This window comes from Chrysemys picta, chromosome 3 (genome assembly GCF_011386835.1).
Source record: "Chrysemys picta bellii isolate R12L10 chromosome 3, ASM1138683v2, whole genome shotgun sequence".
Classification (NCBI taxonomy): Eukaryota; Metazoa; Chordata; order Testudines; family Emydidae; genus Chrysemys; species Chrysemys picta.
The window spans coordinates 55,035,586-55,107,674 of NC_088793.1; positions in this window are offsets into that span (position 1 = coordinate 55,035,586).

Here is a 72,089-nt window from a genome sequence, read left to right on the forward strand (position 1 = left end):
GCATGTGAAAGAACCCAGCTTGAATTCCCACTTTGCCTGATTGGAAGCAGTTACTTCAACCCAGATCTCCCACATGACAGATGAGTGCCCTCACCAGCAGGGAATAGGTGTGTCTCAATCTCTCTTGTAGAAGCTGTTCAGTTTTCTATAAATAATCAAATATTTTTTGGAACAGGAACTAGAACCTGACTCTCCATTGGACTATGGCTATAATGGGGAAAGAATCTCTCCCTCTCTTTTTCTCTCCCTCTCCCTGAGAGAAAGACCTGACTTGGCTTAGGCACCTAACACCAGGAGAAGCTTCACAGCTGGGAAGCCCAAGCAGAGGAAGACGCCTCTCTTTGGCCCAGACTTACACATCTAATTACCTTTGAGGGACAAAGCTTAGACTACTACTGCTTAGCACTCGCAGCTGCCCACTCAGCTTGCTGGCTTCTGTGAATCCTTTCTTAGGAACCTAAGTCTCCCCATGCATTGTAGAGGGAGCCCGGGTGCTTAACTCGGAGTTGTTAATTTCACTGGGTGGCAGGGCGACTAGGACTTAGGCATTGCAACACCTAAATCCCATTTGTGAATCTAGTTCTAAGTATGCAAGCCTCTACTCTGACAAATACTCAGGGAAATCACTGGGAGTTTGACTGTGTAAAAACTTTGAAAGGACTTCAGGAATTGACCCACTATTTACAAGGGTTAAAATATCTGCAGTGTCAGAATACTTTTTGTACCTCTATGGATTCTATTCATAGCCTTTTTCAAATATCACACTTATATGCAGGATTCATCCAGAAGAAAACTATCCTTGTGAGTCAGGTCAGTAGCTCCCTCTTACTGAATGTTGGAATTGCAGCATAGACCAAATCTATCTGTTACTTTATTTAAACCAACAGAGTTGCACCAGGGATGAATTTGACCCCTAGCTCTAATGTATTTTGCTTTCTATACAGGGTTTTAAAATAGATGCGGGGTTGTATGAAGTATCTACAGTGACAAGTTCAATAATGCTCTGCATATGTTGTTCTAAGCGGGCTCTCTATATGGTGAGATCTGCATTGTGTCTTATACATAATCCTGGTAGCTTTATCTCAAGCACATTTCTATTTCAAGTATAAAGAAGCCTCTAAAATTATGTTCTGAGCAGATCTAAAAATAACTTACAACAATAAACAGGCCCTGGAGAAATCTGAAATAGACATGAAATGGAAACAAAACAAGCTGTACTTGCTAATTTCCCATGGATGTTTGCCAAAAGGATAACACACCTGCTTTCATCCAAACCTGATTCAGTCAGTTTGGTGCGAATTGCCTTCTATAGTGAAATCCAATCATATTTCTGTTAATCCACCAGCCAACCTGGCAATTCTCACTAAGACCAGAACTGCACCCTGAGTGGAAAATTGTGTGAGATGACTCTCCCAATGGTGTGGGTTTGTCAATACCAAGTGAAAAGTAGACTACAGACCCCAAATCCATTATGCCCCTCAGATTTACTGGAGGCCCAGGGCCATGCACACAAAGATCCTATGGATTCTGCAATCCCTGCCTTCCCCCGTCCATCTGTTTTCCTGGGACAATGGCTCCTATTGTTAGGCACGGAACTAGTTGTGCAGGTTCTACATCTCCTGAAGCTGCAAGAATCCTACCTTGCTTACTTAGGGCAGCTCAAAGAGAGTGGTGCTGATTAACTGAAACCAAAACTTTTGATCGGAAATGGTCTGTTTCAATCAAATTTTTGAGACAAAATATTTTCGAACAAAAGGCTTTGAAATTGTCAAAATGAAATATTCAAAAAGAATCATTTTGAAATTTAAGTGAATTATGGTAAGACTATTAAAAATGGTCAAAACAAAATGTTTCAATTCACCCAAACTTAATGTTTTCTTTAAATTTTCTGTTAACGAAAATTTTAGAGGTTTCAACTTTTTGTCCCCATTCAAGATGGAAAAAGTTAACAGTATCTTGAAAATGTTCCTGGGATGGGAAAACCATTTCCTGCCCAGATCTAGGTAAAACAATTCTTGTTTTCCTTTCTTTGTGTTTCATTCTTTAAACAAAATTTATGGAATGCTGGATTGGTTCAAGAAGTCTGTATAACTGTGTAAAATGCATAATCACAGGAATGGTTATTATTTGGAAGCCAATATTAATGGAGAGTGGCGCGGAGAATAAATAGGTCTATCTATACACTACACAATACAATATAAACACTCTGTCATTTTAATTACTGATTTTATTATTCTCAATATAACAAATAGTGGGAAGTTAAGAAAGTTGTCTGATCTGATAAAAACACAAGTTTTGGATGTGTTATCATACACCTGAGATACACTGTTCCTGTTTAATATTTTACAAGCCATCTTTATTATCCTCTCTCACAACATTAGAGCAAATCTGCATCTGTTAAGGTGAATTTTATTTGTCATTCTTGGGTTTAACTGTTCCCTTGTTCTGTTCTTGTGTTGAAAAAATGATCCATTACACAACACATGGTAAATACTTATTAAGATTTATTTTATTTTTATTGCCTTTGCAACATTTTCTTTTTAGCTCCGGTTATAAAATCTCAAATCTTCTTCAGTTGGGAACTTAACATCTTCCAATAAAAGGGCAAAATGAAATACTAGCTAGCAGAGAATAAGATTTTATGGTAGCCATATGTTTTCTGAAAAATAAAACAAAAGAAGATATCTTAGTGGCTTTAGAATTTCTAAATTGGACCACCCAATTACAATTATTCTCATCTAATATACAGGGACCAGTGTCTCTTTAGAGCCAGATACCATATTATGTTTAGCCAAATAGCTTTTTAAAGAAAATAAACTACACAGCAATAAGCATTCTTGTATCCAATTATAATCAGGCCCCAAGCATGGGACAAGAATAGTGGAAGGCCCAAATTTCCATAAGTAGCCTCTAATTTTGATTGCCTGAAATCTGGTGGGATTGATTTTCAAAATGTACTACTCCAACTGTAGTTGTTGGCAGCAGTGGAAGCTCAGTGTCTCTGAAAATCATTGACTCTATCTGTCTAAAATTGGGAACCCAAAAATTGAGTCCCAAAATTGAAAGCCCCTTTTGAACAGTTGGACTTAAATCTATTTTTTTATATAATATTCAATCAATATTACCACTTTTTTTTGTCCCAGGATCTGCTGCCAGGTTTTTCTAACCTTATTTTCAAAGAGATCTTAACTTGGGTTTCCATTTTGCACCCACATCTTTCGAAGGCCATCTGTTGTCATGTAGAGCTCTAATTATGTTGTTTGTACTGCAGTCAGCAAGTTAGATATTAAACTGATATTAATTATGCCTGCAAATCATGGTGAGGGGAAAATTGAGTTTGCTTCTCAAAATCACGCCTTTAATGTCTTTTGTGTTTTGAGAACCAATATGATGTGCACAATTTTAATATAGCTTTTCAATATTCTGTGTTTTAGTAGAGCAGCTAATCACTGGAGTCTTAGCAAGCTAGCTATGAGAAGTAAAATAATCACTCAAAATGCAGAACACTGAAAGAGCAAAAATCCTATAGTATTCCACCAGAATCTACAGAATATATTAAGCACTAAAAATGGCAAGACATTACAATTCTTTTGCCTAATTTTTTGACAAAGAACTTAATGAGAACAGAAAATAGCACAATATTAATCCATTCTGGTGATAATGCTTGTAACATAAATGGGAACTGGTACAAATTTTATCCATTCTTGCTCATATCTTCAGATTGTAATGTCATGATCCTCTGCAGTTACCTGAGTGCAAAGTCATATAAACTATTAACTTTCAAGTCAAATTTTACTGTTGGCAGTGGGTCCAGTTAACTGAAACTGCAGTTTCTACTTTACTAAAAATAGGCAAATACAATAAGATACAATGTGCTGAGCAATATGAATTCAGCAAAAAGTAATGGATATTTCATAGTTATATAAGCATCTCTGTTTAACTATTGCATGGCTTGTTATTTGAAGCTTTATTTCCCTCCCAGAAGTTCTGTATATGTCACTAAATATCTGCAAGCTCTGGGTTAATTATATCCTTTTGTAGTTAAGTACAAAGAAGCGCTGTATGACACCACTTATGCTAATTCAGTGATGTGGGATGTAGTGAACATTTAAAAATAGACTATGTAGCTATATGTCACAGGCTAGGTGGATTCAAGGTTATTCCAATACATAGCAAGTAATGTTCTGCTTAAATCCTGCAGTATTACAGGTCAAGCTAATCAGCCCACGGCATTCCTCTAAAGCATTCCAGTTGATTAAATCTGCCCAGCTTTGCTCCCTCACCTACAGTCATTTCTAATGCTTTTCTGACATTAAAAGAAAACCTGACTATCAATCTACTGTGAATCCCCTCCTACTCTATAGCGAAGGAAATCCCATTTCATAAAATATTCTTATTTTTAAAAAAAGAACATACAGCATTTAGCATTTTAATTCTGCTCTTCACAAGACAAAATATTTCAAACATGCAATTCTTAATATTTTCACAGCAGTTCAGAAGATCATGAAGCAGAGGTAAGTTAGGATACCGAGTGGGGTTAAGAAAAAGAAATATACCTGCCTATTTGAAATATCAGGATTCCTTCAAACTCCTGAATTCACAGGCTGTAATAAAGAAAAAGGAACCCTGGTGCATATGCTATGGGACTGTCCAACAGTGAGGTGGCTGTGGAAAGAGGACACAAGAGTGAAAATAGTGCTTGGTTTCACCAACAAACCTCACCTGATAATTATATCCTGGGTTATATACCTACTATCTTGGGTTTAAATCCACCACAGAAACTTTGATTCTTGAGGGATGCAATGATTTCCAAGCACACAATTTAAAAAATATATAAAAAGTAGGTATATGTTCATAATAGTGGTATTCAGACCTCTCTGGAGTTAGCAGCAAAAGGAAGAATAGCTTATTGATGTGGAGAGAAATTATATGAATTTGAAGAAATTTGGACACTGTTTCTTGATACATTTGGATAAAGGATGCTGAAATAGCTTAAATAATGCCAGACCTCTCCACTTTTCCTTCTCTTTTCTCACTCCCTACCCCTCATCTCCTCCTTCCCATCTTTGCCTATTTGTGCAATTTTTTTTCATGATTAGTATTGTTACCCCCACCCTAACTTGTTATGTTTGTGTAATATCTGATTTTGTATTGTCTGGTCTTGCAGCTTTGACAAGTTGTCAAGTTGAGTAACTGCATAATTTTATTGGCTACCTGTGAAATGTGTGGTGTATGTTAATATACACAAGCTGTAAGTTGTATACCTTTTCGTATTTTTATTGTTTCTTTAGGAACATTAATTTAAAAAATCACATACAAACAGACAAGGCTCCTGAATTCATGAATCCCAGATACTATCGAGAAGGTTTTCAAAAGTGACTAGTGCTTTTGGGTGCCCTCATTTGAAACACCTTCAAGGGCCCTGATTTTCAGAAGATGGTGAGCATCTACAGTTCCTCCCACAAAATAAGGACCATTCTAAGATGTCTTAGACACTGAGACACCAAAAATCCTAGTCACTTTTGAAAATCTTGGTCTTCGCTCATTGAAGTAGTATAAATACCGATGAGATGAGAGATAGAATACCTGCATGTCTAAAAGAATAGCATAAGAATGATTGGTAGAACATATAAGGAAATAGTATGAACTAATCCAAACAAGCCCTATTTTAATTCTGGGGACCAAATTTGAGTTTCTAAAGGTTCTCATTCAAGGAAAGCTCAGTTTCTAGGGTTATTGTCCAGTAAGCTGAAATATATTTGCAACAAGTATCAGAGGGGTAGCCGTGTTAGTCTGAATCTGTAAAAAGCAACAGAGGGTCCTGTGGCACCTTTAAGACTAACAGAAGTATTGGGAGCATAAGCTTTCGTGGGTAAGAATCTCACTTCTTCAGATGACATCTGAAGAAGTGAGGTTCTTACCCACGAAAGCTTATGCTCCCAATACTTCTGTTAGTCTTAAAGGTGCCACAGGACCCTCTGTTGATATTTGCAACAATATCACCAATCTGTGCTCATAGAGTTACCACAACTTAGCCACATTTTAACTAGTCAAGTTCTATGCTTTTGACAGTGGTTGTTAACATTTCAAAGACAAAAAAGAAAAAAAAATTGGCCAGTTTAAATTAATTAAAATCAGGAAGTTCAGTGCATCTGTCTATAAACCCTTCTGCTCTTTCTCTATTGTCCATTTGTTCCCTTATTGATTGCTGAACTCCAGCTTCCTGGAGACATTAGTGGTAGCTTAATCACAAGAGATCATGATTCGATTACACATTTGTTATGTGCAATCAGAATAAAATATAAATTGGTAATTTAATTTTATCTGTGTGTATATGTGTTTGTGTGCGTGTGTGTGTGTGCCTAACTTCCTCTTTAGACTCCTAAGTCCAACATTTAAGCATCACTGGCATTCACAAAACCAGTGCTCAGATGCCACCTAACCCTGGAGATGCCTAAATTCCCTAGGCACCTAAGTTTTGCTGGTGGCATCCTGCCTAAGTACTGATGCTGTGGAGATGATCAGCATCTAACTCACGCCAAAGCTGCAGTGGAGTTCATAAACTAGGCATTTCCCCACCTGTTCACCTCTGAGGTCTGATCCAGTAGGGATGCTCAAAGCATGTCTATCCCATACAAACTATGAAAAAGGAGGTGCTCCTCTTATACTCCATATCCCAGTAGCTAGTGCACTTGGCCAGAATGTGGGAGACAGGTTCAAATCCCTGGCCAGCCTGATTTGGAACAGGAACTTGAACCTAGGTCCCCTATCTACCAGGTGAACAGACAGGCCATTGGATGTCAGAGGTGGGGCTGTTTCAATCTGTCCTGTTGAAGTAGTTCCAGTTTTTATAAATAATTAACTATTCAGTTGGCCTGGCCAAAGAGACAGGAAGCATGACTCTATAGACCAGTCATTAGGACACTCACCTCAGAGACAGAAGACCTAGGTTTTTTGCTCCAAATCAGGCAGAGTGAGAAAGTGCTCTAACCACTGGGACATTGACTCTAAGGGCAGTGGTGGTAGCAGCACCACTACTGTAATTTTTTATGACACAAGGATAACCTGGTTTAGGCAATAACTCCTGGAGAATATTCACAACTGGGAATCCCAAGTAGAGGATGGTGCCTAACTCTATTGGGGTGGGGCTCAGACTACACTCATTTTCTCATCATTTCCTATGGGCTCCCTGCTCAGTCCGACTTCTGTACATCCTTTGATTAGGTGCCTAACTGTCCCCAACCACTGTATTGGGAAACTGGTTGCTTATTATTAATGTCAAGAGATCATTTTATGAAGGTATAACAAGTTTGGTTGATAAAGGTAACTGTGCAGATGTAATATACTTAGACTTCTGTAAGCCATTTGTCTTGGCATCACACAATATTTTGATTACAAAACTATAACAATACAAAGTTGACATGCCACACATTAAACGGATTGAAAAACTGACTTACTGACACATCTCAACATGGAATGGTAAATGAGGAATCATCATTGAACTAGTGTATCTCTAGTGGGGTCCTGCAGGGATTGGCTCTTGGAACTACACTATTTAATAATTTGATTACCAACCTGAAAGAAGATATGAAGTCATCACTGATAAAGTTTGCAGATGACACAAAAATTGGGGGAGTGGTTAAAAATGAAGAGTACAGTTCATTGACAAAGAGCGAACTGGATCATTTGGTAAGTTGGGCTCAACCAAACAGTATGCATTTTAATTCAGCCAAATGTAGTCATACATCAAGGAACAAAGAATGCAGACCACACTTAAGTGAGGAGGGATTCTTTCCTGGGAAGCATTGACTCTGATAAACATTTTGGGGTTGCAGTGGATAACACTGGTCTACAATTTTTGAGAAGATGTCTGCTTCAGAGATAAAATGTGCTATTTATTATGTATTTTGATGTGCTAAATTCAAATATGAAAATTAAAACAACTGATTGGCTACTGTTTCTAAGATATTTCAGTTTTTACATTTTATGTCTATGTATATTGTGTAGATAGTAGAGTTTTAATCATAAATTGTAAACCTAGGTCTTGTCATGTGTTTATGGTTGCTTTACATGATAATATTTCACCTGTCCTGTTTATGTAACACTTTAAAAATCAGCAAAAGGATTATATAAATAAAATTTATTATGAAACAAAAGGCAAAAAACTATGTCCATTTGCCCTGATAGCATTTCTCCATTGTTGCAATGTCCTGGTGAAATCGCTCGCCGTGCTCATCGCTCACTGCTCCGCAGTTCGGTGGAAAAAAATCTAGATGAGAGTGCAAAAAATGTATCTTTAGTGACATGTTGCAACCAAGGCTTTTGTATGCCTTGAGGAGGTTTTCCACCAAAAACCTGTAGTTGTCTGCCTTGTTGTTTCCGAGAAAATTTATTGCCACTAACTGGAAGGCTTTCCATGCCGTCTTTTCGTTGCCACGCAGTGCATGGTCAAATGCATCATCTCGAAGAAGTTCACGAATCTGAGGACCAACAAAGACACCTTCCTTTATCTTAGCTTCACTTAACCTTGGAAATTTTCCACGGAGGTACTTGAAAGCTGCTTGTGTTTTGTCAATGGCTTTGACAAAGTTCTTCATCAGACCCAGCTTGATGTGTAAGGGTGGTAACAAAATCTTCCTTGATTCAACAAATGGTGGATGCTGAACACTTTTCTTCCCAGGCTCCAGTGACTGTCGGAGTGGCCAATCTTTCTTGATGGAGTGGGAATCTCTTGCACGACTATCCCATTTGCAGAGAAAACAGCAGTACTTTGTGTATCCAGTCTGCAGACCAAGCAAGAGAGCAACAACCTTCAAATCGCCACAAAGCTGCCACTGATGTTGGTCATAGTTTATGCACCTCAAAAGTTGTTTCATGTTGTCATAGGTTTCCTTCATATGGACTGCATGACCAACTGGAATTAATGGCAAAACATTGCCATTATTCAGTAAAACAGCTTTAGGACTCGTCTTCGATGAATCAATGAACAGTCTCCACTCATCTGGATCGTGAACGATGTTGAGGGCTGCCATCACAGCATCAATGTTGTTGTAGGCTACAAGATCACCTTCCATGAAGAAGAATGGGACAAGATCCTTTTGACGGTCACAGAACATGGAAACCCTAACATCACCTGCCAGGAGATTCCACTGCTGTAGTCTGGAGCCCAACAGCTCTACCTTACTCTTGGGTAGTTCCAAATCCCTGACAAGGTCATTCAGTTTACCTTGTGTTATAAGGTGTGGTTCAGAGGAGGAGGATGGGAGACAATGTGGGTCCTGTGACATTGATGGTTCAGGACCAGAAGTTTCATCCTCTTCCTCTTCCTCGTCTGGTGAAGATTTATTGCACAAGTGTTGCAGCACATGTGTGGGGCCCACCTGTTGTCCTGATCTCCAATTTTGCAGCCAAAATAAAGGTGATAGGCTTTCTTAACCATAGTGATTATACTGCGCTTTTGTGATGCAAAAGCCACTTCACCACAAACATAGCAGAAGTTATCTGCACTGTTCACACAAGTACGAGGCATCTCTGCTCACTTTGGCTAAACAGAAATGCGACCCTTTGCAAAATCAAACACTGACAAATAAGAGAGCACGACACTGTATGATTTCTAGAGCCGATATAGGACAATTTGTTCAGCAGAGTGATGTAAGCTTCATTATGATTGCATCATCCATGACTTCTACGAACAACATGATGCAATTCATATCATGTATGATGCAATACCAGCTTCAGATTGCATCATTCCTTGTTTTGCCTAAAAAGCAAGTACTGTCCAAACCCAGTCATAGATTTATTCATAGATCCAGTCAAAGATGTATTTTAGTCATTTCTGGTTTAAATTGAGATCCCTTCCCTTTATAACTCACTTATCTTCCGCCATTCCCAAGTCAAGGGTCGTATATACTGACCCAATAACATATCTTGAAAATTAGAGCCAATCAACAATTTTAAGCATCATTTTCGTTCTCAGTGATCCAGAATTAGTAAAGTTTGACTACATTTATTTCAGAAGCATTTTGGCTGTAGAGTAGTGTAATCAGCTGAACATGACCTCCCACTGTAACACTGTGGCCAGAAGGACTAATGTGATCCTTGGTTGCTCAAACAGGGAATCTTGAGTAGAAGTAGAGCTATATTACCTTTGTATTTGGCACTGATATGACCACTACTGGAATTCTGTGTCCAGTTCTGATGTCCACAGTTCAAGAAGGATGTTGATAAATTGGAGAGGGTGCAGAGAAGAGCCACAAGAATGATTAAAGTATTGGAAAAAATGCCCTATAGTGAAATATTCAAGGAGCACAATATGTTTAGCTTAATAAAGAGACGGTTAAGGAGTTACTTGATTACAGTCTGTACCTGCATAGGAATTAGAAATTTTATATCAGAAAGCTCTTAAAGCTAGCAGATAAAGGTATAAAAAGAACCAATTGTAATTGAAGCTAGACAAATTCAGACTAGAATAATAAGGTGCATATTTTTAACAGTGAGGATAATTAAACATTGGAAGAATTTATCAGTATTGGTTTCATCACTATAACTTTTTATAGCAAGATTGGATTTTTTTTTCTAAAAAAAATATGCTCTGGTTCACACAGGAATTAATTCAGGAATGTTCTATGGCCTGTTTTATACAGGAAATGAGATGAGATGATCACTGTGGCCCTTTCTAGCCTTATAATCTATGAATCCATGGTCACTGGTCCCTCAGAGCAAGAAAAAAGAGGCCAATATTTTCAAAAGTGATTATTGATTTTTGGTGGCTCAATTTTGGGGTATTTAACTTGAACATGTTAGTGATTTTCAGAGGGTAGGTATTCGGTTCTTTTGAAAATCAAACTCCCTTTATGATGGCTGAAACTGGGTACCCAAAAATTGAGACACTGAAAATCACTAGTCACTTTTGAAAACTCTGGCCACAGGCCATATACCAGATCGATTAGGCATTCTAAGCTGCCTGGACCAAGCATAGCTATTAATGGACTTAGTATTTTCTTAAAGAGGTAACCCTTTAAATTTTCACCACTTTCCTACAATCTATAGAAACTTTTGGATGCCTGCTATTTTAACAGCCCCAGAATTCTCTGTTAAAATTAACATATACAAATCCAAATATAATAGAATTGAAATGGGAATGAAGCATGGCCATGGTTTGTTTGATGCCATGGAAGAGAGTAGGATTTCCTTTTCTTATCAGTGGTAAGCAGTGCCAGAGCATATGTGTAAGGGTAGAAAATTTGCAAAAGATGCATGCAAATTTGGCCTATTCTTGCAGGTTTCTAAGGCTTACATTATAAATCATCACCCCTGGAAAAGCTATTTTGTAGGCTACCATTTGCTTTCCTCCTTTTCATGTCAGATTTCTTTTTTTGTTGATGTTTTTGGCATCTGACCACAGAGCTCACCACACACAATACATCACAGAAGGCCAATCAGTGTGAGGATGGGAATGGGCTGCTTTCCTCATTTTGAAGCCCCATATAAGATTCATCAGCTCCTAGATAATGAGGCAGGTATGAAATCAATATTATTAAAGATTAGTTTGAGGGTTTATTTATTTATTTGTTTGTTGGTTGGTGCCTGTTTGTTTCACTGAGTTTGGTTTCACAAATGTGCTTTTTAAAGTATTTCCCCCTCACGGAGAAGTGATTGTTTATTCTTACAAATTATATAGGCAATATAATAAACACTTGAAAGAATTATGCTCATGTGACCCTGTCAAGGTTCCTTCCCCACTCTGAACTCTGGGGTACACATGTGGGGACCCACATGAAAGACCCCCCCAAGCTTATTTTTACCAGCTTAGGTTAAAAACTTTCACAAGGCACAAATTCCACCTTGCCTTGAACAGTATGCTGCCACAACCAAGTGATTTAGACAAAGAATCAGGGAAAGGACCACTTGGAGTTCTATTCCCCCAAAATATTCCCCCCAGCCCTGAACCCCCTTTCCTGGGGAAGGCTTGAGAATAATATCCTCATCAATTGGTACAGGTGAACACAGACCCAAACCCTTGGATCTTAAGAACAACGAAAAAATCAATCGGGTTCTTAAAAGATGAATTATAATTAAAGAAAAGGTAAAAGAATCACCTCTGTAAAATCAGGTTGGTAAGTACTTTACAGAATAACAAAAGATTCAAAGACACAAGAGGATTTCCCCGCTAGGCAAAACTTTAAAGTTACAAAAACAGGGATAAACCTCCCTCTTAGCACAGGGAAAATTCACAAGCTAAAACAAAAGATAACCTAACACATTTCTTTGCTATTACTTACTATTTCTGAAATATTAGATGCTTAGCTTAGATATGGCTTAGGGAGAAGTATTTTCTCTGGTTCCTTGTTGCCCTGGTTCTTTGTTGACTCCGGGAGACATGGACAAAAAACCTCCCCACAGATTTGAAAGTATCTTCTCCCCTTATTGGTCCTTTTGGTCAGGTGTCACCCAGGTTATCTGAGCTTCTTAACCCTTTACAGGTAAAAGAGGAATTAACCCTTTACAGGGTAAAGAGCAGGGCCGGCTCCAGGCACCAGCTTGGCAAGCAGGTGCTTGTGGCGGCCACTCCGGAGCGGGGCGGCACGTCCAGCTATTCGGCGGCAATTCGGCGGATGGTCCCTCACTCCCGCTCAGAGCGAAGGACCTCCCGCCGAAGTGCTGCCGCAGATCGCGATCACGGCTTTTTTTTTTTTCTGGCTGCTTGGAGCGGCCCAAACCCTGGATCCGTCCCTGGTAAAGAGGGATTTTATGCTACCCTTAGCTGTAGGTTTATGACAGACCCACTAAAATTAACTCCATGCTATCGGTCCAGCCTACTCTCTAGTTCTTTGTTTCTTCTTTGTCTTCCCTCCCCGTACACCCTTAATATTTCCTTGTCTACTTACAGATTTGTGTGGATAAAATAAAAGCCTGCTTTTCTTTTTCTGTTCCTGTTTTACTCTATTACTATCCTTTATTGAGCTGTAGTAGCTTTGGAAAAGCCACCTAGCAGGAAAAATATTTTAAAGCATGCAGGGCGTGCTTTTTCCTTAACAGCTATGCATATTACAATAGCTTTAACTGATTTTCTACCCTATCAGAGCATTAAGCAACTTGTTTCCTAGGGCAATGACACTTTCACTCCCTATTGCTGCCCTTTCCCACAACCTTCATGCTTGATTGTGTGCAGTCTTTATCTTCCACCTACGCTAATTCTACAGAACTTTCCGGTGCATGGCTTGCTGCAGTACCACGTGCGTCAAACAGTGAGCGGGGTTAGTGGGGGAATCCCCTTCCCCATTTCAGGACATAAAAAAAACAGGCAGGAATTGGACACGGTGGTTATGGGAGGGGGCACAGGTTCCCTGCTCCATAGAACCCCACGTGGAAGCAGTCCGGATGACCAGTGGAGGATTGGGGGGGGGGGAACACCTTCCCCCATTGCAGGGCATAAAAGCAGGCAGAAGTTTGGGACACATCAGCAGGGGGGAGCAGGCACTGGTTCCCTGCTCCATAGAACTCCCCATGTGGAAGTAGTCCGGATGGTAAACAGCAACAGCAAGGGGGGGAGCAGCCCCTTCTCAATTCAGGCCACAGAAACTGGGTGGAATTGGGACACATGGGCAAGGGGGAGCAGAAACCCCCTGTGTTCAGCTCAGAGACCTGTTTAAAAAAAAAAAAACCTTCCCTGCTCAACTGCAAGGTGGCGGGGGTGGGGGGGCGCCAAAAATAGTGCTCAATCTGCCCCACATAGAACCAGACAGTGTCAGGTAGGGGAAGGCCGGAACCCTCCCCCACGCAAAACACTACAGGAGGGAGAAAAAGGGCACTGGAACCAACACAATTTTGCATATAGTCCATACAGTGTGTTGGGGGGAAGAAACCACCCATTCTCCTCCAGTAAGTAAAAGAGGGCTCTGGGCAGCTCATTTCAGCCCCCAAAGGCAGTCCAGACAGTTAAAGGGGGGATTATCTCAGAGCCAAGTGGGTTCCCCATAGAGGGCCAGAAGAGAAAGAAAGAGGGGAAAAGAAACGGAGGGGGAGGGGAGGAACACACTTTCCAGTCTCGGAAATCAGTGGGTTGGCTGGACTGGGGGATAGTAAATGGATAGGGGGCTACAAGCCATTCCCTGTTTCAGTCAAGGAGGGAGAAGGGGCAGGAGCTGGTAAGCGGTCTCAGCATGGCTCCTGGGGGACACAAAAGGGAAGGCTTAATTCTCCTTTTCCTCTGCCACCAGTGGAGCAGGGTAGCTATACAACAACAGATTCACAAAGGGAGGTAGGGTTCTTTACAGGGGATTTACAGGGGGTATAGGTACAAGAAGGAAAAGGAGGGGGGAGTGGACCCCTCCCATAGCAGTTGCAGTGTACATGGATGTTTAGGAAATCATGGTGCAGTTTTTCCCTGCTGTAGCCAGAACACAACAGGATGGGGGGAATGTGCATCACCCTCTCAGTTAGTTTTGTTACGACAGGAACCCAGAAAGCAATCAAATCATACACAGGGCAGTTGGCTGGCCCAGGGCAAGCCAGGGGCAGAGTCCATACAGCAGGGGCAAGTGGCTGGGGGAGCCTGGGGTAGTGCACCGGAGTATCAAACTCAGCCTATCAAGCTTGGGGAAATGGGGGCACCAGGTGCAGCATTTGCTCACCCGAGTGCATTGGATTGTCACAGACGGCCTATCGGGCTTGGGGAAGTGGGGGCTCCAGGTGCAGGTCTCACTCACCCAACTGCGCTAGCGGCGTCTGATGGGGGGCCAGTTAGCACGGAGCTGATATGATTAATTAAATGTATTGCATATGAGGTTGTTTCCACAGCTCTACAGGCTGTACAAAGCGGAACAAGTCACACAGATCCAGGACATCCCGCTCAGGTGATTTCAGGAGCAATGGAAGACACACAGGGCAGGGATTGCCATCCACGAACCCAGACAAATGCTGTTCACGGAGCAGGAATGCCAGTCGGCAATGTGGCCCATTACAGAGGAACAGGTGCTGTGATACAGGACAGCCGGCTATACACATGAGGGTGTGGATCTGTGGGCACAGTATTGTATTTTGGGTGCATAGGCACGCATCCAGGTTGCCTGAGGGCTCCCAGCTGGGATTCGGTGGTGAAGCATTACTCAGTTGGCACGCACTGAGGGGCATGTTATGGGATCAACTAATATCGCTGTTGTATGCTGTGTGGGTGCGTCAGTGGCCACCGGATATATTGGTGATACACCTGGGGGGAAATGATCTGGGAACAGTTAAAGTGGTGGAGTTAATGCTTCGAACTAGGAGGGAACTGATGCAGATCCTGGCAATTTTTCCGGGCATTAACATTGTCTGGTCGGATATGCTTCAACGCAGGATATGGCGGGGAGCCACGAACCTCGCCAGGGTGGACAAAACCAGGAAGTATGTGAACAGGGAAGTGGCCAAATTCTTGTTGCCCTGGGGGGAGAGGGGGAGACCACACAGTAATTTCACATCCTGGCATATTCTATGGGGCACCAGAGTTATTTTGGGAGGATGGAGTGCATCTGTCAGACTCAGGTGCTGCCATATTTTTGGCTGATATAAAAGAGGGCAATGTCTGGGAACCTGGCTGCATGTGAGGAGGAGGCAGCTAAGCTAATGGCTGGTACCTCCTTGTGGCAGATGTTCAGCGCAGGTACTCCATAAATTAAGGCACAAAAGAATGGATAAATGGCTTGGAAAAGGTATTAAGGAGAGGTGCTTGGTAATTGAGGAAGCCAGGGACAGTTGGGGACTCCTCTGATTGGTACAGCAGGGAGCCAACCCCCCACCTCATTTTAGTCCACCTTAACCCCCTCTACAAGGGGTGGTAGTTGATAAGGTCCCAGCAAGGGAATTGCTGGAGGGACCTGGATGAAAAGCAGGGGAGTTGGTGGAAGCCCGCTCCCCCAACCCCCCCATCCCCGGAATTGGAGGTGCCCGGCAGTGGATCTGCTGGAGGGACATTAACAGAAAGATGTGTGGGGAAGGCTGAAAAAAGCACTCATTCCCCCCCCCCCCGGGTGAATTGTGGGGGGTTTCACCTGCCCTGCACATTTTATCCACCGGATTAGTCCCAGATATCTAATAATAAAGTTGCGGCCTGATTAAACCTATATCTAATGTCTCCTGTCATTCTTTCAGTATAGCCAGACAATCACCGCTCTGCATTTTAAGGGCGGGTGTGTGTGTGTGTGTGTGTGTGTGTGTCTACCCTATCAGAGCATTAAGCAACTTGTTTCCTAGGGCAATGACACTTTCACTCCCTATTGCTGCCCTTTTCCACAACCTTCATGCTTAGTTGTGTGCAGTCTTTATCTTCCACCTACGCTAATTCTACAGAACTTTGCTGTTTTTCCTAGCTATAACTAAACTTTATCATACAAAGCAACTTGATCCTCCTGACTTCACATCACTTCTGTTTTGATGCTTTAACTCCTTTTCATGATCTTAACAGTAATACTGAGAGCGATGCCTGTTTTTTCACAATATATCTAGCAGCTTGTTGGGACTGTATCTTTAGTGTACAACTCTCCACGGTTTCAGGGGGTTTCCCTTCCATTTGTTCACCTAATGCGATCTGTGTAATTCTGTTTCATAATTATATTTTAGCATGCAAACAGGAAGGCTAACAATGGGAGATAAAAGTCTCTTGAGACATTAGACAAAACCTGCAATAGATTTTGCTAAAATTTCCTGCCAATAATGATTTTGCTGATAAGCCTCATAATTACTAAGACAGTATGCCATTTAGCATCATGTGTAGAAAATCATAACAACTTGATTAAGATATTGACAGTGTAGCAATGCTACTCATATTCATTACTGAGGCTGGACAAACCACCTCAGTAACACGTCTCACATGATTGACAAATAATGCCATGACCTTTGTCAAGGGCAAGATCATGCATGGATCTTCTGTGGGAAGCACATCCGGAGTCTTCCTGACCTTCAGTGCCCGATATCAGAATCACTTATAACTGTAGTCCCTACATTAGGGGGATTGCTCACTCCATGCACCACTGAGGATACATATTGTTTCACAAGGAGAGAGAGAAGCCCCTTCTCTATCAACCTGAAGAGCAGACAGGCAACTTGAGGATTGTGCAGACTATTCAGTCTAGCCTCAGCACCAGAGTGCTCAGGTAGGGATTGGGTCTCTAAAAGCGGAGGTCATGGCTGCTTTTCTGGTCACCCACCTGAAGGACTTAAATAGTGAGGAGAGTCATGCATAAGAAACTTTGCCAAAGCCAAGGAGAAGCTGGTTACTGTATAAGAGAGTCTATGGTTTTAGTGAAGAGTGAGAAAGACTATGCCGGCAGTGCTTAACATAGAGAGAACAGAAGTGTATAAAGTATTATTCTACCTGAAAAGTGACATGAAGCTGGAAGAAAATATCGAAAGGAGAGTGTATGTAAACATTAGTGAGCATCAGTGAGCATCATTTATCCTTTGAGCTATCTACCATACTTACAATGGGACAATACCTCAATAAGTTTGACTTCTGTACAGTTAATGATAAACGTCTAGATTTTAATGCTTCTTGCTATCTGAGAAAAAAGGGTAAATATAAGATATGTACAGTACCTTGATGAGGCAAGTCTGAAACGGTCTCCTTAGGAATGGAAGAATGAAATAAGGCTAAAAAAGGGTCAGAGTACAAGCTGGTAAGAGAGGTAAGATTTCATTGTAGAAACACAGGTTGAGTTGCCATTTCCATTAAAATAACACTTTTCAGTGACTATAGTGTCTCTCTGAATCTGCTTTAGATTGAAATTTGACATACTGTCCAAGTTCTTGTCCAGGAAGCTGATTTTTCCACCCTTAAATATAAATACAATGGCGTAAATCTTCTTCTTGGGTCAGGAGAGGGGGAGGAAAGAGTTTAATGGGCACATAGGACAGAATAGATTAGGATAGATGGCTTTATATGGTGCCTCATATTGAAGCTACCTAGTGGCAATAATATAGAGCCATTCAAAAGTATTCATGTTTGCTTCACAATTATTTGAATGAGAAAACTGATTCTCCAGAGTTAAAGAATATGCAGACACTATTTTCTAAATATAAAATGTTTCCATGTCTCCTTGCTTTCTGGAGCTTAAATTAGTGAATTGAATCCTGGGTATATTCAACAGTGTCCTAACTGATAATTCATGTTTTGTGACATGCAGTCCATAGTAAAGTATGATATGGAAGCATACAATCCTGGGAGGACAGGGGACATCAAGAAATACCCAGAGCTTCCCACCTGTGTGTGGGAAAGGAGGGACCACTAAATTACTGTGCTCATTTACAGGGTGTAGCATATTCTCCCACATATAACTAGGTGAAATTTAATGGCCTGTAATATACAAGAGGTCAGACTACATGATCTAATGATCACTTTTGACTTTAAACTATATGTAACTATATGGCCAACATGTCAGGGAGTGGGGGATAGGACTGTGGGTGGGAGTGGGAGCCAGAGCTCCACCATTTCCTGTCCACTCTCCTCCCATTTGCTCTTGATGGAAAGAATCTGGCACACAGCCTCTGCACTAGTCCAAGCACCCTAGCGGCAAATGTGCTCTTCCTTTATGAAGAATGGCAGGAGATGATGGGGGGGGGGGAAGAGAGGGAGGGGAGAGATAGGGTACAATCTAGTCCTAAATTGGCAAACATGCAACAGGCAAAATGCCCTCAAATACCTAGTCAAAAAGCTACATGACAACTGTGATCTGCAGGGCTGCACTCATATTAAACATGCTAAAACTCTTCTCAGCTTTGCACCCACGGAAACTTAGGGCCAGATTCTGCTCACAAAAGTTTGCCTTCTTTGATCCGTAGTAAGTGAGTGAAATTTAGCTCTTAGTGTCCTCATGAAGATCGCTGAATTACTGGTGGACTTGCAGGGTGTCCTTCGGGGCACCAGTATGCTCAGGAATCATCTGTCTGCATGTGTAGCTGATACACTCATTAGAGTGATCCTCTCCTCTGTAGTTAAGGTTCCAAAACATCTTCATTGTAAAGGCTTCCTCTCAGATGCTCATAACTTTAGGAAACATTTACCTTTAGGGCTAACATTTTTCATGCCATACTGTATTCCTTTTTTATTTTTGTTTTCATTTGAGCAATATCCTTTTGACTAGTTTTGAATTATGTGAGGAAAAAAAAACAGATACTTTTCCTATTGCTAAAAAACAAAAATCTAAACACTTTTTTTGACAGATCCATGGCACAAATGGCTGGCATTTGACATTTTTCCATAGACACTGTCCTCACTGAAGTCTGCAGCTATTTAGAGGATACATTTTAAAAGTGAAACTATTGTAACCAATTAAAAGAGAGCAATCTTATTAAACACCTGCTATAAGTTTAGCAGTGTTTAGTGACTCTGTCCCCATCACAATGAATATTTTCCCAACTAACATGAGCAGAAAGAAGGGGCTGGGATGTAGGCTGCTGGAGGATATGAGCTTGTTGGAGACTGTAAGTATCCCAATGAATGACACAGGAAATTGCTCTTTAAAAACTTAACATCTTAACATCTGGTATGGGGAGTGAGAGGGGCAGGAAGTAGATGGAGTTGGGAAATGTTTGCACAGGTTTAGTATCACTTTACGGTTTCTGCTGCATTCTTCAACGGTACACAAATGCCAGCTTGTTTGTTTGTTTTGTTTAGAAAAGGTAAGTGTGTGTTCTGGATATTTTTCTCCTTTAGAAATATACAGTCATCACTGTGGGCTTGATTGTGGTAGGGCCTAAGGCAGGCATGGGCAGTGGGGAGTAAGCATGACATGTGTGGCTGTATTTGATCTCTTCTGATTGTGGCTCTAGGATCATGGAGAAGAGCAGGGGATGTGTATCCTAGCCACTAGCTAGGCATGAATGGGAGAGGGGCAATCTAGCAAAGGAGTCCCACGCAGAGCTAGAGTGGAGGAATTGTGCTTTTCAGAGCCATCTGCCCTTAGCTAAGGGTGGATTAAGACAATTTGGGGCATTAAGGATACTCCCTGCATGGGAACTCTTCCCCAGATCTTGGTACTACCCCTGCTTGGAATGGTAGTGAGCCCACACACAAGTCACCTGTTGGACTGGGAGAAAGGGATACCACCTCTCTTCTTTGGATAAGTTGGGTACCCCCGCATACCAAGCCGAGGACTCTGTGAGTATGGAACCCTCTGAGGTGCCTCTCACACAAAGTCCTCTGCTATGATAGAGTTGGTGGAGACTCCCAACGCAATAAAACAAATGGGACAGTTCACAACTTTTACAACTATTGTTTCAGGGCACTGGCAAACATCACCTTATCTGTTACACTCAGGATATGTTTTGAAGCTTTTCTTTGCAGCCATGATGGTCAGATTTTTTTTTAACAAATGAAAGCTAAGATTCTGATGTCATCATGTAAGAGTAGTTCCTATGTTTTAAAGTGCTCTTAACCTGTCAATGATGAAGGAAATTCAAGAAATAGGGGTCTCCACCTGCTCTTACAACAGCACCAGGGTCCTGAAAAATCCCAAGATTGGAAACCAGGGACTTCTACACTGTACCCAGTACCTTAAAACACCATTAATGTACTGAAAAGGGAGCATAAACATTTGAATCATTAAGGAGTTTATTCCCTAATTCTCAGGAGCATTTGCCAGGTAATCTTACTCTACTACAACTACAGTACCATCCTAACTTGTGTGCCTTTGTAACCCCTTCAGCTAGCTCACTGGTACTTCACAGTTTGAGAGTTATGTTCTGCTGTACTACCAGTGTTCTCGGTACACTGGGTGTGGTTTTGCTCTGCTGTTTTGCTGTCATTTACAAAGTTGTGTAGGCTTTTGACTTTGTGCAATTGTGGAAATGCTCCTACTTCTCCAAGGTTTAAACAGCCTGCACTCACAGCCATCTGATCTCCTGCTGGCCCTGAAAGAAAGGGATGCACTCAAGATCAGAACTGTCTAAAATAATGGTATCTTTGATCTGACTTATATGAGCAATCAGTATGGAATTTTCTGTATGGAAAATATTATTGCAAACCTCCCTTGTGGTATTTTAGCTGAAGCCAAAATGCCAATGTTCAGGAGGCTTCCAGATCACAGACAGGAAAGCTTTGTAAAACAAAACAAAACAAATTAATCAAAACATGGAATTGGGAATCCCTACAGCTACAGGTTCTATAAGTGCCTAAAGCTGTTTCTATCTGAAAATGATATACCTTTTTATCAAAGTTGGGGCAAAAAGTCTACTTTGTTCAAATTTAGGACATAGTGCTCACACTGAGATGTAGCCACAAGAACTAGATGCATTATTGATGAACAAAAACAGAATATTAATTCACAGAGGAGCACGTTTTTCTTTTTTCTTTTCTTTTGTTTTTAACTTGTTCAACCCCAAGTCAATGTTCTCTCCGTGGTGATAAAATATTCCATATCATTTTGGTATGAGGCCTCATTAAGTACCTGCATTCTGTGTCTTTCAAAACCTGAGCTTGAATGCTTTCTAGCTCCTATTTAGGTCCCGAAGCCCGCAGTGAACTAAAGATACATGAATTATTAAATACAAAGAATTTGCTCAAATGACTATGCCCCTCCACCTAGCACAGGCATGTTTTTCTGTTCATTCACTTTCTAACATTACAAAGATTATTACCAGGTATTAGTAACAATATTTGGAAGGTCTAGCTTCTGACTTGGGACATCACAGTCATGCAAGGAAACATGATGGCTTCACAGCTGTGGCTACTTGCCCACATACTCTCTCCATGTAGCAAGAGGGAGAGGAGTGGCCTGTGTATGGGAAGAATCTGTATTCCACCCCCTTGCTGGCCAGAGAAGTTAAACCAGAACAGGATGGAAAGGAAGTGCTGGTATAGATCAGCAGTATATTAATCATCCCCATAAGAAAGAAGGAAATAGTGAAGAAACAGTAACTTAGAAGTGTGACTGAGTAATACTGTCTCTTGGGGCTACCCTGAAGGTAATGGAGTTTACCCACAATCCTTTGCTCATTGTTGTATTGAAAGTCATTATCTAGCCCTACATGACTATAACGCTCAATACAAATGTTGAATGTTTCCCTCCACAAAACCTTATGAATGAGTGAAAACAAGAGTTTATTTTAGTGCTGGTGACAAGTTCTGTGCTTAAAGTTTAAACCACTCCCAATTCTTCTGCAAGTCTCCAGCCTACCACTAGATGACACAATGCCACTGCCGCATCCTTCCTTCTGTTTTAGCTATTTCTGTACCTTTCACATGACACCAATCATAATTCCTCTCAGGTCACACCTTTAGAGTCCCTGCAGTTTATTTGCCTACTAAGCCTCTCTCTTTAAATCTGACTTCTTCCTTGTGGGTCCTAGGGACATTGGCAACCTTCTCCAAGTTCCCATTGGCCTTGCAAAGTCCGGACAGGCCTTCATGCATTGAGGTTTGAGGGACACAGAGTGATGTGAATGCTACAATACACTCCTGGGGGACAAGAACAAGTTTAAGTTAAATGTGGTCATGTTGTACATATTGGAGAGAGAGAGAGAGAGGGAGAGAGAAGAAATCACCATAGTCCATCCTTTAATGATTTATTAGCTGTTATATAAGACACTCCAAGCAAATGACTTGATTCTATTTTTTCAAGCTTTTTGACAAAATTCTGACCTTACTGTGTTACAGAAAACCATAGCCATTTGTAACACTAATTTAGTCTCCAAAAAGCTTTTTAATGTAAGTGGTATAATTTTTGGAAAGTAGAAATATTGGACAGTGTAGAATCGTGATGAAAAAGAAGCATAAAATGTGTTCTTCCTTAGAATCTGTTGCTGGTAAAGGATATAAGGTTTGGCTCTGAATTATTAAACAAAAAGTATGGAAGGAAGTGTGAAGATGGAGAGGAAAAACAATGTATTTAGAACTGATTGCAGTGTTCATTGCCTGATAGAGCAGGGCTGTGAATCATATTGACTCCTGTTTACAGCAAAACAAAAGATTCATAATTATTTTTCCAATAAAACATTGTAAATGACTAAATTCAAACATCTTCCTTGTCTGGTAACACAGGGCTAGATTTTGCCTTCAGGAATAACCCTAAGAAAGTGCAGTGCATACGTTGCTCCACCTTAGGTGTAGCCCTGGGAGACACTGGACCTCAGAGCCACCCCTCTGAAGCAAAATTCTCTCCTTGCTTATCCTGGCCTCAGGGTGGTGAGAGGTAATAATTTGCTGCTGGCACTAAATACAACACTCTCTGAGAGGGCTTGGCTGTTCTAGGTGCTGTGTAGCATGGGGTAAAAGGAAACAGCCTTAGTTCTCGTCATGCTTCAGCTGTTCTTCACTGATTCCTGCCCACCTGCTTTGGAATGTAGGACAGAGATAATCATGCACAAACTATTTGAATCCAAAGTCCAAGTAGCCTACAAAGTCTTGGTATCATACAGATAGTATCTTACTCCTTGTTTCTCCTCAGTGTGAACACATTGTTCAAGTCATGATGTAGCCCATAATTATCAAGTCAATTTAGTATATTTTTTGATGAGATTACAAATTCATTTGATAAAGCTAATAGTGTTGATATAATATATTTAGACTTTTGTAAGATTTGATATCACATGACACTTTGATTAAAAAAAAGCTAGAACAATATAAAATTAATAAAGCACACATTAAATGGATTAAAAGGTGGCTAACTGATAAGTCTCAAAATGTAATTGTAAACAAGGAATCATCATCAAACGGGTGTGTTTCTAGTAGGTCCCACAGGATCGGTTCCTGGCCTAATGCTGTTTAACAATATAAGAAAACATAAAATCATCACTGATAAAGTTTGCAGATGCCAGAAAAATTTGGGGAATGGTAAATAATGAAAAGGTCAATACACCTTTACCCTGATATAACTCTGTCCTTGGGAGCCAAAAAATCTTACTGCGTTATAGGTGAAACCGCGTTATATTGAACTTGCTTTGATCCGCCGGATTGCGCAGCCCCACCCTCCCGAAGCGCTGCTTTACCGTGTTATATCGGGTCGCGCTATATAGGGGTAGAGGTGTATATACAGTGATCTGGATCAGTTGGTAAGCAAGCAAACAATATGTGTTTTCACATGGCTAAATGTAAATATATACATTTAGGAACAAAGAATGTAGTCCACATTTACAGAATGGGGAACTCTATCCTGGGCAGGAGTGACTCTGAAAAAATCGGGGGGGGGGGGGGGGGCTCGACAGTCAGCTGAATATGAACTCCCATTGTGATGCTATGGCCAAAAAAGGTTAAGTGATCCTGGGATGTGTGAACAGGAGAATCTCGACTAGGAGTGAAGAGGTTATTTTACCTGTGTATTTGGCACTGATGCAACTATGGCTGGTATACTGTGTTCAGTTCTTGTGCTCACAACTCAAAAAATATGTTAATAACGTAACCCCCCTTTCCTCCCTGGGTTACTCGGGAGCAGGCAACACTCACCTGTGTGCCTGGGTGCCTGACATTGTTGACATTAAAGAAGATCCTGAGTATCCCAGTGGTGATGTTGGCTAGGTGAGAATCCTCTATTCACCCCTCTGCTGCAGTCCTTTACTCCTAAAGGAATTTAAAATTGGTGGTGCCTCCACCTGGTTGGCCCCTGTACATACTCAATGGTGTGCCTTGGGAATCTCCAGGAATAAAACTATTCTAATAATAAATAATAATAATATAATCTGTGGCATGGGTGTAATTCAAAAATACCAATTATAAATAATATACATCCAATATACTTAAATAAGAGTAAACACACCTTTACTTAATTTAAAAAAAATCAGGGTATAACAGTCTAAGATTATATTTCACTACTAATTTAAATCCAAAGGGGGCAGTTGAATAAAATTAATTAACAAATATAATCTACAGTAATAAATGAAACTTATTTAACTGGCATTTACACTGCCACCATTTACCCCACCCTGACCTGTACACACCTCTGGATTTCAGAGTTCTAGATACTTGCTTGAGTGGGCGCGCTTGAAGATCTGCAGCTGAAGACAGCATTCTGTTGATTCTGTGTATCAGTCCAGCCAAGGCAACAAACTGCACAACCCCTCTGATGATTGGAGCTGGCCCCACCAAATGTCAGCAGCTCTGGGTCCTAGTTCAGTGAGAAGATCACTCTGCCTCTCCTCAGACTCAGTCTCTCTGCTGTGTCCCTTCCCTTGCAAGTACTTTCCCAAACAAGAGTGGGGGTTACTCACAGTTCCTTCACTGCAGGCCCCCTCAGTCAGCTCTAGGCAGAGCAACAGTCTCTGCCCTGGTTCCAGTGAAGTCACCAACAGCCTCTGAGGCTCCCTGATCGATCAAAGCCCCTGCAGGCTCCCAGCAGCAGCTTCTGGCTTCCTAGCAGCAGCTCCTCATATGGACAGAACTTTACACCAGCAAACTCACTTCTCTTCCCAAAATGGAGTCCACCCCTTGCTCTCCCTGCACTGCCTGCAAGAGCAAGTCTCTCACCCTTTCCCCAAGGAATCATGGGAGTTATAGTTTCTAAGGCTAGATTGCAGCATACAGGATCTTCCCAACTGGAACACTCCCAATAAAGTTCAGAGACCCCTCTAGTAAAGGGTGCCTACAATACATTAAAGAAAGTTCAGAAAAGGATTAGAAAACTTGCCTTACAGTGATTGATCTCTTTGAGTCTATCTATTTAGCTTAACAAACAGAAGGTTAAGGGGGTGATTGTACCTATCTGGGGAACAAAAATTTAATAATGAGCTCTTCAATCTAGCAGAGAAAAGTGTAACATGATCCACTAGCTGGAAATAACATCTATTTTTTTTAACAGTGAGAGTAATTAACCATTGAAACAACTTAACAAGTTTTATATTGAATTCTCCATCACTGACAATTTTTTTTAAATCAAGATGGGATTTTTTTCACAAAGATATGCTCTGAGGAATGGGGTAGTTCTTTGGCATGTGTTATACAAGGCTAGATTATCACAGTGGTCCCTTCTGGTCTTTAAATATATGAATAATTTCTAGACCCTGGATGCACATTATAGTACTACTTAAATACAATGATTTAATAAATAATATCAAACAAGTTTCAATGGCAAATGTACAAAATAATATAATATTTAAGAAAATAGTGTTTATAATTTTTGAAAAACAGAAAAAGGATAATTGAACTCCTTTTTGGTCACATTAGCAACAAGATAAATATAGTTGAAAATCCAGTGGTGACGAACATACTGTTTTATATTAGATGGGAAAATTATTGCCATACATATATCACATAAATTTATTTTAGTAAAAATGGGTGCAGTAGAAAAAGTGTGCTGGTTCAATTTGAAAAAGCACTGTAACACTGAGATTTTGATTTAAAATTGGGGCCTTGTATTGTAAACATTACTGACTCGATAGTCATTCATAGAAACCCCTTGGACTTCAATAGGTCAATAGATAGTCAATTCAACATGAACTGCATGTGTGAGGTTGTGGTCAAAAGAGCTAATGCAGTCATTGGGTATATAAACAAGGGAATATCGAATAAGAATGGTGAGGTGTTATTATTACCATTCTGTACAGCATTGGTGTGACCACTACTGAAATACTATATCCCATTCTAGAGTGAACATGCTAAAGAGAATGTTGAAAGTTGGAAAAGATTCAAAAAAGAGTAATGTCTTTTTTTGTAAAATTGGGGCCAGTGTTGTAACCAAGGCATTTTCTAGAAAAATGTAGATGAAAACAAACACTATTTAAATCCATAGACTTTTTTGCAGGAAAAAAACCACATTTCTTAACTGGCTCTAATATATAAGGAACTTTTTACGAGTTTACTATAAGTATGAATAATATTTTAAACAAAAATAAAACATTTACAATATAGTAAACCATGGATATTTATTGTGATTTTAATTTGAAAAGACACACAAATATTTTCCAGAATATTTTATTTCCCTGGTGATATTGAAAGTATAATATTGGCTGTTCTATTCTACAGTGATCACCATTGCAAATTCAACTTTTTCAAAAGTTACCACATAACAGTATGTGAAATAGCCTGTTTTCCCCCGAGGCTAATATAGAAACGTAGTATTTCAGAGTCCTCTATGTGGTAACAGAAAAAAAAGATTTTTTTTTTCTTTTAGCAACAGTTTTACTTTCATTCTACTTCCTTTTGTCCTACTATACACTTTGAAACAATATTATATGTTTCCCTATATTTAAAAAATCTTTTAAAACTAGCTGCCCTATCAAACTTCATAAGAACTCCTGGAAGTTTCTCACATCATCACACATAAACATGTCAATTTAGTATTTTTGGTGGCTCATAAACAATGGATATCCTGAGGTGTATATAAGGAGAAAAGGTACTAGAAAGAAAACAATAAGTTAAATAGACTTTTCAAATTGATATAAGATTAGATCTTTGCAAGCACCCCTAGACTAGAATGAGCCAAGGCTCAATATAGTAGGACTATCAGCAAAACCAGAAGATGGATATTCCATCGGAGATAACAGTTCTTGGTTCAAAAAAGACCTTTCCCTTAAACGTTCTCTTTTTCTGTCATTTTTTAGATCACCTCCTGTTCTTTTCCTCTCTCCCTTCCTCCTCTACTATCCAATTACATGCCTTTAATAGGTATAAAGAAAGTTCATATTTGCTGGCTAATAATTAATGTTTTATCCAGTATGCTAAATGGAGATTGATATTTCAACTATATTTGGGGACATGTAATTTCAAGATATCCTTTATTGACTGGTTTCAGAGTAGCAGCCGTGTTAGTCTGTATCTGCAAAAAGAACAGGAGTACTTGTGGCACCTTAGAGACTAACAAATTTATTTGAGCATAAGCTTTCGTGGGCTACAGCCCACTTCATCGGATGCATGTAGTGGAAAGTACAGTAGAAAGATATATATATATATATACACAGAGAACATGAAACAATGGGTGTTACCATACACACTATAAGGAGAGTGATCAGTTAAGGTGAGCTATTATCAGCAGGAGAGAAAAAGAGAAAAAGAACTGTTTGTAGTGGTAATGAAAATGGCCCATTTCCAGCAATTGACAAGGAGATGTGAGGAACTGTAAGGGGGGGGCGGGGAATAAGCATGGGGAAATAGTTTTACTTTGTGTAATGGCCCATCCACTCCCAGTCTTTATTCAAGCCTAATCATTCAATCATTGTACCAAACCTTTGTATTTTCAAAGTCTGTAATTGGAAAATCAGCAGCATAAAATCATAGAATCATAGGCCTAGAAGGGACCTTGAGAGGTCATCTCCGTCCAGTCCCCTGCACTCAAGGCAGGACTAAGTATTATCTAGATCATCCCTGACAGTGTTTGTCTAACCTGCTCTTAAAAATTTCCAATGATGGAGATTCTATCACCTCCCTAGTTAATTCTTGTTCTATCTTCAGAGGTTAAAGAGAATATTTTTTCTCCTTTCTCCTTTAACAACTTTTATATATTTGAAAACTGTTATCATGTCCCCTCTCAGTCTTCTCTTCTGCAGACTAAACAAACTCATTTTTTCAACCTTCTTTCAAAGTACATGTTTTCTAGACCTTTAATCATTTTTGTTGCTTTCTCCAAATTCTCCACATCTAAATGTGGCACCAACAACTGGACACAATACTCCAGTTCAAACCTAATCAGTGTGGGCTGATCATCATCCCAGAATGATGTTTGCATTTTTGCAACAGTGTTACAAAAATATGAGTTAACTCATATTTATCTTGTGATCCACTATGGCTCCCAGACCCCTTCTAAGGCAGTCATTTCCCATATTGTATGTGTGCAACTGATTATTTCTTCCTAAGTGGAGTACTTAGCATTTGTCCTTATTGAATTTCATCCTGTTTACTTCAAACCATTTCTCCAATTCGTCCAGATCATTTTGCAACTCCTCCCAACTTGGTATCTTCTGCAAACTTTGTAAGTGTACTCTGTAGGCCATTATCTACATCATTGATGAATATATTGAATAGAATCAGGCCCATAACTTATCCTTGTGCGACCTGACTTGATATGCCCTTCCAGCTTAACTGTGAACTGCTGATAACTACTCTAGGGGAATGGTTTTCCAACCAGTTATGCAACCTCCTTGCAGTAGCTCCATCTAAATTGTATTTCCCTAGTTTGTTCATGAGACGTTCATACGAGACGGTATCAAAAGCCTTACTAAAGTCAAGATATATCACATCTACCACTTCCCCCCCTCCACAAGGCTTGTTACCTTGTCAAAGAAAGCTATTAGGTTGGTTTGGCATGATTTGTTCTTGATAAATCCATGCTCATTGTTACTTGTCACCTTTTTATCTTCTCTGAGTTTAAAATTAATTGTTTAATTAATTGTTCCCTTATCATTCCAGGTACTGAAGTTAAGCTGACTGGTTGGTAATTCTCCAGGTTGTCCTTATTTCCTTTTTTATAGATTGGCACTATATTTGCCCTTTTCCAGTCATCTGGAATCTCTCCCGTCTTCCACGACTTTTCAAAGGTAATCCCTAATGGATCAGATACCTCCTTGGTCAGCTTGACTATTCTAGGATGTATTTAATTGGGTCCTGTTGACTTGAAGACATCTAACCTGAGTTAAGATGATTTATTTGGGGTACTAGATTTCATGTTATTTCATTTTTTATCTTACTAAATAAATAAAAGTTTAAATTACAAAATGAAAGTACACTTGAAGTGTATCAATGACATTCATATGTATACTTCTCAATTGTACTTGAGTTTCATTCAAAATAAAGTAATTTTCATAGGGCCTATTTGTGGATGTCAAAATTCATCTAACTTATCTATAGTTTATATTTTAACTACCAAGTATGTAACATAATGTGTACTTACTAACATGTAAACAAATTTTGTAAATAGTCGGACGCTATGTGTCTCCAGAACATATTGATCATGTACCTTAGAGTAGTGGTTCTCAAAGCCAGTCCACCAGCACATCCCTCGGCCCGCGCCACTTCTCGCAGCCCCCATTGGCCTGGAGTGGTGAAGCACAGTCAATGGGAGATGCGATCAGCCAAACCTGCGGATGCGGCAGGTAAACAAACCGGCCCGGCCCATGAGGGGCTTTCCCTGAACAAGCGGCAGACCGGCTTTGAGAACCACTGCCTTAGAGGAACATCCGTATTGTGTTAACACAGACAGGAGAAATAATTTGAATGAACACAGTACCAAAGAATCTACGGAATTAGGCAATAAAATATATATTTACTAGGCAATATCATTCTGAGAATTTTGCAGTGATGTTTTCCAAAGGAATTAATTGCCTGCAGTGCGGTAAATGGCAACCCATGACTTCTATTGTGTAGTCAGCATCAGCTTGTATTTAGCTGTGAGTGTTTTGATTTGTGCCAATAACTCTGTGGTGCAATAATTTTAGATATGTAGTGTCAAACAGGATTCAAGTACTAAGCTGGGGTAGCATTCTTATATTCTAAATAATTCCCAGAAGAGGAAAGGGAGAAGGTGGATGGCAAGTTGGCTAATGATTTATCAGAAGAAGGTTGACAATTTCAGAGGAATACTGCAGGCTCCTAACAGAATGGTAATTCCCTAGACTCTTTGCAAATAAATCTAGAACTCTAAGCTAGAAATGGGAACAATTTGCTCATGTAAATGAAGCTCACAGTGCAAGGAAAAGAAGGCACAGGCTGTGTTGTGATTCCAACTGGTATTAATTGGCATACGCCAGAACTTCTGTGATTGTGGAGTTTTAAGTATACCAATAATGCAAGTAAAGCAGTAAAAATTATTCACACCGTACAATACTGCACATGTTCTACATCCCGTAGCTTAATTAAATGTAAGTATCTACTTGAGAATATTGAAGCACTGGCAAATTCAATTATTCCAAAAAAATGTCATGCAGTACAATGAAAACTCAAACTGCAGGTTTTCTCAGGAAAAAAAAAAAGACTTAATAAATCCCTATTCAGCAAAAATTGTGTTTAATTATTCATACTTTGAGCTTGTCTGTTGCATAATGACACATCGTCTTGCACTGTGTCAGTCATGGCTGTATTTCATAATTATATCAGACTGAAGGAACCCAAGGTGATCTGTTAAAGGGCCTGATCCCAAATCCCATTGATGTCAATGGGAAGTGTAACATGAATGTCAATTGGCTTTGGATCAGACATACACTGCATGGGAAGTTTTTGGTTTTTAAAAGGACACCTGATGGAAGTGTTGAAAAGTCAATATTTATTTAGCTGCTGCCCATAGATGGCTGACAGTAGCAAGTGTGTCCTTATTCCAGCCATCTGTACATATGAGAATGCATAATGGCATTAAATTGCAGTCATGCAATCTCTTCCATTGCTTTCTGTTGGTAGTCCTCAGACTATTAGATACTCCAGCCTTCTCTTTAGACCAGGGGTAGGCAACCTATGGCAGGTGTGCCAAAGACGAGCTGATTTTCAGTGACACTCACGCTGCCCGGATCCTGGCCACCAGTCTGGGGGGCTCTGCATGTTATTTTAATTTGAAATGAAGCTTCTTAAACATTTAAAAAAACGTATTTACTTTACATACAAGAATAGTTTAGTTATATATTATAGACTTATAGAAAGAGACCTTCTAAAAACATTAAAATGTATTACTGGCACATGAAACCTTAAATTAGAGTGAATAAATGAAGACCCGGCACACCACTTCCGAAAGGTTGCTGACCCCTGCTTTAGACCATTCTGAAGTCCTGATAAATTATCAGTCCTCTTTCCCCCCCCTTCTTTTTTTTTTTTTTCCTTTTCTTTTTTGTCTCGGTAGTTCCAATTCCAAGGAAACCATCATACTCATTGTAATTTCAGTCTTTGTTTTTCAAAGAAAATGATGAAATTGTGTTAGCTGTTTTGCAGCAGATGCATTATTCAGAAAAGGTTGCTGTACTGCTTCCAGCTGAGCCAGAATACCCAGTCTTGTTCTACCTTGTAAAAACAAGAATACATAAAGATTTCCCCACTGTACTTCACAAGTATGCTGAACCCATACAGACTGCAGCACATCCTCAGGACCCTTCCTAATGATTCTCTGCATAGCCAGACCAGAAACTTAAGGTTCTTTAATATTCCAGTTTCATTATTCTCATTTTCTATAATTTAACAACTTCTCATATTATACTTAATGGAAAAGTCATGCAATATTGAGCAGTAACTGCTGTTAATTTCCTGCTGTATATCATTTGCATTTTTGTTGCTAGTGGAGAGTAATTAACATGCTCTAATTATCATTCTGATTGTCTTCTTTAGCTTATGAGAATATAGTCATCTCAACCCTCGTTGATCTTACAGTAGTACATTTTATCCTTTCAATAATAGTATCTAGGGATATTCGAGACTTAAATTTTTACTGAAAAATGGTATGATCTAGCAGTAACAGGTTCCTTAAATGGTTCAATTTGGAACAGAGTAATGTAAGTTTTTATAGTGCCTATCAAAAAATATGGAGTCTTATTTCTGCAGTAGTACAACACTACCCTTTTTAGTGAAGAGAATTGCAGCGATATATTATTATCACAAGAAAAAATGTTTTCTTGTATTCCATTCTGATTGTCTTTTATTCCTCTGCCTCCACAAACACTTCAGTGAGAAAATACATTCAGCTGTGGCTGTGCTTACAATCAGTAATGAGTGTTTTTTCTTGCGAGAGTATTTTTAGGGGAATAGACTTTTTTTTTCCCAGAGAACAAAAGTTGTTTATTTTAATCTAAAAGTTCTACCTTATCAAAGCCCTTAGTCAATTTTATATTAATCTACAACTGATTTACAAAATATAATCTGGAGAGGAAAAGGTGAATGAAATCTTGTAGGTTTTTGAAATGTCCTACACTATTAAAACTCTTATAGTGAAACTCTAGGTCCATCATAGGGCAAAAGCTTTGTTAATTGCCCCATCCACCCATGGAGAAGTATGAACAGAAGGCCTTGTCCCATCAGTTGGAATGCCGGAAGAGGGAAATAAAAATAGATAAAGTGAAGATTTTTCATCTCTTTGCAGTTTGAACTCTTACAAGGACTGGAACTAGGAAACATAAAGCAGAGATTCCCAGGCTCAACATGGGTTAAGCCCTAAAAAGACATTCAGTGCTGACAGATTATTACATCTCTGTCTCCTTTTGAATCACAGGCTGAAACTCATTTGTGCATATATGCATGCTAGCTTTAACCTACAAATAACTCTTTTTCTTAGTTAATACAACTTTAGTTAGCTTATCAAATGATTGGCTACAGGCATTGCCTTTGGTGTGAGATCGAAGGTACAAATTGATGTGGGGTAAATCACTAGTTTCTTGGGACAAGAAACAACTTGAATATTTTATGATTTGGGGATAAGTGACCATTTACGACTAAGTCCAGCATGCCTGGGTGGCAAGCGAGACTGGAGAATCCAAGGGGACTGTTTGTGACTCCATAGTAAGACTGTTACAATGATCTAGGAGTTCACATTTGTTACAGGGTTGCTGAAATCTAATTATAGAACATACCATCAGTTTGGGGTGCCTGCCTCTTTTTGACAGTCTGCCCTGAGGTTGGCAGTCATGGTCTTGACCCACTCCAGACAGTGTGACAGGGGAAGTATTGCCTCCTGTGGATCTCCCCTTTCTCCTGTGGATCTCCCCTCCGCAGCACCAATCCTGCCTCCAGCCATTTCAGGTTCAATAGGTCCAGAGTATGTGCAGGCAGGAGGTGAGAACAGAGCAGGCCAGAGTAGGTTTGGCGCTATGTATATTACTTTTTCTTTAGAGCTGGCAAAGCCAACTTTGCAGCAGGGATCCCTGTATATGCTATCACAGGACAGCCATGACAAGCAGAGTGGCTCTAACAGCACTACTGGCAGCACATGGGGGACAGGTGTTAGGAATAAAAAGCAGGTGTGAAGAAAAATAAAAGAAATCCCAAACCTTCTGTGAGCCTGCTACATTCATGATATGGAATATGCTCCAGAGAGAAGCAATACAGTGCCGTGTACAGCCCAAGGAGCTCTCAGCTCAAAGGCCTCAGACATGCTTCATGCAATAGCAGCAGTTACAGAAGTTGAAATACCAGGGAAGCAGTGCTGAAGCCCTACACAGAGAAAACCTGAGCATGTTCCAAATCCAAGACTAAAGAGGGAGGCAGACACAGCTATGGAGGGATGGGGCAGTCTCTTGGCAGTTGTCACTCTATTTATTCTTACTAGTAGTAGTATTATATAGTAGAATCATAGGACTGTAAGGGACCTCAAGAGGTCATCTAGTCCAGTTCCTGTACTCATGGCAGGACTAAATATTATCTAGACTATCCCTGACAGGTGTTTGTCTAACCTGCTCTTAAAAATCTCCAGTGATGGAGATTCCACCTCCCTAGGCAATTTATTCAGGTGCTTAACCTAATGTCCAACCTAAACCTTCCATGCTGCAATTTAAGCCCATTGCTTCCTGTCCTATCCTGACAGGTTAAGGAGAATATCCCCCCCCTCCTTGTAACAATCCCCCTCAGTCTTTTCTTCCCCAGATTAAACAAACCCTTCCCCCCGACCCCAATCTTCCCTCATTGTGCATGTTTTCTAGACCTCTAATCATTTTTGTTGCTCTTCTCTGGACGTTCTCCAATTTGGCCACATCTTTCCTGAAATGTCGTGCCCAGAAACTGGACACAGTACTCCAGCCAAGGCCTAATCAGCATGTAGCAGAGCGAAGAATTACTTCTAGTGTCTTGCTCACAACACTCCTGCTAATACATACTAGAATGATGATTACTTTTTTTGCAACAGTGCCACACCATTGACTCATATATTTAGCTTGTAATCCACTATGACCCTCCGATCCTTTCTGCAGTACTCCTTCCTAGGCTCTCATTTCACATTTTATATGTGTGCAACTGATTATTCCTTCCTAAGTGGAGAACTTTGCATTTATCCTTACTGAATTTCATCCTATTTACTTCAGACCATTTTTCCAGTTTATCCAGATCATTTTGAATTTGAATTCTATCCTCCAAAGCACTTGCAATCCCTCTCATCTTGGTATTGTCCTCAGACTTTATAAGTGTACTCTCTATGCCATTATCTAAATCATTGTTGAAGAGATTGAACAAAACTGGACCCAGAACTGATCCCTGCAGGACACAACTTGATATGCCCTCGAAACTTGACGGTGAACCACTAATAACTAATCTCTGGGAATTAATTATGCACTATACTTGAAGTAGCTCCTTCTAGGTTCTATTTCCCTTTTTTTTTTTTTTTTTTTTTTTTAATATGAGAATGTCATGTGAGCATTGTGACATCCCCTAGAGGCCTCAGTCATCACTGGCACCCTATTGTGCGAGATGCTGTCAAACACATAGGAAGACATGCATCCGAAGAAGTGAGGTTTTTACTCACGAAAGCTTATGCCCAAATAAATCTGTTAGTCTTTAAGGTGCCACCAGACTCCTTGTTGTTTTTGTAGATACAGACTAACACGGCTACCCCCTGATAGGAAGACATGGTCCCCAGTGACAATTTGGGAAGTAAGAGAGTGGGGCTGGAAGGCCTTAACTTACCTTTTGCACTCTCAGGAAAAACTGTTTTTGGCTGCGGTGAGCCCTAGGGGATTTCCATAGTTAACTCTTGGAAGCATTTCCTGCATGCTTTTGTTCCCCATGTGAACTGAGGAAGCCTTTAACCTTCATTCCCAAAGCTTCCAGGGCCAGTAGTGAGAACAACATACACTAGTAGGTCTACAAGGTCCTGACATAAGACAATGTTATCTGTGAAGTCTCTGTGTCATTCTGTCAGCCTGTGATCTACCTGATTTGTCAAGAGCTGATCTAATTACATAAGCTGAGCCTGTTAATATTTAGGCACAATGTCACTCTGGTAGCTGTTGCCCTCAAACTGTTTTGCCAATAATAATATTCTCATTCCTGGACAATATACATTTTTTACCCAATTGCTCTTGTATATACAAATCTGTGTCATTAGCAAAGGATGCTTTACAGTTAATATCCTTGTAGGTTGTGGAATAGTTCCCTAATACGGACTAGTGGCCAAATTCATTTCACAGAGGAGTAGAGGTTAAATACAAATCATGGTTTCAGATGTGAAAGGCTATGTTGTTCAACCACAAAAACTCAACTGAAACTGTGACTTTATGACATCTAAATCTTATTTCCATTCTGAATTATTCATCAAAATAATGTTTTATTATCTGAAGTTTTCTTGCCCTTTATAAGCAAAAAGCAAAGTTATATTTATAAAAAGTAATCTATTAGAGTGAAGTATCATAAACTTAACCTGCTTATGGCAGAATGGAAAGAAAAAACCCCACTAGTTTTGAAGTAGAGTGCTATACAAATTCTATTCAATCAAAAATATTATGGTAGATGAAACAGCAGCAAATCACTGCTTCAGATATTTTAGCAGTAATTGCTTAATATTGGATACATACTTTTATAATGTTACTTTATAAAATAATCTGCTTAGTGATTCCAGAGCATTTTTGCATCATATTATCTATAAGTCAGCAGAAAAGGTTTTTATTCTGGGTGCCTATAACATATGCTTATTTTATAGATGAGGAAGATGAACAGAAAATACTATGCAGAGGCCCAGATTGAACAAATAGTCATTTTTGTAGCATATCTCATATCTTTCTTTGGAATATGATTCTGCGAACTGGTGGAATATCACCAGCCCCAGGGAGTTTGACAGATAGTTACTAAGGTTATGTGGCCTCTGGCTAAGCCGCCAATCACACAGCACCAAATGTCACCAAGCCATTGCCTGGTGAGTCAGGATGATCTGACCACTACAGAAAGGACTAGGGGAGAAAGGACACTAGAGAGAATGTAGGAGAACTTATAAAAGGGATGTATCAGTGTTTAGTTTATTGTTATCTACCCAGTGTTTTTAGTCCCAGTTTCCCTATGTTCCTTTCCCTCCCAAGCAAGTTCACAGTTTCCTGGAAATGCAGGCCCCAGCCAATGCCCAACACTAACCAAGGTTTGAAATCTAGAAGCTCTGTTCATTGGCTGAGCCTTCGTCAGCGGGGAGGGGAGGGGCATCCGAAAGGCCAGGGCTTTATAAAGCAGTGAGCAGGCAACCAGAGACCGCTAACGGAGTTTTAAGAGGGAGTTGTCCAGGTGAAGGAGGAGCAAATATAGGACCCTTGAGGTAAGTGGCTGTCTGTAGTGTGTGTTTGTGTTTGGGGGTTACTTGCTGTGTGCTGAGCTTTTGTTTGTCTGTCTGTCTGTCTGTTTGTTTGTTTGCTTGCTTGCTTGTTTGAAAGATCATGTGCTGTGGCTGGCAGTTGGAAGCTGTGAGCTTCTAACCAAGGTTTGAAATCTAGAAGCCTCTGTTCATTGGCTGAGACTTAATCAGAGGGTGGGGCTATCAGGAAGGCCAGAGCTTTATAAAGCAGTGAGCAAGTGACCAGGGGCCATTAACAGGGAGTTTCGAGAGGGAGTTTGGAAGGGGAGTGGGAAGGGGGCTAGGTACACTTGCCATTCTTTAAAATCTTTACACTAAACTATAATCAAATCTTCTTGATTGAAACAAAAACCCTTTAATTAACTTAGGTAGCTGTAGGAGAGAATGCAAGCAGAAGCCTCCTTCCTTGGAGGTTTTTAAGGCCCGGCTTGACAAAGCCCTGGCTGGGATGATTTAGTTGGGAATTGGTCCTGCTTTGAGCAGAGGGTTGGACTAGATGACCTCTTGAGGTCCCTTCCAACCCTGATATTCTATGATTCTATGATTCTAAGCCCAGCAGCAGAGTGGGGGCTATCCAGTTTATTGTGCCTAGTGCAGCATGTATGATTACCTGCCCTGTGGGTGGGTGGCGTATGTGTGCATTCAGTGCAAGTAGCTCCTGGCCCTCAGAGATAGCGTACAGGCTTTGGAGGCCAGAGTGGCAGAACCAGAGGAGCTAAGGGAGGCAGACAGGTATGTTGGTGAGGCTTTCTGGGACAGTGTAGATTTGTCCCACCTCTGGTCAGACAGCCCCTGCGCTGTTAAGGAGGATGAAAGACTCAGGGAAGGAAAGCAGTCAACGGGAGGAGAGGGAAACCTTCCCATAGTTGAGATCCTCCTTCCAGATGATGTTGGGCCATCCTCTCGCACTGAGGTTACCTCTCCGGGGGAGGGAACTCCAGCCAGAAAAAGGCAGGTGTTAGAATGGGAGATTTGATCATTAGAAACATAGATAGCTGGGTTTGTGATGACCGGGAGAACCATATGGTGACTTGCCTGCCTGGTGCAAAGGTTGAAGATCTCTCGAGGCATCTAGATAGACTTATGTGTAGTTCTGGGGTGGAGCCAGTGGTCATGGTACATGTAGGTACCAATGGCATAGGGAAGGGTAGGAGAGACGTCCTGGAGGCCAAATGTAGGCTACTAGGAAAGAGACTGAAATCCAGGACCTCTATAGTAGCATTCTCAGAAATGCTTCCAGTTCCACGTGCAGTGCCAGATAGGCAGTCAGAGCTTCAGAGTCTCAATGCATGGATGACACGATGGTGTAGAGAGGAGGGGTTTAGATTTATTAGGAACAGGGGAAACCTTTGGGATAGGGGGAGCCTATACAGGAAGGATGGGCTCCACCTAAACCAGAGTGGATCCAGACTGCTGGCACTTAACATTAAAAAGTTTGCAGAGCAGATTTTAAACGAAGAGATGGGGGAAAGCCGATTGCTGTAGTGGAGCACATGGATCGGACAGAGACTTCTCTTAGAGGATAGTTTATTGATAGAGATTCTCTAGGTTCTAGTCAGGAGGAGAGGATGGAAGAGGATAAAGTATGGGCCAGATCAGACGAGAAACATTCACTTAAAAAAGAATATGACACATCAGAAAAGGGCAGACAAATAAACAGGGACAAGTTGTTAAAGTGCTTGTACACAAATGCTAGAAGTCTAAATAATAAGATGGGTGAACTAGAGTGCCTCGTGTTAAAGGAGGATATTGATATAATAGGCATCACAGAAACCTGGTGGAGTGGGGACAATCAATGGGACACAATCATTCTAGGGTATAAAATATATCAGAAGGACAGAACAGATCATGCGGGGGGGGAAGTGGCACTATATGTGAAAGAAAATGTCGAATCAAATGAAGTAAAAATCTTAAATGAATCTACATGTTCCACAGAATCTCTATGGATAGTAATTCCATGCTCTAATAAGAATATAACAGAAGGGATCTATTATCGACCACCTGACCAGGACAGTGATAGTGACGATGAAATGCTAAGGGTGATTGGAGAGGCTATCAAAATAAAGAACTCAATAATAGTGGGGGTTTTCGTGCTAGCTCTGTTTGAGCAAGTGCCTAAATATAGCAGCGTGGCAGTATGTACTTGTCATCTCAGGACGAAATGCAGAGACAAACTTTCTCGATACTTTAAATGACTGCTTCTTGGAGTAGCTAGTACAGGAACCCACAAGGGGAGAGGCAATCCTTGATTTAGTCCTGAGTGGAGCACAGGATCCGGTCCAAGAGGTACCTATAACCACTTGGAAATAGTGACCATAATATAATAACATTTAACATTCCTGTGGTGGAAAGAACACCTCAACAGCCCAACACTGTGGCATTTAATTTCAGAAAGGGGAACTATGAAAAAAAAAAAGGAGGAGTTTAGTTAAACAGAAATTAAAAGTTACAGTGACTAGAGTGAAATCCCTGCAAGCTGCATGGACACTTTTAAAAGACACCATAATAGAGGCCCTACTTAAATGTATACCCCAAATTAAAAAACACGGTAAAAGAAATAAAAAAGAGCCACCGTGGCTTAACAACCATGTAAAAGAAGCAAGGAAAGATAAAAAGGCATCTTTTAAAGTCAAATCCTAGTGAGGTAAATAGACTTTAGTAAGGCATTTGATACGGTCTCGCATGATATTCTTATCGATAAACTAGGCAAATACAATTTAGAAGGGGCTACTATAAGGTGGGTGCATAACTGGCTGGATAACCATACTCAGAGAGTCGTTGTTAATGTTTCCCAATCCTGCTGGAAAGGCATAAAAAGTGGGGTTCCACAGGGGTCTGTTTTGGGACCGGCTCTGTACATTAACGACTTAGATATTGGCATAGAAAGTACGCTTATTAAGTTTGCGGATGATATTAAACTGGGAGGGATTGCAACTGCTTTGGAGGACAGGGTCATAATTCAAAATGATCTGGACAAATTGGAGAAATGGTCTGAGGTAAACAGGATGAAGTTTAACAAAGACAAATGCAAAGTGCTCCACTTAGGAAGGAAAAATCAGTTTCACACATACAGAATGGGAAGAGACTGTCTAGGAAGGAGTACAGCAGAAAGGGATCTAGGGGTTATAGTGGACCACAAGCTAAATATGAGTCAACAGTGTGATGCTGTTGCAAAAAAAGCAAACGTGATTCTGGGATGTATTAACAGGTGTGTTGTGAGCAAGACACGAGAAGTCATTCTGCCGCTCTACTCTGCGCTGGTTAGGCCTCAGCTGGAGTATTGTGTTCAGTTCTGGGCACCGCATTTCAAGAAAGATGTGGAGAAATTGGAGAGGGTCCAGAGAAAAGCAACAAGAATGATTAAAGGTCTTGAGAACATGACCTATGAAGGAAGGCTGAAAGAATTGGGTTTGTTTAGTTTGGAAAAGAGAAGACTGAGAGGGGACATGATAGCAGTTTTCAGGTATTTAAAAGGGTGTCATAAGGAGGAGGGAGAAAACTTGTTCACCTTAGCCTCTAAGGATAGAATAAGAAGCAATGGGCTTAAACTGCAGCAAGGGAGGTCTAGGTTGGACATTAGGAAAAAGTTCCTAACTGTCAGGGTGGTTAAACACTGGAATAAATTGCCTAGGGAGGTTGTGGAATCTCCATCTCTGGAGATATTTAAGAGTAGATTAGATAAATGTCTATCAGGGATGGTCTAGACAGTATTTGGTCCTGTCATGCGGGCAAGGGACTGGACTCGATGACCTCTCGAGGTCCCTTCCAGTCCTAGAATCTATGAATCTATCAAAGGAGCAAAAACACTGCCAAATTAAGTGTAAAAATGTAATAAGAAAATCCAAAAAGGAGATTGAAGAACAGCTAGACAAAAACTCAGAAGGTAATATCAAAATGTTTTTTAAGTACATCAGAAGCAGGAAGCCTGTTAAACAACCAGTGGAGCCCCTGGACGATTGAGATACAAAAGGAGCACTTAAAGATGATAAAGTCATTGCTGAGAAACAAAATGAATTCTTTGCTTCAGTCTTCATGGCTGAGGATGTTAGGGAGATTCCCAAACCTGAGCCGTTCTTTGTTGGTGACAAATCTGAGGAATTGTCACAGATTGAAGTGTCACTAGAGGAGGTCTTGGAATCAGTGCATAAACTTAACAGTAACAAGTCACCAGGACCAGATGGCATTCACCCAAGAGTTCTGAAAGAACTCAAATGTGAAATTGCAGAACTATTAACTATGGTTTGTAACCTGTCCTTTAAATCGGCTTCTGTACCCAATGACTGGAAGATAGCTAATGTAATGCCAATGTTTAAAAAGGGCTTTACAGGTGATCCCGGCAATTACAGACTGGTAAGTCTAACGTCAATACCGGGTAAATTAGTTGAAACAACAGTAAAGAATAAAATGGTCAGACACATAGAAGAACTTAACTTGTTGGGCAAAAGTCAACATGGTTTCTGTAAAGGGAAATCATGTCTTACTAATCTATTAAAGTTCTTTGAAGGGGTCAACAGACGTGTGGACAAGGGGGATCCAGTGGACATAGTGTACTTAGATTTCCAGAAAGCCTTTGACAGGGTCCCTCACCAAAGGCTCTTATATAAATTAAGTTGTCATGGGATAAGGAGGAAAATCCCGTCATTGATTGAGAACTGGTTAAAAGACAGGGAACAAAGGGTAGGAATAAATGGTAAATTTTCAGAATGAAGAGGGGTAACTTGTGGTGTTCCCCAAGGGTCAGTCCTAGGACCAATTCTATTCAACTTATTCATAAATGATCTGGAGAAAGGGGTAAACAGTGAGGTGGCAAAATTTGCAGATGATACTAAACTGCTCAAGATAGTTAAGACCAAAGCAGACTGTGAAGAACTTCAAAAAGATCACACAAAACTAAGTGATTGGGCAACAAAATGGCAAATGAAATTTAATGTGGATAAATGTAAAGTAATGCACATTGGAAAAAATAACCCCAACTATACATACAATATGATGGGGGCTAATTTAGCTACAAGAAGTCAGGAAAAAGATCTTGGAGTCATCGTGGATAGTTCTCTGAAGACATCCACGCAGTGTGCAGCGGCAGTCAAAAAAGCAAACAGGATGTTAGGAATCATTAAAAAAGGGATAGAGAATAAGATGGAAAATATCTTAATGCTCTTATATAAATCCATGCTATGCCCACATCTTGAATACTGCGTGCAGATGTGGTCTCCTCATCTCAAAAAAGATATACTGGCATTAGAAAAAGTTCCGAAAAGGACAATTAAAATGATTAGGGGTTTGGAACGGGTCTCACATGAGGAGAGATTATAGAGGCTAGCACTTTTCAGCTTGGAAAAGAAGAGACTAAGAAGGGATATGATAGAGGTATATAAAATCATGGGTGGTGTGGAGAAAGTGAATAAGGAAAAGGTTTTTTTCTTGTTCCCATAATATAAGAACTAGGGGCCACCAAATAAAATTAATGGGCAGCATGTTTAAAACAAATAAAAGGAAGTTCTTCTTCACACAGCCTCCTGAGGAGGTTGTGAAGGCTAGAACTATAACACGGTTTAAAAGAGAACTAGATAAATTCATGGAGGTTAAGTCCATTAATGCCTATTAGCCAGGATGGGTAAAGAATGGTGTCCCTAGCCTCTGTTTGTCAGAGGGTGGAGATGGATGGCAGGAGAGAGATCACTTGATCATTACCTGTTAGGTTCACTCCCTCTTGGGTACCTGGCATTGGCCACTGTCGGTAGACAGGATACTGGGCTGGACGGACCTTTGGTCTGACCCAGTATGGCCATTCTTATGTTCTTACTCCCCAAAATCAATACAGTAAAAGCTGTGTTATCTGCTTTATCAACCAGAAAGCTCTATTAACAGGTATTTCTGATATCTCCCAATACAAATCTTCAGTCTAATAACCGGGACTAGTATACAGCCCAGGAGGCTATGCAATTGCATATTCTGCACTCTACTTTTATGCAAAAGAGAGAGAAGACGAGTAGGATGTGCCAGCAAGTAAGCAAGCTACTATCAGGGATTTATTAAAAAAAGCAGCTTCCAAGGTGTGTCATAGGGTCATTACAGATTCAGCCCAATCTCCTACACCTTCTACATATACAATGATAATTGATGTTGATAATGATGATCCTGACGCACTGCAAGATCCTGAAGTGCCTTCTGAATCATCAAAGAAAGATTAAATTATGTTCAGTATAAATTTACTGTTAAGTGAATTTTGAATGACCTGCATGTATGCCATGCACTGCCCATAGTGATATGTAATGTCATAAGATAACCTACTGTATAGAAAAATGTACCTGAATACACCTAAGTGCCTCAAGAAATGAACCACTCTGCAGCGCAGTACTACTACTGGATTGTTGAGTATACTATTTTATACTTTATTCATTTTATTGTATTCTAATTCTTTGAAAATTAGTATTCTATTGGTAAGTATAACTCTTAGTTAACCAGAATTTTTGACTATCTGGCACTCCCATTCTCCCAACATGTTGGATAACAAAGCTTTTTCTGTCCCTTCCCCCAGTCCCGCAGGTGATTGTCTGTCCCCCTGCCCCTTATTGGAACTGTTTTCCCCACTGGCTTTCATTCAGTTTTCAGAGTTAACTCTCCTCCTTTCAGGAATGAGCTGGGTCTGGCTTATATAGACTTCAGACCCCTTCTACTTCCAGCAGCCTCTGAGAGGAATGGTTAATTGGAGTCAGCTGTTTTTGCTTTTTTCTTTTCTTCCGCATGTGATAGTTCACTCTGTCACAGGTTCCCCATAAGCTATAGACAAATATTTTTTCTAATGGCTTATTCCTATGATGGATGAGAAACAAGAGAATGGTAGTTCTGAATGAAAAAATCTCCCTTGTGTAAATATGCAATTATGTCATTGTTAATGATTTCCAACTCTTTACTAATCCGACACATGATAATTTCGTAGACACTCTACCAAACATATATTGACACAAAACAAGCAAATGAATACTTGGAAAAAATGAATAAACTCAGCTGAATATAAATCAACAGATCCAGATGAGATTAAACACTAGGATCTCAAGAGAATTAGATAATTAACTTACTGAACCACTAGCAATTACTTTTTGTTTTAAATAAACACATGATATGTTCAATGTGCCTGTATTAAAGTTTCTGTAGGAACCTTAAGTGAAATCATGACAACATTGAAGTCACTGGTTAAAGTTTCCAGTCATTTCAATAGCCATTCCTGGGGGAATTCTGTGCCAAAAAATTAAAAATTCTGTGCACAATATTTTAAAATTTTATTTGTCAAAATAACACAATATAATCATTCCAGTTTCAATTATGTTGGCAATTTATTTCAAAATACGTGCCAGCAAGTATGTCTGTAACAATACAGAATAAAACAAAGATTCAGAATTTTTTCACAAATAAATAGGCATATTAATTTGAACAATAATTCATTTAAACTACAATACAGAAACATATTTCCTGCACCCCTAAGAAGCAATGCAAAGGCTTCGGAGAGTCAGGGGTAATGGGGGAGCTGAGGGAGAGGGAAGTAATTGCTGGGAAGGAGCCTGGGAGTGAACCTGAAGGGTTGTTGGGTGTGAGTGGGAGAAGTATGGAACAGGTGTTTTTTTTTTTGAGGGGGAGGGATTGTTAGGGAGTTGGGGAGCCTTCCCCATGCAGACCCTGGCTGTCCCCTGACCTCTCTCATTCAGTCAGGCACATATGTCCCTGTCCCCATGTGTTCCTGCTACCCCCACCCTCTCTCCCCATGTGTTTCTGAAGCCCCTCTCCCTTACCCCCATGTGGCCCTGCAGCCCCCTCCTGGCTGAATGCTGTCACACCACTAGCTTCTGAGGCCATGCCCCAGTCTGTCCCTCCCACTAGCCCCTCTAAAACCCAGACTATGAGCCCCCAACAGCTCAGTGTGCCCTGCTCTGTCAGTCCCATGCCTCCTCACCTGGCCCTGCTGTGAGGAATGCAGTTTCTCCCTCTCCACCCACTGGCTGCCCTCTCAGTTTACCTAGTAGGCAAAAGGTGTAACTGCAGTGCCTCTCCAGCAGAATCTATATTTTGTGGAGAAAAAAATAAATCTGCAGGGGACATGAATTGTTCAAATGTGCACTGGTGCAGAATTCCCCCAGTTGTAAATAGGGCTAGGATTTCTTCCCTGATTTTTCTGATGTGATTATAAATGAGCAACTTATTGTTCTATGATTGGATAACTATACATATGAAAATATCAGAGCTGGGTGAGAAATGGTTTTCATCTCCCAGGAAAAATTTTGACATTTCTTTCCCATTCAAGTGAGGATGAAAAACTACTCTCGAAAATGTCCGTAAACTAATAATCAGATTTTTTTTTCAAAAATGTTGACATATTTTGTTTCAGTATTTTCAGTTCACTATAAATTACATTTCAAAACAAACTGTTGTTTTGAATTGAAACAAAAATAGAAATTTTCATTTTGAAAATATCAAAACAGGACATTTCAATAGTGTTGAAACTTGTTTTCCCAAAATGTTTTCCAAAAAGACAGTTTGTGAAAACTCTCTTTCCTGCAAAAAGTTTTGGTGTCAATGAATCACCTTTTGTTGTTGTTGTTGTTTCTAAAAGAAAAACAAATGGAAAAAATTTCCTAACCAGTTCTAGAAAATAGCTTTAAACATTTTAAAACTGATTTGGGATGATCTTCAAAGCTCACTTGAGAAACACTCAACCCTGAATCTTGAACTCAGCCTCAACTCCTGCTGATAGATGTTTTATACTTTCCCATGTCTTCCATGTATATGTAGTATGAACTATGGAAAGGATCCATGGAGGCAACCCATCCAGATGGCACTGCAGTCCACCTAGGAGACTGGGGAGTAGGAGTGCCATAAGTACTTTGATTTGTTGTGGGGTGGGACCTTTGATTGCATTGGAGTCAAGCTTCATTTAGGTTTAATCCACCACTATCCTTACTCCACACCCTTTTTGCTCTGTCTTCTTTATTTCACTCTACTCTGTCTTCCTAAACCAGGGGCAGGCAAACTTTTTGGCCTGAGGGCCACATCAGGTTTCGTAAATTGTATGGAGGGCTGTTTAGGGGAGGGGATCATGGCCCATCCCCCACCTCCTATCTGCCCCCCCCCCCCCCGGACTTATGCCCCATCCAACCCTTCCTGTTCCCTGATGGCCCCTCTGGGACACCTGCCCCATCCACACACCACCGCTCCCTGTTCCCTGACCACCCCCGGCACTCCGCTGTCCCATCCAACCCCTCCTCTCATTCCTGAAAGCCCCCCTGGATCCGTGCCCCATCCAACCACCCCTTCTCCCTGTCCCCTGACTGCCCCCAGAATCCCTGCCCCTGATTGCCCCCTGCTGCCCCATCCACCCCCCCTCCTTCCTGACTGTCCCACCGGGACCCCTGCCCCCATTCAACCCTCTATTCCCTCCCGACCACCCCGATCCCTATCCACACTCCTGCTCCCTGACCACCACCTCAAACTCCCCTGCCCTCCAGCCAACCCCCACTACCTGGAGCACCTGTGGCTGGCGACGCTACAGCCGTGCCGCCCGGCTGAAGCCGGGCCACACCGATGCCGCCACCACGCAGCACAGAGCACCGGATCAGGCCGGGCTCTGCAGCTGTGCTGCCCTAGGAGCTCACAGCCCTGTCACCCAGAGCATTGCACCGATGGCGGAGCGAGAGAGCTGAGGCTGTGGGGGAGGAGGGACAGCAGGGGAGTGGCCAGGGGCTAGACTCCCGAGCCAGGAGCTCAGGGGCTGGGCAGGATGGTCCAGTGGGCTGGAAGTGGCCCGTGGGCCGTAGTTTGCCCATCTCTGTCCTAAATGCATAGACACTTTGTTCAATGACTATTTTAGTGATTATTAAACAAAATTCCTAAAACACCATAAAATTATGTATTTAAAAAGAGAAGAGGAAAAAATACCCAAAGAAAACAATAGGATGAGTTGAGGGAACAAACATCAATCATGTGATCTCAACTGTAAACGTTCGTATCTCCTCTCCAACCATTTCTGCATCTGCTATCATTTGCAGAGTCATGTCTTATTTTATACCATAAGTGCTTCAGGGTAGTGTTAGGTTGTACCTAGAACACCTTTGGTCACAATAAAAATAAATAGTATTAACTGATGAACAGTAATATAGGTCTTAACAAGCATTGACATAACATTAAATGAGTTGAATAAAGGTGCATCTTTGTCTGTAGATAGATTGTGGCTGTGCATGGACATAACTGCCTATAGTTGCCACGCTAATATACAATTTAAAGTATAGGAGTAATGGGAAAGTTTTAAATGTCTGAATCTATTCATCCATGTTTGATACTTAATGAAATTATGTCATCATTTTTTTGTTTTAAACTGCAAGGTAATTTAATAGAACATGAATAATCACTTAACTACTGTAGTCCTGGTTATATAAACTGAAGCCTAACTTATCAGCAAGTTTGGTAATCATATTTCTGTATTTAGCCATTCACTTTGTCATAAATTCCTTATTTAGAAAACATTAATATATAGTGGAATAAGCAGCCAGCAAGTGTATATCCAGGTGACTTTTCGGGGAGCAAGAGTTTCCAAAGTGAATAGATTTTTGTCAAAGTCAAAATTCCTTCTGCCATGTCTTGTTCTTCCCCAAGTCATTCTTGTTACCTTGGCAGAATACTTTTCCTGTTAGAAAAGGAATGGGAAAAAGTTGTAGCTTTATAAAACATATTAGAGGACATCACTATTTCATAGAATTGCAGGACTGGAAGGGACCTCGAGAGATCATCTGGTCCTGTCCCCTACACTCATGGAAGGACTAAACTAAGTATTATCTAAACTATCCCTGACAAGTGTTTGTCTAACCTGCTCTTAAAAATTTTCAATGATGGAGATTCTACAACCTTCTTAGGCAATTTATTCCAGTGCTTAACCACCATGTACAACCTAAACCTCCCTTGCTGCAATTTAAGCCCATTGCTTCTTGTCCTATCCTTGGAGGTTAAGGAGAATACTTTCCCCTCCTCCTTGAAACAACCTTTTATATACTTGAAAACTCTTATTGTGTCCCCTCTCAGTCTTCTCTTCTCCAGACTAAACAAACCCAATTATTTTCAATCTTCCCTGATAGGTCATGTTTTCTAGACCTTTAATCATTTTTGTTGTTCTTTTTTTGCAAATGTTTCAGATATTTTGACCGATTAGCCAGAGGAAAGAATGTGCCTGTATCCACAATGCCAAATATATTACAAAGGTGAGAAGATATAGCCTAAAAGACAGAAATACATGATTAGAGTTTGGCAAAAGTTTAGACAAATAGCTTTTAGCATCGTGGTTAGAGCACTCACTGAAGATGTGAGAAACCTGGGTTCAATTGCCTCCTCTGCGTCGTGTGGAGAAGGAATTTGAACTTGGATCTTACGAAAGAGTGCCTTTCCTCGAGACTATGGTCTCTCTCTCTCTCTCTCTCTCTCTCTCTCTCTCTCTCTCTCTCTGTTGAAGTTGTTCAACTGTGTATAAAGAGTCTCTAGAGCAGGGACTTAAATGTAGGTCTTCTGCATTGCCAGGGAGTCCCCTAACCACCAAAGTAAATGGTATGCTGGGGCAGGACTCTCTCAATATCTTTTGTTGAAGGTTTTCCCCTATGTATAAAAACTAAATAGTCGCTGGAGCAAGGATGTAACTTAATCAGATTGGCATGGGATCACCCTATGGATTTTAGAGAGACTATTGAAATGATTCTCAGGGATAAACACTACATGTAACTGATTCCTTTTACATGACTGTGTTTGAGGGAAGTTTAAAAAAAATTGATAAAAAATAAAATCAAGGGGAAAAGTGGAGCAATTCAGTTTGCAGCTCTTATAAATTCTGCCAGATTTACCAGTAGTGCTTGTAAACTTCTAGTTCTACTATTAGGCTAGTAGTCCCAATAATCTATGCCAGCAGAGTTTGTAACTTTCTTGTTCCAGAGTATCTCACTTTGTATATTTTACAGGCTTCATCAACAAAGCTTATAAGGAACAAGGTATATACCCAGGCTCCACTCTGCAAGGACCTGTGCACAAATAACTGTTTGCTTCTGAATAGTCTCATAGAATACAATGGGACTGCTCCTATTCATCCTGTTGCAGAATCAGGCACAGGGGCTCTCTGAAATCAGGACATTTATTTATATGCCTAATTTCAGGGTGTTGAACTCTTGCAGCTCCCATTAATTGGAATGGGTATTGTGGGTGCTCAGCACTTCTGAAAATCAGAACATTTATTTATTGGTATAAAAATGGATTCGGGTCCCTAATTTTAGGCATCAGTTTAAAACTTTGACATAAATGACTTGTCAGAGACTATTAATATATGCTAACCACTTGTTGCCTGCCCTAAAGGGCTCGAGGGGACAACAATGGTCCGTCGCCCGGTGTGCTTGGCACCAATAAAGACACCGAGGGGAGAAAGCAAGCCAAGTTTATTTCAGAGCTCTGAAATGGCACTAGGAGACCAGCATGTCTCAAATCCAGTGCAACAAATACCAAACAACTTTTACCTTTTATACTCCAAACTGTTTGCATACATCTCTTTGTCTGGCTGTTCCCCCTTACCCCTCCCTTCCAGACAACTGTTACAATAAGCTCTACAGAAGCTTGTGAGAAAACTTTCTCAATCTTTGCGACCTTGAGTTAGACGCCTGCAAACTAACTACCCCGCTTCTTATCTCTATTATTTCTGCTAGTGTGAGTGAAACTGCAGCCATCTGCTAGAAAGCTGACATTACATTTCTGCTTCAACCTACTTCAGAGCATGTAAACAGTTAGCATAGAAGTAGGTGAGAGTTCCCAAGATGGAGTTTGGGGGTTCAGATAGGCCCAGAGCAAAGAGCTTCATCGGCACTTTTGGCCTTCCACTCTCCTGAGTTACCTGGTAGCTATGCCTAGTGGACCCCAACACACTGGACAAGTCTCCTTTCCTCTAGCATGCCTCCGTGATACCCCTCTCACACCTCTTAGCTACTCAATAGACTGCTGTGAGGAGATCCAGACTCTGAATTCCCAATGTCCTTTATGCCTCCAGAGTCTGAATTGAGTCCCACAGGGAGTTATATCTTTAAGAAATCTATAGAGAAGGTAGGGGAAGGAATGAGTGATCTGGGGCATTGTTACTAGGCAGACGAACAATTAGCCCTCCACACCCAGAAGTTTCTGGAATTGGGTGTGGTAGTTTTGGGCATGCTCAATAGGTTCACTGTAGCTGGACTCAGACTCCACTGAGGGCAAATAGTCAGGGCAGCTGCCTCACAAAAAGACATGTGACCTGAGTGGGTTGGAAGAAGCTGGGCCATAAGTGCAGAAAGCAGGCTGGTTCCCCTTTAATGCTGAAGCATTTTGCAGAAAATTAGTGCTATTGTTAACCTTCCAACAGGGTTAACTGAATGATTTCAGCAGAGGAGAAAGTCTGCATGGATTCCAGTTGGAGGTTTCTGCAAGCAAGAGGAGGGAAGATATTGTTGCAGTGCTTTTGACTAAGCTGACTGGATAGATTTTATGATCAAAGGCTGAGACTCATATGAACTCACCTAAGCTTTTGGGAACTCTGAGTTACTTCTCACTGTGTTTCGGTGGGGACTGACCTGTTTAGATTTAATTTGTTTCCTTTTATGTTTATGTATAACTGAAGATAATGTATGTGGATTATAAAGTAGCCTTGTTATGTTGCAGAAATTACGTTGTTGTTGTTGTTGGTTATTGGTTGTTGGTTGTTGCTGTTGGAAATTAAGTTGTTGGTTATCATTTTAAGATTTTATAAAGTAGGTACTTAAAAATTAAGTTAATTCATTTTGTTCTTTTTTTGGACTTGACTGTGGGGAGGTTGACTTTGTACAATCCTTGCTGAAAATCCTCAGAGAGTGTATTCTGGGTCTCCCCATGCTTTTCATGGGATTTGGTTTTTAGGCACTAGGAGAAGATTGTCAAAGTAAACACTAACCGACCCAAAGGTTACATAGGCACTGCCAATCTTGGGATCCCTAGAACCACTCTTGGGATGCAGACCCTCCATCTAGAATGCCCTCTTAAGAACTACAATGAACTGTCTAGTGCCCGAGACCAATGATGACTCCTCCCTACCCCACTTATATGTTACACATACCCCACAAAGGTGTTTGCCTTCTGGTTTACCTCATCAATGGGCCACAGGGTAGGTGTAGTACATAACACATACAGATTTTGCATAAGATTTGAACACATAATTACTCTTGTATAAATCTGTAATTCTCATTTTATTAAAATTTAATAATCCCTACCCTCCAAATAGATCACCCTTTCCTTGAGGGACCATCTGTGTATCCAGCTCCTTCAGCACCTTCCCTCATCTAAATATGGCTTAAAATGGCCAAAGACACCTGATTAAATCCACTCCTGCCTTTTATAACCAATGTTTTTGTCTAATATTTTTCCATCCATGTGCGGAATACATTTTGTTTTGTGCACCAAGGTATGTGCGGATTTGCACCACCAGTACAAACAAAAAACCTACATATAATATATATTTTTAAAAAGTTAACATAGACATAATTACTCCAGCCAGGACAGATTAAGCATTTTAGAACTCACAACGCAAATAATTAAATTTAAGTGTAAGAGAAATAAAAATTATGAAATGCATAGACTGGACAAAATACTAAAATAACACACTTAGAAAGAATAAAATTACAGAGAATATATGTGCATTGCAGGAAATACCAAGAAGTAACAACAACAATAAAGTATGTGTTGGGAGGTGAGTGCGTGTATGTGTATGTGACACAGACAGTATTTGTGACTGTGATGAGGTGAACTTACCCCGCACTGGATGGGGAAGGGTTAACTCCTCACTGTGGGCAGAGGGAGCCATGCCCGCATGTCCCAACTGGGCATGCTCCAATTGTAGCATCAGTATAAGAGGGAGCAGCCCAGCTCAGTCTGGGCTGACTGCTGGAGAGGAGGGATGCTTCTTGACAGCTCCTGCCCAGGAACCACTGGAGCCATGGAAGTCAAAGGTGCTGAGACCCACACAGATGCCCAGCTACCTGTGGACACCCCAGGGAGGTCTGAGCTACAGGGAATTGCACCAGGAGAAGAATGCAGAGACCTTGAAAATGCACAGATCGCTGACTGGAGTGACAAGGTAGGAAGTAGCCCAGGGTGGGACTAGCAATTGTCCCAAGAATGGGCAATGTGTTGTGGATGGATCCCCCCTAGTGGCAGACACACTCACCACTGCAAGGGCCCTGGGCTGGGACCCAGAGGAGCAGGGAGAGCCCTGGTCCCCCTACCTGGCTGCCACCCTCACTGGGCAACCGCTTGACCATAGAGCTCCATTTGGAGGGCAACTCTAGTGACTCCTACCGCTAGGCCATATAGCCCCATCTTGAAGGGTGATTCCATTGACTCTGGACGCTAGGCCATACATCCCCACCCAGAGGGCTACCCTATTGACTCTGGCTGCTAGGTCATACAGCCATGCCCTGAAGGTGTGACTTTGGCCGCTAGGCCTTACTGTCCTGGTGACCCAGGGTATCACTATTGTCTTTGGCCATTGGGCCTTACTGCCTTGCAAACCCCAGGGTACCCTTATGGACTCTGGTCACTAGACCTTACTGTCCAGCAGAGAAGAGCTACCCTCCGGATGCGGGTCATGTGACTCTATTGCCCTGTGGAGCAAGGCGATTCCATAGATTACAGCCATTGGGCCTTAAAGCCCAGCGGATCAGGGCACCTCTATGAACTCCTGCCCTTAGGTCTCATGGCCTGAGACAGAGGGCAGCTTGAAGGATGGGGTGAACTCACCCCACAATGGACGGGGTATCCCCACCCCACCACAGTGACACAGAGACTTTATGTGTGTGTGTGTGAGAGAGAGAGAAACACAGAGACAGTGTGTGTGTTGGCTGCTGGGGAAGTTTCTGAGAGACACTGTGCACTGTCTCTTTAAGGCATTCACTGAAAGCTGTCTTTCTCTGTCCTGAGCCCTGTCTCCCCTCCCGCACTCTGCAGAGTTGGGTTACATGGACAGGAGGGAGGGGGAGAGATGGTGAGAGTGAGAGTGTGTGTGTATGAGACTGTGAGCTGGCTGGGGAAGTCTCAGAGACCGTGCGCTGTCTCTTTAAGAAAGGCACTCACTCACTAACTGCCCAGAGGCTGGAGTCTTTCAGACCTCAGACCACAGCAGCTCCAAATCCTGTGCCAGGCTGTCCCCTCTCCCCTGCTCTGTGGAGATGAGGGACAGGGGAAGGGAGACACCCTGACATCAGCGCCCCTCTTCCCGCCCCACCCCACCACCCTGCATAGCCACCAGGAGGGTCCTGGGGGCAGCTGCAGGAGCAACATGGCTATAAAGCAGTGGAGGAAGGGGCACCTGAATATAGGCTGTCGGATGGGCGCGCTTTGCTAATCAACCACGTGGCACTTGAATCTCTCCTGGGCGGCCGCCCAACTGTGCAGCTTAGAGGAAACACAGGACTGAATCGGTGATCACAGAATCCTACCTGATGACTTAATCACCAGATGACCTCTCCCTTGGCAAACCAGTTCTCCAAGGAAGAAGCCTGCTTTTTGTCTAGGGTTCTTCATTTTGACTAGAGGACAAACAACATAGAACAATACTATATAGTATTGTTAGGCCTTTGCAACTATCCCTGTAGGACTATCAATTCAACTGGGAGGTGAAAGAACAATATAGAATACAAAAGGCCACAACTTAAAAATGGAGTTTGCAGCTTGATAAATATATATACAGAGAGTTCATAATTTCACATAGAATTAATAAATTGTACAGAAAGATTCCCCAAATCATTCCAACCCTGAAACCCCTTGTTAATTACTTAAAGGCCTAATCCTGCATCACCGAGTATGTCTACGCAGCCTGTGGAAGCAAGCTTTACAGGCCAGGTCAACACACTTGGACTAGCGGGCCTCACGCTAGCGCTCTAAAAATAGCTATGTAGACAGCGCTTTGAGGTTATGGCTGGAGCTGGAGCCGTCCCTAGGCTTTGGAGCTTGAGCCCAAAACATAACTTCAGAGTGCTGCCTACACAGCTATTTTTAGAGCACTAGTGCAAGCCCTGACACAGACCCCGCTAGCCCAAGTCTGTCAACCTGGGCTGGGAGGCTCTCTACTGCCTGTTAGACACACCCATTGAAGTCAATGAGAGTATTGCAATTTGCTCTAGTGGGTCCAGAATTGAGCCCTAAGAGAATGGCAAATTTAATGAAATAATGAAGCAGGTAGGTGCTTCTAAGGATTGCTACTTATATTATGAAATCATAAGGGATGAAGTGCATTACCAGCATTCTATTAAAATTTATGAGCCACTTCTAGGAATCTCTGCATTTGGACTGAGCATTTATTAAAAAGAAACAGATTCATCAGAGAAATTAACATGTGGCTATATATAATGTTTTAAATTTAAAAATATAAATTGCATTCCTATTTACTAAAGTGCTCTGACAGTTGAATAGTTGTGGTGATAATTGTATATCAAAACCAATCAGTGGTGAATTACCTGTTAATATAACAGATCAGGAAAGGCAAAAGTTAATGTTCCAGAAGACCTTCTAGACCATGCTTCACAAATGTCAAATTTTGTATTCCTGTGTTTCTGGGTAAGATGTGGAGAAGATTTAACCATGCTCTCAGTTTTACTCACTTTTATCAGTCCCAGTAACTTAAAGGTGACTATTCATATTGTGTAAAGTTAAGTCTTTGCAGGATTTCAGCCTTATTGTTGAATTAACTTAGCTTTTTGCATTTAATTTCTTTTTTATTATTAAAGACAAAAAAACACCTACCTGTGCTTAGTAATTGTTAATATTTAAATACTGCCAACCAGAGCTGATTGAAAAATGGGATGAAACTTGACTATTTTTAATCAAAATTTAAAATGTTGACTAAAAATGATATCAACATTTCTAATTTTGAAATCTAATAACCAGTTTTAGTCCCAATTAAACTTTGAGGGTCACCCAGTTTAAATAGGGTTTGGAGAAAATATATTCACAACTCTGCTGCTGGGTGTCATTTTGCTGAAATAGTTATCTGTAAGACTGAGTTAATACAGGAAAAGCACATATGGTTTCATTGGAATAGCTATGTTTTTCCAAAGAAAAATGATGAACTATTTTAAAGTGTTGATTTTGAAGAATATCATAACATAGCAAAAGTGACCACCCAAACAATATCATATGTTTTTAAAGGTATATAAAAAAATTATGATACCCCTTTTTTGCCTGAGCAGTTAGCCATTATGCAGTCTTGCAGGTTTCTTATGCTTCTTTCCAGTTACAAAGTAAAAAAAAAAATGTTGCTTTTAAGAAGGCTATTGGTCAGTGTCACTGGTCATTGGTTCCTGAAAGAACCATAAAGCAGATGATCAAACTAAGATAGGCCTGCAGGGTGAGAAGCAGTTGGTACACATGAATCAATAAATCAATAAAATAGCAAAAATAACACTGCCAAATAAGCATGTATTAAATGCCATAAATGCTAAAGTAAAAGGGGCTTGAGCTCGCATTAAAAAAAAATGCTGTTTTTATATTAATCGCTCTGGCTTAATTAAAAAAAAATTGCAAGCTATTAAGAATGCTGTTGTTGTTTTTCATGCTGTATCTCGTATTTTGTTTAGTTGGAAAATAATCCTTCCACGCCCCTAATGATCATTCATTTTGCCTAATGATCTTCCCACATATCTACCAACTACATGCCACCCCACAGATCTTTCCATTTCCCTAGGATTTCTCTATCCCTCTCCCATTTGAGAGACCATTTTAAATTCTGAAAATATATTCATGCAGACTGTTCTTTCATAATGAATCAAACAACTTGTATGAAGTGCATTAAATGAATGCTTCTGCTGGAATTTACTATTGACAATTAATTGTTGCCATTTAGGCTTCAGAGTAAAAACACCCATTTAGATGAATGGGACATTTACGCTTATTAAATATATTACTTAATTTTGTATGCTGACTCAGGAAAACAGCAATCTACTGGTTTGCATTTGAGAGGATATCTTCCTAAGAAAAAATAGATAGAATATTTAATTTTAATTTAGGTGGAAGTTTTCACTTTGGAGAAAATATTATGAATACTAATATCCACAGAGACCCTAAATCGGCTCTATAGTGCAGTATTTCCACATCACATATTTCCATTGGTTCTTGCTATGAGTCCATTCTAAGCCAATTTTCTTTTTTACAATTATATATTTATGTCTAATACTTGTCTTAGCTGTACTATAATTGAAGTTTCCACAGGAATGATTCCATTCCAAATTGGTTTAAAAAGTTAATTTAATAAAAACTCAATGCCTTTAAATTGTTTAGAGGTGGGCAGTATTAAAACAAAACAAAACACAAGTCTACTGCCCATAATATTTACTGCAGTATTTTCTGGATATCCTGGAAATACAGTGGGGCAGCAATATATATTTGTGGTGCCCATTGCTAGTTCAAAAAAGGTTTTGATTGTCCTGATTTCAATCATTCTTTATCTACCTAGCTGTATCTCCTGGCTTGGTGTATTTTATTGTGAATGACTCTTGTCAGTTTCTCAGTGTCATCAGTGTCACTATCTTTCTACTTTCAAATCTCTTGAACATGTTGATAAACACACTTTTGGATGCACTCCATCCTCATTTTACATGGTTTCCTCACAGTCCTCTCAGATTGGAATGTTTTTGAAAATGAAACTGTAGGGTTGCATCCTCAGGTACGCTCAAAATGCAAGTCAGGGTATAATATGCAAAATAGGCTGAAAGCTCCCACTTGCATTGCATTGATCCTGGTGCTGTTCTGTGCACTTCTTTCATTTCAGTTGTGCTAATTTACAAAGACTTATAATGAGCATAGGACCCTGAAAAAACCTAATGAAGGATCAGCTTAACACAGGACAGCTTGACCAAATGTCCCTTTTGCCACAATAAGTTGCAATCTGGTCCCAGGCCTGTTCCTGAGCAGCTATGCACTGCCCTTTACACAGTTTTTACAAAGCCACAATGTAACCCTGAGATACTACATTATAGGAAGAGCTGCTAGCCTTGCCTATTAAGGTTGCCCGACACGCCCCGTTATGACACCCTGTTTTCAGTATCTTATAAATTTGCTGAATTTTAACAGTTTGAGATGAAATTTTCTAGGCTGGGTATAGTATTCTGAAAATTTTCAGCCAAAATAGTTTAGCAGTTTCCAAGAATAAGACTAGGGAATAACACGTAGTTTTGCAAATTAAAAAGAAAGAAAAAAAATCTGGAGACCTTTTCTTTGAAAAGCTCTGGTTCTCTAATGCTTTGGAGTAGGGACTTGAAATTTGGCAGAGGGTTGTGTTAAAGGATATGACTTTTCCCATCCCTGTGAAAATCTGTCCAAATTTGGCAGTTATAACCCTATGAAAAAATTGCATTTCACACTTGCTCAGTACAGACTTGCTAGAGCTTAATTTCTAAATTCTTCGATGCATCCTCATTGAGCATTCTTGAGCCTCTCACAGCTCTTACTGCTGACCAGACTGCACACACTCCATCCCCACAGAGCAACTGAGCAAGCTCCATTTCCTAACTTTTGGTTGCTTGATTTTGTGACCTTAATAATGTTTTTTTAATGTTGATTGTGTTTGTGTGTGTGTGTGTGTGCATGTGAGAGAGAGAAAGAGACAGAGATCAAGTTTCTAGAGACAAATTTTGATATTAACTATGTGATGGGGTGGGGTGCTACAAGGTTTGGTATTAACTTATTATTCACCATTTATGAAAGAAAATGACTGGCATTTGTCTGCTTCTGTACATTAGTCTTGTACAGACCAATATAGAGTAATTTTCTTCTAAAGCAAATACCAGTAAAAAGGACAAAACTGCTGAAAAATTTCATGCAAAGTGACTCAAACATCATGTATTATATAGTTTGGTGTTGCATCCTTTACCAATGCTGGGTAGCATTTTTTCATTCAAATAATTGCATTGGAACTGATTTTGATCTAATTTCCATCAATTTAAATGCAAAGAATTCAGTGAAATCAGTGGAACTGGTACAAAACTGGTGTAAGTGAGAGGAGAATCAGGTCCACTAAACTTAATATGACTAATCACTTGAAGAAGTGCTATAGGAGTTGCAGAGTTAGGCCAAAATAAATTCTAGCTGCAATTAACTTTGTCTCCCTGACAAAGTCTGGCAAACAATCACTTCAAAGTTCACCAGCTTAATGCTCTTTGCCCAGAAGCAAATGCCATGTTCACATATTTTTCAACATCCTTTTCCCAAAGGACAAAAAATATCATCAACTTTCTTATAAGGGTCATTCCTCGGACTTTTAATATCAGGAAAGGGGAAGAACTGCAGTTCCATCACCCTCTAGGTGTGAGAGAAGAGGATTCAAAGTGTGCAAGTGAGTTTTTGTTTATTCTGAACAATGATATTAATTGCTAGAGTTATTGACTTGATGGAGTGTCCAATTAATGTCCCTGTGGTTTGGATGTTTTTTTAGCAATGCTTCTAAAAAGGCTGTGCTAGTGGCAAGGAAGTGACTGGGGAGGTGCAGGTTCAGGCCTAGCTCTACCACACACTTCCTATCCAACCTTGGGCAAATCACTCCATCTCTCTAGGTATCTCAGTTCCCCGCTGTAAAAGGGGATAACAGGTCTGTTGTGAGGATAAATAGATTTACAAGATACTGTGGTAAGTACCTATGATAGAAGAATATTTCCTATGGAAATTACTTTGTTACACCATTTTTTTTGCATGAATGTCTAATTAAAAACACAATGAAGAGTAAAGCAATCAACTGTGTAGAAGTGTGCGATCAAGGAAAAAGTGGTGAAAAGCAAAGCTTTAGAGCTAGTTGTTTACGATGGGTCTACACACAATATTTGTACTGATTTAACTATTGCAGTTAAAGGTGTGATTTTCTACTGAAATAGTGCTGGTGCTGCTATAGCAGTATAACAGGGCCTCATGCTAGTATAGCTTATTTCTCTTCCCTTATAGGAATATGCTATACAGCCATAAGCATCTTTATAATGGTGTATCTGTGTCCACACTTCATGTGTGTGTTACTGCTTAAACTATACTGGTGTAGTTTAAGTGGTATAATTTATGTATGCAGATAAGTCTGTAGTGAGAATATCATGAGAAAGAAGGAAGTATCTGAAACCTCATGTGAAAAATCTGTTTACTAAATCTCCAGCCCAAGGTTAGATAATTCAGATAGGGTTTGGAAATTTACCCAAACTTTGAAAACTTCTCTAAAGCTTTTGAGATTCTTCTATGGGTATGTGCATGCATTCATTATCTGATATTGGTGTCCTATATTAGCAAGATGGTTTTTATGAAGAAAGACCCAGAAATGTCAAACTACCTTGAAATGCAATTTGAAGATTAAAAATATTAAGAGTTACATTTTATCATAGTAACTTTATGATCATTGAGAGAATTAGGTGACATAATTTCCACTAATGGGCGGGGGGGGGGGGGGGGGATGAAAATACAGATTTGGCAACACTGAAACACGTCATGTATTTGTGCTGATTTTGCTGAATTGTTTTAGTCAAAAAAGACTTTTTAAAACCCCCTGCAAAAAATCAAAACACTTCATTTTTACATTTTCAAAATGAAACCTTTTGACTTTTTGGTTCAAAAGTGATTATTTTGTTTCAAAATTTTCTTACATTATATTTTTGAAAAATATAAAACATTAAAAAAATGTGATCATATCTGCACATGACATTTCATTTTGGGTTGAATGAAACTTTTCATTGAAAAATATTTTTGTTTTCTTCTTGCTTTCCCAAAGTTGATTTTTTAAAATTGTTTTTGATTTAACCCAAAACAGTTTTTTTGAACGGCCAGTGAGCTAAGTGTAGTTGTTAACACTAACCAAGTGAGTGTAGCTTTCTTTTAAGTGGCTGTCCTTTTCTATTGCACTCGTTTTGTTGCTGAACAGATTTTTATACAAATGACCAACTTTCCATTTTGCAACAAAGTTCAGCATATTTGTATGCAGGTCTATTTATTGAGCAAATAAAATTTGCATATGACTGACCCTCTTATCTGTTACTGTCTAAGAAAAACTAGGCAGAATTGGCTACCACCTTTTTAAAAACTCAGACAGAAACAGGTTGGGAAAAGAAATAAGATACACAGCTTCTGATGAGGCTTATAATTACATCTGAATATTATCTTTATGAGGTAAGAGCCAGGAAGAGATACATGTCTTTTAAAACCTCTGTGGCATAGAATCCAGCAACCTTTCAAACGCTCAGCAGGGTTCCAGAGAGAGATTCACAATCTTAAATGCACGTGGTATGACCTTGAGGAAAGAAAAAAATCAAAAACCTTATGCTTTCTTGTGCCAGCAAGAAAGAAGTACAAAAACATCATCTGGAAAGTTCAAACCTTTCAACTTTTATGTTTACTATGGATTACTTCCTACAAATGTTTCTGAAGACATTTTGTCGCTGCCTTACCATATATTTAACATCTTAGGCAGATGTGTATGAGATCATTTTAAATTACTACATAAAAATGTTCACCATAAAACTATATTCTGTCTCAAATGTTTGTTTCATTTTTCTGTTTAATGAAGTGTAAAAATAGTGATAAATTGTGTAATTCTTTGTAAAGAATGTTCATATTATTTGTACAATGCAGTTGGTGAAATAACTGGATGGAAATGTAGATTGCTGTTTAAAGATCAAAAAGCAAGGCAATAACATGATAATATTGATAATTAATTAAATGAATATAATGAGTATTTCACTTTAAGCGGTAGCTGCTGCACAGTAATATCATTATCCCACCCTGGAGATCTAATCCCAAGGCCATTAAGACAGATGTTAAAAGCATGAATGCTACAGGCAGATCTGCACAGGCAGATCCTTTTGTCTACTCAGAGCTCCACTATCTTCAGCAAGACTCTTTATGTGTCTCAGCATGTGGAGTAGATTTCAGGATTGGGACATAAGCAGAAACAATGCATTCCCATTATAATGGGCCAGATCAATAAAGAAACTGGTCAGGGAGACTCCAGCATCACTTGTGCTTTGCAGATGCAATTTTTGCAGGTGGTCTCCACAGAAGATGCTTGGGTGATAATGGATGTGTGACTAATAATGTGGGAAATTTGTCTGTGTAAAACTTACAAATTCTGTATGATTTTCTGAAATTGGTGTATCATTGAATGCCTCTGTGTTTACTGAATCAGCCATTTCTAACAGGGTTTTTGTCACATAATTCCCGGACCTGAGAAATCAGAAGCACCATAGAATAATTAGATGGATTAGGGAAAACCAGTTCTCCCAAATTGTCTGGAGAGGGTGGGAGAAATGGAAAAGGCAAAAGGTGTTAGTAGCTGCTGTTAAAAAGGGGCATGAGCTAAAGGAGAACCTTTTGGTCACAGGACCTGAACAAACTAAGAGGAGCTTGTTGAAGAAGTCAGGGAAGAGTCCATGACCAGGAAAAGAAGACTGAATCAGAGTCTTGGGATCCAAAAGAGACGTCCAGAGGTATATTATTTTGCCTAGATCTGTGTATGTCTTGTGCTTTATCCATGGCTACATCTTGATGTCAAAAAAAAAAAAAAACCACGCAGCGAGTCTCAGAGGCAGTGTCAACTGACTCAGGCTCATGGGACTTGCACTATATGGCTACAAATAACTATAGAATCACAGAAGCGTCTAACCCTCTGCCAATATGCAGGATTTGTTGTTTTTCAACCATCCAAGACAGATGGCTATCTAGCCTCCTTTTGAAAACTTCCAGTGAAGGAGCTTCCATGACCTTCCAAGGCAGTCTGTTCCATTGTCCTAACTTCTTACAGTTAGGAAGTTTTTCCTGAGATTTAATCTAAATCTGCTATGCTATAATTTGAACTCATTGCTTCTTGTTCTGCCCTCTGAGGCAAGAGAGAACAACTTTTCTCCATCTTGTTGTCATTCTGGCTGAGACTGGAACCCTGGCTCTGAATCCCAGCAAGTCGGGAGGTTCTCAGAGCCCGGGCTCCAGCCTGACCCCAAATATCTACATGGCTATTTTTAGCCACCAACCACCAGACTCAAGGTTCACAGCTATTTTGTTTCGGTTTGGTTTGGTTTGGTTTTTTGCTGAGTGTGCTTGGTTCAGAAATTTCTCCTCAGACTCTCTGTATGTTACTTGCTTAAACTGTCACATGTGGAGCTCCAGTGAGGGTGTGCTTGAGCAACAAGGTGTCTTGGGGTGTCACCACTGGTCCTGGGGATGCAAAGCAGCTACACCATAAGGTCCCATTCCCTAAAAATGGTACCAGACAGAAAATCTGTGTTAGAAAGATGCTAGAACCAGAGACTGTGGCTGAAGCCTGCCCAGTCCTCGGGGAGCTTAGAAGAATGCAGATCCAGCATGCAGGTCCAAACACATTTTACTCATATGTTGGTTGCTATCTCTGGACTGTATCCTATTTTTTTAAAACCCAAGCCAGAAATGTTATTGGAGGGGTGGAGAGAACAGTTTCTGTTAAATTTACCTTTATTTGGCATCATATTTATATTTTTACAATGAAGATTTTGTTGAACAAAATTTTAATTTGTCATGAGTCTAGGGAAATAAATACAAAGTGCCATATTCTCAGCTGGCATACATTTTCTGAAGTTATCCAAAGTGAAAGCCCTCATGGCTATGTAGCTCCATATAGCTAAAGTGCAATCACACCTGGTATTTTGTGCTCACTTTTGGGCAACATATTACCAGATTTAGATTGACTAACTGGAAAGAATTCAGAGAAAAGCAACAACGTTATTACAAGTCCAAAGTGAGTATTTTATTAAGATAATTTTTTTTAAATGACAAATATATACAGTTAAACTGACTAAGGGTAACATTGTTCAGTAAACAACACTTACAGGCCAAAGGATATACAGGTGGAAAAAAATATTTAGATTCATGTACAAGCACATTAAACATGGGAAACTTTAGACTGAAAAATACAGGGAAAACTTTTTATAGTGAAGTGCATTGGGACTGTGGGGAGAATAATCTCCCACAAAACATACTGGAAGCTTAATTGCTTGGAACATACAAAACTAAGCCTGGGCAAGAATTTCTATAGGGAACAATCTTTTGACATCAGGGAGGTTGACTGAATGCCTTAGTATGACTTTTCCATCTGCTCTCTTTCAATATTTTATTAATTTATGGCTAAGTGTATTATTCTATCCAGAAGACCCCTTCCACTCACGCTGACTTTCAGTGATTACAAAGAACACAAGTTTATTCATGGATGTGATCAGAGGTTGTTGATTAACATTCGAGCAACTTGAACTCACATTCAAGTCACAGTTCTGCCTGTTCCTTCTTTTCCACTAATATCTCTTATCCGGTGCCCCCCTCCTCATTCCCTAAGTCCTACTTCTCACTAAATATATCAGCTTTGTTTGTGATCAACTTATCATACAAACGTATCATACAAACATCACTGTACCTTCTATAACAGTATCTGAGTAAGCTGTCCCTTCTGAATACCTTTTTCAGGGTCAAGAGTATATCCTTTTTGAGTGACAGACCTGTGCCTCCACATCTCTGAGGGCTGGGACCCTGTGATCCAACCACTTTTTGACTGGATCTCTGAATAACACCTTGCGGTTGCCAACTCTGATACATATGAGGCCCATCATAAACAAACACATAGAGGCATACAAAATAATACAGATATTCCCCAGTTGTCCACACCTTCTTCCATGCTGCCCCTTTACACTGGGAATGCTCTTCTTGACCAGATTCATAAAGTCAGTACCAAATATTTCCCTCATTAAATATTGCCTCACCTCAAGACCCAACACCAGTTAATAATGGCTTGAATAATAGATGTGTGTAGTTGGCAGTTTGTATACCAGGGGTTCTCAGACTTTTGTACAGGTGACCCCTTTCACACAGCAAGCCTCTGAGTGCGCCCCTCCCCCGTATAAATTAAAACCACTTTTTTATATATTTAACACCATTATAAATGCTGGAGGCAAAGCAGGGTTTGGGGTGAAGGCTGACAGCTTGCGCCCCCTAGGTCATAACCTCGTGACCCCCTGAGGGGTCCCGACCCCCAGTTTGAGAACCCCTGTCATATACATATTTATAATTAACAGGAAAATATATAAATGTGTATGTAAAATGTATAAAAAAACCCATTGCATATGATTGACTGTATCCTCTTTGTATGCAATTTTTCTTGTTAGATAGCCTCTACTTCTAAGAGCTTACAATGTTTTCATTTGTGTTAATGCAGTCCCTGCCAGAGACAGGGATCTGATCCTGTTTGCAGCCTCTGATATGACATAAAATTAAATATTTGTTCTAATCTGCTGCAGACATAACTCTCAAGGGTGGGTACACTAATTCTGTTGTCTTTAGATAATAAGTGGCACACTTATAAAGAACTAGTGTGAACGTTTTTATAGAATCATAGGACTGAAAGGGACCTCAAGAGGTCATCTAGTCCCACCCCCTGCATTTATGGTAGGACTAAGTATTTGGTGGAGTATTGTATTTTATTGTATATGATATACACACGTGATTCAGTAAAACGTAGATAAACCATGCAGATATCTCCCAGAGACATCCATGCCCTCAATTAAAAAAAAAAAAGGTGAACCCAAATTATAGGTGACTCTTTTATTTTAAGCTTCTCCCTCAAAGGTATCATGTTATGTTTATTCTACATATCTTATGTTAGGTTTCACCCACCACATTCAGTTTCTCTTGTACTTATATATATGCTACTCAGTGTGAATTACCATCAAATCTGTTCAAACTGGAGACAGAAAAGTTATTAATTTAGGAAAGTATTTTCTCCCAGGTCTCATTAGAGAAAGATGCCAAGGATCTGCTCATGCTTTTTTAAAAATGTTATTAGTATTAACATCATAACAAGATAAGTGTCAAAATGTTACATCCATCTCATATCCCAATCTATGGAACAAACAAGCTTAGCTACTAAGGACAAAATAAATCCCCAAGGGAAAAACTGTATGTGAGTGTTAATGTAATTTCATAATTGTGAAAAGGCCAAACATTGATTCCTTGAGAGGTCATGCCTTGTTTGCAGCTACTCAGATGATAGCAAAAGATTCCTTTAATACATATCCAGTAAACAAATGGCACCATCTAGGAGTTTGCATGAGTTTAACTCAAAGGTGGAATTTGACCCAATTTGTCCTTGTCTTTCCGCTGCTGAAAGATTAAGACTGGCCCTTCAAAACAGAGGAAAATGCTATTGTGGCTTCAAGAGAAAGGATTCCAAAATGACCATTAACCTTTGCACTTCCATCTAAATTCATTAAAAAAGTAAGAAAAAATGTGAATCATACTTAATGCAGTCAGGTATTTTCCTTTTATAACACAAAGAGTCCACTTAAGGGGCCACTGTAAAGTTTAAACTGTTTCAAGAAGCACCCTATGTTTGTCTTATTAAAAAATTACCTCTGCTTTGTGCAACGAAAGTGCTGGGTGGCTAAATGGATTAAATTTCCCTTTATCTTTATCAAATTTCTAATTTGGACAAGAAACATCTGTAGCAAATACCTGCTTGCCATTGTTTTCAAGCACCTTTTCCCCTTTTCCTGATTCTGACCCTGAGTAGTTATAGAGAAAAGATGGGACTACAACTGTCCTGAGTAATTATATCATATGGAATGTAGATTGCATGTTCTTCAGGGCTGGGGACATAGTTTTACTTGTTTTTTGTGAGCCAATTAGCATGTTCTAGGAGACGCAAAAAGATAATAGGCAATGGTAATAAAAGAAACCAGTACCACTCCATCAAGTAGTTGAAGGGGGCTGGCAGTTCCTAAGAGATGTAATAGTAGAGGCTAAACATCAAGCTATTCCAATACAGATAAGAAGAGCCACAGGAGGCCAATGTGGCTGCACAAGGAGCTTTTTAGGTATCTAAAACCCAAAAGGGATACATACAGGAAATGGAAAAAGGGGCATTTCACCGAGGAAGTACACATGGGAATAGTGTGCGCGTGTAGGGTCAAAATCAGGGAAGCGAAGGCAAAGAATGCTTTACATCTGGCAAGGAACGTTAATGACAACAAGAAGGGGTTCTTCAAATAAGTCAGGAAAAAAAAGAAAGATCAAGGACGGTGTGGGTCCGCTGGTCAATAGAGAAGGTGAACTGGTAACAGAAGATGATAGGAAGGCACAGCTACTCAATGCCTACTTTCCTTCAGTCGTCTCACAAAAAATAACATGTGACCAGACGACTAGCAAAGTTACCATAGACAATAAAGGGGATGAGCTGCAGATTGGGATAAGTAAAGAACATTTCAGAGATCTTCTAACTAATTTGAATGAACTCAAATCAATGGGCCTGATGCTATTCATCTGAGTATACTGAAAGAATTACCTGAAGAAATCTTGGAGCCACTGTCAATAGTATTTGCAAACTCCTGGATGACAGGAGAGGTCCTAGAAGACTGGACAAAGGGCTAATGTAGCACCCATATTTTAAACGGGGGAAAAGGAAGAGCTGACAAACTATAGACCTGACTTTGATAGCTGGGAAGTTCGTAGAGCAATGTATAAAACATTCAATTTGCCAATACCTGGAGGATGAAAGGTTAATCACTAGGAGCCAGCATGGATTTACCAAGACCAAATCATGCCAAACCAAGTTGATTTCCTTTTTTGACAGGGTAACTGGTTTGTTGGATAAGGGGAATGCAATGGATATTATATACCTGGACTTCAGCAAGGCTTTTGACATAGTCCCACATGACATTATGATAAATTAGCTGGAGAAATGCAAGGTTGGTGGAACTACCATTCGGTGGATACATAATTGGTTAAAAAAAACACAAAGGGTAACTATTAATGTAATGCTGTCATATTAGTGGGAGGTCTCAAGTGGGGTTCCACAGAGATCTGTTCTGGTCTGGTGTTGTTTAACATCTTTATTAATTACCTAAAATTAGGAATAGTGAGCATACTAATCATATTTGCAGATGACACAAAGCTAGGAGGGATTGCCAACACTTTGGAAGGCAGAGATAAAATTAAAAAATTCAGGGGGATTTTGATAAATTGGAGAACTGGGCTAAACAAAAAAATGAAATTCAACAAAGACAAATGTTAAGTGCTACCCTTAGGGAAGAAAAACCAAATGCACAAATACAGAATGGGGGAGATGTTGACTTGGTAGCAGCACTGCTGAGAAGGATCTGGGAGTAGTGGTGGATCACAAGCTCAACATGAGTCAGAAATGTGATGCTGTTGCAAATTAAACAAATGCGATTTTAGGTTGCATTAAGAGAGGCATAGCATGCAAGTTATGGGAAGGTGATAATACCACTCTACAAGCACAGATTAGGCCTCAGCTGGAGTCCTGTGTCCAATTTTGGTCACCAATATGTGGAAAGGATGTTGAGAAACTGGAAAGGATCCAGAGGCAAGTGACAAAGATGTTCAAAGGGATTGAATGCAAGCCATATGAGCAAAGGCTAAAGGAAATGGGTATGCTGAGTTTGGAAAAGAGTAGATTAATGGGGGACTTGATGGTGATTTCCAAATATTTGAAAGTTTGTCATACGAAGATGGAGAAAATTTGCTTTCTCTTGCCACAGAAGGCAGGACAAGAGGCAATGGGTTCAAACTACCGCAGAGCAGATTTAGATTAAACTAAACTTCCAAACAGTAGGACAATGGAGCAAACTGCTTTGGGAGGTTGTGGAAGCTCCTTCACTGGAAGTATTCAAAAGGAATCTGGATAGCCACCTGTTTTAGATGGTTTAGCCACAAGAAATTCTGCATCTTGGTAGGTCCCTTCTTACCTTATGATTCTATTATTCTAAATTAAGACAGATGAACATGTCCACTATTCCTATTTCTCGTATACCAACAAAGGTAGGAGGTTAGCTGGAGTTTAAGGGAATGAAAAAGTTATCATATCAGCTTTTGTAAATCATACAATTTGCACAGCTTCCATTTGCTGTGAAATTTAAGTTGTTGAGACCAGTTCTAGTTGAAACAAACCAGAATACTCATCCCAAATACATTATGATTTTGGTATCATCTCCTTTACCCTCCCTCAATGCCTTTGTTAAAGGCTCAGATACTGATGATAACCATGGTGCATAAAGAGATAGATTGGATGGGCAAAATAAATAAGAATAATGTTTAAGTGCATTTCAGCTAAACTGGGGCCAGAGGCTCTTAAGAAAAGGTACCTAATTTGACCCTGATCTAGAAAAAAATCAAGTATGTGATTAACTATGATCATAAGTCTATACCTATTCAGGAAAGCATTTAGGTATGTGGTAAGCTTTAAGCATGTAAATAAGTTTTTGAGCCCCAATTCAACAAGGTCCTTAAGCATTTGTACAGTTTTAAGTAGGTGACTGACTGCATTCAAGTTACATTGCATTGGAGTCAAGTGGGTTAATCATGGATTTAAAGTTATACACATGCTTAAAAACTTTGCTGAATCCGGATTAATTAATTAATTAATCTTAATTAAGATCTTAGATTGGATCCACCTGAAATATTTTATATATTCCTCTGTTCTTCTCAACTAAAATTATATCAGGCATCTATGAGGTCAGATAATGCCTTCATATTATATTCAAAGAGAACTGGATTGCATGGGTTATAATTCTATATAATTCTATTCCATAGAGAGAGTTCATGAAAGGCTGTCTACTTGAATTGAAATGATTGTGTATTTTAATTATAATGTAAAATAGTTGTGATATTATTAGCTAAAGTTCTTATACAAATAAATCCAGCTTCAAGAGAGAAATGGGACAATGGATAGATACTTTTATACAATTTTTGGACATAAGACATTGTTATGAAAGCTGGCTCCTGTTTGATGTATTTCTTTTACCAAATTTTAAGAAGTAGAGTAATTCTTGTTCAGGTATTTATGCCATTCTATCACATATACCTGAGTGTTTGAATGGAGCCTGTGCACACATCTTTTGGATTGTTCCTTCCTCTTTGACATAACTCTGAAAAAAAAAATGTGTATCAGAATATAACTGAAAAAAATTTACCTACACTGGGAAAGACTGCTTTATGGGGAAAATATTAAGAAAAGAAATCCACATTGTGTGACTGCATATCTAAATGGGAAAACTTTTATTTGATTTTAAAAAACTCTGATTTAAAATGATCTGTTCTAGGGGACTGGGTGTTTTAGGCAACTGTTAATGGGCTAGGGATCCTTTGAGGTCTCAGAAACAAATACAAATGCAGCTCAGGTTAGTAGCAACAGAACATTATTTCCACCCAATAACCCCTTCTTTAGCCCACATGAAATTACTTGGTGTTCTAATTCCTGCTTTACAGTTGTCCACATTACAATGAACACTCATGTGGCAGTCTCATCAGAGACACCAAGTACTAAATGGGCCATAAAGAAATACTCATGTACCTCAGACTGGTTCTTCCACAAAAAGATTGAAGCACTTTTATAATTACTAAAGAGGATGGAAGTTGGAGAAGGGCAGGAACTGTGCAATCCTGCTGCCCATAATAAATGTGTTCTAATCCCATAACTTTTCAAAGACACTACCAGCAACTACGCTTAAAAAAAAAAAAAAAGAGAGAGAGAGGATTCAGGTTCTCCCTGCAAATCTGTAGTCTTTATTCTAATGACTAATGCTGAAAGTTTTCTATCTGAGACTGAAAAACTAAAAGGGCATCAACCATTTCAACTTTAAAAACTCACTTATTGTGTCCTGCAGTTCGATTTTAAAAGGCAGCCACAGAAGAAAAAAAGGCCACAGTTTAGAAACAAAAAATGGTTCAATTGTTTTCCCCCTACCTTTTTGATCAGTTTGTGTTAAATACAAACATTCTGGACAATTAGTATAACACCGACAAAAGACTGTCTCTAGAATTATGTATCACAGTTTTTTTTAATTTACAATATTTTTAGTGTTCTCAGTTCTTATGTTTATAATTTGTTTTACAGTTGTTTCTGCTTTCTTATGTTTGTTCAACTTTGTGGCTCTTTGTTTACTACTACTATAAAATGGTTTGTTTAATATTCACAAATTTTGCTATCTGATATTGATGTGATCATTTTAGAAATAAAGAGGGATGTTCAGTCTGGTCATTTGCATGATATTACCCAGAATGCATCAAAAGAGTATCGCTATTTCATGACAAAGCTGTGAGCTTTTGGAACAAGTTGAAAGATTAACATGTTCTTGTTTATGTTTTTAGTGCTTTTGTGTGATATTTATTCCTATATAAGGAATATTTTATACTATAAATCAGAATTAAAAAAGCACCAACATAGAAATCATCAATACCATTTGATAAAATTTGAAAATAAATACATTACGGTTACAAATAGTATATGACTGGTGAAAATTTACAATGAAAAAGACCAATTAAAATTCCTTCTGTTTATCCCAGATTCCCATGTGAGACATAGTTGTTGTTGTTTCTAATGATAAGAAAGGAGCTGTCTTCCTTGAGGTCTCTGCTAACCTAGAATGCCAGTGGATAATTAAATGTTTTTGACAGTACCTCAAAGATCAATGGAGTCACGTACTTATATAATTTTTCACTATAACCATCAGAACCTGAAGCTTTCCTCTTCAGTCCTTGTGTGGTCTCTAATATTGGTTTTAGAAAGACAGATATACTCAAATCGTCCCTCTCCATATCTGGATGGAGTAAGAAGCTTTAGGTTTCCTAGAAAACTTTCAAGGGCATTAGTATTTTCACTTTCTAAGGTATAAGAATGTTGATAAGAGGCTGTGAATGCCTAACAATTTTGCTAAAAAACATGTATTTCTCCCCACCCCCGAGTCTTAAATGAAAGCTGTACAGATGGGATTACAGCAACCTTTTATATATTTTGCAGGTAGCCGTCTTTGTCTTCTGCTTTCATCAGAAGAAATGAGTTGTGATTCAAAACTATATTAACTCTAATAAAAGTTTCAATTCAGTCATGGTAGAAACCAAATTGATAATGTCAGGGATAAAAAGAAAAGAACTAAAAATCAAAACCAAATAAAAGATAAAAAAAAAAGTGAAACCAAATCAATGTCCTGAACTATGCACAGTAGCTCCCTTGTCAGGGCTCTGGTCACAGCTAAATTGAGCCCCTCAACAAGGCAAACCCCAAAATGGGGCCCAATACATTCAATGCCACCAAGAATGTACCAGTCAGTTTTAACTGTTATAAGGTAAAAGATAATCTCATAGTTAAATGAATCCCAGGCTATTCAGGAATTTGAAATCACTAAAAGATTGCATTACCAATAGAAGCATCATGAATAGATTTGAGTATGGGTGTTATATGCTCATGGTGGAACGAACCCATTCAGAAGGTGGGCAGCTTCATTTCATGGTAGCTCCTTAATGGATTCCAAAAGATATCCCTATGTAAAGAACATGAAAGTTGATGTAGAAGGTCAGCCTAGATCATAATGGTCACTTCTGGCCTTAAAATCTCAAAATCTATTAACTAATCAAAAACTTGAAAATACATTCCAGATATTGAATGATCAAGTGAAAACTTTGCTACAGTTAATAAAAAAACCCCACCCAGATATCTTTGCAATAACTACTAGAATAGTTTAGAAAATCAAATTTATAAAAATTGCCATCTGTTTACAAAAGACCGAAAAAAGGACTATGTTCAGCAGATAAATTATTTGCAATGAATAGTTCAGCCAGCGACAGATAACAGTGCAGCTCAATATGTCTCACAATACAACAAGCAGTGAATAACAAACCAGCTCAATATGTCTCACAATTAGAGATGGCCAGAAAACAACAATTCTGTTTTGCAAAACAATTGAGGTTTCAAAGTTTGTTTCCTTTCTGATGTTGAATGACAAGACCATTTGAAATTTGTCAGGAAAAAAAAACACATGCAAGTGAGACCCTGCAGTAACACAGAGGTTAGAGCACTCACTGGGGATGTTCGGCCTTGGCTACACTTGCAGCTGTACAGCGCTGTGAGGTAAACCTGTCTTC